This window comes from Pseudophryne corroboree, chromosome 10 (assembly GCF_028390025.1).
Source record: "Pseudophryne corroboree isolate aPseCor3 chromosome 10, aPseCor3.hap2, whole genome shotgun sequence".
Classification (NCBI taxonomy): Eukaryota; Metazoa; Chordata; class Amphibia; order Anura; family Myobatrachidae; genus Pseudophryne; species Pseudophryne corroboree.
In genome coordinates, this window is record NC_086453.1 from 362,040,935 (window position 1) to 362,093,965 (window position 53,031).

The 53,031-nt window shown below is 45.2% G+C and overlaps 1 protein-coding gene across 1 annotated transcript; it reads left to right on the plus strand.

The window, feature by feature from the left end:
- The first annotated feature begins 28,868 nt into the window (after positions 1-28,868).
- On the plus strand, positions 28,869-43,151 carry LOC134965661 (nicotinamide N-methyltransferase-like). Its single transcript, XM_063941991.1, has 3 exons — positions 28,869-29,019; positions 31,447-31,654; positions 42,731-43,151. Exons 1-3 carry the CDS (start codon positions 28,869-28,871, stop codon positions 43,149-43,151), a joined length of 780 nt encoding a protein of 259 aa, XP_063798061.1.
- Positions 43,152-53,031: the final 9,880 nt, after the last annotated feature.

Below are 53,031 nucleotides of genomic sequence, written 5' to 3' on the forward strand. Positions count from 1 at the left end.
GGCTGCCTCTCCTTTGTTGTGTTCAATAATTGTATATAGAGTTTGAACATCAGCAGTAACTAAAACCCATTCCTCTTCCCATGTGATTGTGTTAATAAAATTAAGAACATATCTTGTATCTTTCAAATGGGATGGGTTTGTTAAAATTAGAGGCTATAAGTAATGATCTAAAAATTCAGACAAATTAGATGTTGCAGAAACAAAGCCTGATACTATGGGCCTGCCTGGAGGGTGTGTAGAATTTTTGTGGATTTTTGGGAGTATTTATATCACAGGAGATTTGGGTTCATTGTTGAATAGGAATTTGTGTTCTTTCTCACTTAAAACTTCCAAGTCCCTATATTTGTCCAATAAAGTCTTTAAGTTGGTCAGGATGCTGTTTGTGGGATCCGAATGTAATTTATGATACAGATGTAGCCACCTTTATCTTGAGTGGCCGCGGCGGTTGGCCCGTTCGACCATACGCAGCGTACTGTGGCGTAGCGAGGCGCGCCTAGCCACAGAGAGGCTATCTAATCGCACGGAGACAGACATTTGACGTTTGGCGTTACCTTTACGTGTAATACCTGCGATCAGCCACCAGATGTCGCTTTTTACAATCACCACTGCGCATGCGTGTGGTCTCCCGTAAAATACAATACTGACATACATAATAAGGACTACTTTACTAAGGCGTCTCATTACGCTGCATACAGCAAATACTGTACTCATTACGCTGCATTATTTAATACAGTACTGTACAGTATATACAGTACGACACCGACGCAAATACAGTAGTACAGCATACAGTATATGATCCATCTACAATACTTTATGAATACTGTATGTGAGCGTCCGAGTCCCGCAGACAAAACACTACTGTAAAACCAGTAGTGTACACTGTCGCAAATGGATGTGTGTTACAAGTTCACTATTGCCTCTCAAGATTAGGAATTTTCTACAGTATGTTATCGTCTTAATCCCGTAGCCATTACAGCATAATCAAAACCAACGGATTTATACATTTGTCTGCGGCGAAGTGGTGAAGTGTTTCGCTTCCTATACTCAGAGTCCAGGGTTCGATTCCTTAAGTACTAATGCATGTTACTGTAGTTTTTTTCAGACACTTTATTATTTTTTTTATTCACCCCCACCTCGTGGCAGGCAGCAGTTGGGTATGGAATGAGAAATGGCATAAGCTGTGCAGGCTACGGGGCGATGCTGAAGGAGCGTCACAATCCCCTAGCCAAAATACACAGAGATACTGTAAGCGTATACTGTAAGATACTGTAAGCGTGAGATACTGTATTGAGCTAGGGGATTGTGACGCTCCTTCAGCATTGCCCCCTGAACTGTGAAATGTACAGTATGCCATATTGTATCTCACTCCATATCCGAGCGCTGCCACGTGCTGGGAGTTCACGGTCGGCGGCCATGTTGTCAGGTTGCTAAGCGATCCAGCTCGGTATACCGTAATGTGCATAGACCTCGCTTATCCCAATGTAATTGAGCTAGGGGATTGTGACGCTCCTTCAGCATCGCCCCGTAGCCTGCACAGCTTATGCCATTTCTCATTCCATACCCAACTGCTGCCTGCCACGAGGTGGGGGTTCAGGAGGTGGGGGTTCATGGGTAGTGGTCGTTTTGACAGTGTGCTATGCGATTGAGTCCGGTGTACCGTAATACTGTATGCAATCCTACAGTAGCTTATCCCTCCCCTGTGTATTTTGGCTAGGGGATTGTGACGCTCCTTCAGCATTGCCCCCTGAACTGTGAAATGTATGCCATATTGTATCTCACTACATATCCGAGCGCTGCCACGTGCTGGGAGTTCACGGTCGGCGGCCATTTTGTCAGGTTGCTAAGCGATCCAGCTCGGTATACCGTAATGTGCATAGACCTCGCTTATCCCAATGTAATTGAGCTAGGGGATTGTGACGCTCCTTCAGCATTGCCCCCTGAACTGTGAAATGTATGCCATACTGTATCTCACTACATATCCGAGCGCTGCCACGTGCTGGGGGTTCACGGTCGGTGGCCATTTTTAGTGTGCATAGAACTCGCTTATCCACATAGGCCCCTGTGTTTTTAACTACTATATTGAGATGCACATTTCTAGGCCTACAGTATTTAATATACAGTAAGCAGCATTGTTGTTAGGCAATAATTGAAGAATTTACATACAGTACTGACATGTACTGTATGTAATGCTTGTACATCATGTCAGTCGACCCTTATGCTGTACACTACTGTAAGTCTCACAGGGCCCATGCACTTCCAAGGAGGGTTATTTACTGTACTGTATCTGTTTCATACAGGAAACTAATTGCAGTCCATAACACTAATATTAAGCCCACTCCATTATCCACTCCTCCCCTGTGTATTAAACACCCCCTACCACCCTGGAAGTCATGTACCAGGGCCCCTTCATTCAGCACAATGCCCCCTTCTACAGTTTAGTGTTCTCCTTCCTGCCCCATCTGTGCAGTAAAGGAATAATTAGCAGAAATTATTTCTCCAGGTCCTACTGTACATACTGAGCGAAAGATAGAACCCCCCCTATCCCCCGCGGAGCATCAAAGCTGCCGCTGATAGCTCCCCCCACCCCTTCCGCTGGTGAGTGGGTAGGGGCCCCAGTGCATTGCTGTGTCCAGGGGCCCACACTGCTGTTAAGATGGCTCTAGTAATTGAGCTAGGGGATTGTGACGCTCCTTCAGCATTGCCCCTGGACTGTACCATACTGTATCTCACTCCATATCCAAGCGCTGCCATGTGCTGGGAGTTCACGGTCGGTGGCCATTTTGTCAGGTTGCTAAGCGATCCAGCTCGGTATAACGTAATGTACATAGACCTTGCTTATCCCGGTGTACTACAGGTATGTGCAGTAGTACTGAATGATTGCTATCACTTGTGGTGAAACACCTATCTTATCAAATACAGTAACTACTGTACAGTATAGTTGTTCGCACAGGTGATGGTAATCATACTGTATATTTAAACTGAAGTCCGTAACAGAGCATTCTGTCCCTCCTGCAGAGGTTCTTGTTGGGAGGCACAGGGAAAAAAGGCAAATACTGTACAGTACTGTATTTGCACTTTACTGTTGTGCACTTTATTTGAAAATGTACAGTTGTTTGCTATTTTTAGCATGCTGTGCTTTACATGTTTTCTTATTGTGGTTTTTATATTTTTAGACAAAAGACAAAGAATGCAGACTACCAGATTTTACGGGAGTGCCAAAACCCACCCATCAGTGGCACAGAAACTTGCTGCAGTAGTCCCACAAAAGAAGAAGAAAACTGCCAAGGCGGCTCAGAAAGAAAATGTGGTGAAACCACGAAAAAATGCCAAGGCAAAGAATAATACGTTGGAGCTGATATGTGGTGTGGCAAATGATGTAATTGTTCCATCTCCTGCAGATCACAGTGTTCAGCCAATGAATCTGGAAATACCGGTGCTAGAGGACATGACAAACACGCTGCATCAGGAAGCTTCTTTTTTGGACCATGTAGCCACCCCTGGACAAGAAGACATGACACATTCACCACGAAGAAGGTTGCATTTCACAGATGTGAACACCAAAGTGCAGGACTGCCAGTGTACCTGTCCTGTTTTACTAAAGGAGCTACTCAGTAAGGTGACCAATATGGAGTCAGAAGTTGGTGGACAGGTCAATCAGCTGCAGACCGATGTGGCTGGCCTTAAAGAAGGCATAAAGGAACAGATGGTAGAAGCCATGAAGAAAGTCATTGAACAAACGAGGGAAGAATGGCAAGTTGGAGTTTGCCGCACCATCATTGCAACACACCACCAAGCGGTTCAAGTCAGCGGCCTGGACGACCGAGGCCTGGAGGACCGCAGAGGAGGCCTGGACGACCGCAGAGGAGGCCTGGACGACGTCAGCGGCATGGAGGACCGCAGAGGAGGCCTGGAGGACCGCAGAGGAGGCCTGGAGGACCGCAGAGGAGGCCTGGAGGACCGCAGAGGAGGCCTGGAGGACCGCAGAGGAGGCCTGGAGGACCGCAGAGGCCTGGACCACAGCAGCGGACTGGACGAAGTCAGCGACTTGGACGACCGCAGAGGAGGCCTGGAGGACCGCAGAAGAGACCTGGAGGACCGCAGAAGAGACCAGGAGGACCGCAGAAGAGACCTGGAGGACCGCAGAGGAGGCCTGGAGGACCGCAGAGGAGGCCTGGAGGACCGCAGAGGGCTGGACGACCGCAGAGGAGGCCTGGAGGACCGCAGAAGAGACCTGGACGACCGCAGCGGACTGGACGAAGTCAGCGGCATGGAGGACCGCAGAGGAGGCCTGGACGACCGCAGCGGACTGGACGAAGTCAGCGGCATGGAGGACCGCAGAGGAGGCCTGGAGGACCGCAGAAGAGACCTGGAGGACCGCAGAGGAAACATGGAGGACCGCAGAGGAGGCCTGGAGGACCGCAGAGGAGGCCTGGAGGACCGCAGAGGATGCCTGGAGGACCGCAGAGGAGGCCTGGAGGACCGCAGAGGAGGCCTGGAGGACCGCAGAGGAGGCCTGGAGGACCGCAGAGGAGGCCTGGAGGACCGCAGAGGCCTGGACCACAGCAGCGGACTGGACGAAGTCAGCGACTTGGGCGAACGCAGAGGAGGCCTGGAGGACCGCAGAAGAGACCTGGAGGACCGCAGAGGAGGCCTGGAGGACCGCAGAGGAGGCCTGGAGGACCGCAGAGGAGGCCTGGAGGACCGCAGAGGATGCCTGGAGGACCGCAGAGGAGGCCTGGAGGACCGCAGAGGAGGCCTGGAGGACCGCAGAGGAGGCCTGGAGGACCGCAGAGGAGGCCTGGAGGACCGCAGAGGCCTGGACCACAGCAGCGGACTGGACGAAGTCAGCGACTTGGGCGAACGCAGAGGAGGCCTGGAGGACCGCAGAAGAGACCTGGAGGACCGCAGAGGAGGCCTGGAGGACCGCAGAGGAGGCCTGGAGGACCGCAGAGGAGGCCTGGAGGACCGCAGAGGAGGCCTGGAGGACCGCAGAGGAGGCCTGGAGGCCCCGCACCACCACCACAAAAAAATAAATTATAAAAATGTTAAAGTTGATATTGTTACTGTATTTGTGCTGTTACCTTTTGATTAAAGTACCGTACAGTATGTGTGATGTTGGCTTTATTACAATACAGTACAGTATGTGTGATGTTACATGTTCCAAATGACTTTGTCCGTAAATAAAGTGTTTCTTAAAATAAACATGACGTGGTTTCCAATGTTTGTATTCCCAACTTCCTGTACTGTATAAATTAGTACTACTGTATGATGGGAATTCAATTAAGAGTGGTATACTGTATGTAAAACAACTTGGTTAGGCATCTTGCATTTCATATTTTAATAAAAACCACAGGAAACTTCTATTTTTAAAAGTTTATTGAAGAAAAAAAAGGTGTTTTTTTTTTTAAATAAAGTTTGAAAGTTAATTAAAACAAAAAAGTAGTTTGTTCTTCGTTACATTCTTTTCTTGTGTATATAGATATCTGTGGGGAAAAAAAAAAAAAAAGTATTAAAGTAAAGACACTCATGTTCATTTGTTTTCCAAGAAAATTTGTGGAACCACACAGCCCAGCAATAAGTCATGCTGGGCTGTGTGGTTCCACAAAAGGCATGCGGTACAAAGTGAAATAGTGGTGTCAGTGGTCAGCACTTTGACACGCTAACAATTGTGGAACCACACAGCAATGGCTGACACACATAAAATGGCTGACACACACAAAATGCCTGACACACACAAAATGCCTGACACACACAAAATGCCTGACACACACATGCTGGAGTGAAAACACATGTTTGCCAAACAGTCGACAGCACATGTCGGCAAGATGGCCGACCAAACTTGCTCCAAATCACCCCAAACTGGCCAGAAAGCACCCCAGCACACTCAGGAGGTACTGTACACCACAGCTAAATTAGGAGAGAATTTCATTACAAACAGCCAGATCTTGCAGATTATCTGCCAGATAATTGTATGGTGTACAGTATGCCTATCTTATACAGTAGAAAAAGATACTATACAATGGAGTACAAGAACAAAAATTTTTATTAAATAAAATTAAATAAAACTTAATAAAATATTAAAATAGTGGTCCACTAGGAGGTGGACCACCACCCGCTGGAGCTGGATGGCACGCTGCAACTGTTCTGTGGGAAAAAAAGGACAGTATTACAAAACAAATACTGAATACTTTACAGTGTAGTAATGGCAATACAGTACTGTACTTTACTCTATATTAGACAATATTGTTATTTACAATGTACAGTACTGTATTGTCAGTACAGTAAATCAAACACTACTGTATGCTGTCGAGGTAATTTAAACATTGCTTTAGTTTACCTCTTGTATAAGTGGGCTGCTGCCTGCCCGCTTCTGGGCCAGCCCACCTATCTTGCCCCTGTCTGGGGCCCCCATAAATAATTGGCACTATATTGGAGAAAAAAAAACATTTAGTCACATTCAAATAGTAAACAATTATTACTGTATACTGTAGGTACAGTATTATACTGTATTGCTGGTATTCAAAATATAAAGTACTGTACAAGAGTTTAGCTTCAATAGGTCATAAACAAATTGTCAAAGGAATTAAACACCACAGTACAAATACTGTAGACATTTACTGTATGTATTAGCAGTCATGACATTTCATGACCGCTTCAGAAAAAAGAGGGTTACAGTACTGTAGGTGGTGTTGTAGGGAGTACTATCCATAATAGTGGACTGTACTCAGAGCCAGCCATAAATAATATGATTCCCTAGTCAAGTTTTTGGATGCTGCCCCCTTGCACAGATGCTATTTCCGCCTCTGAGCCTGTACCCCTTTCCCAGCACCATCACCCCTCAACCATAGCAGTCGTCATTTTGGTGCTCCTCCAACTTACTGTACTGTATGTTTAAAATAGCAACAGTGTGCACATTCGGTGTGCATCCCAAAACGGTGCATGTTCTTGCTGGGAAGGGGCAAGGCCACACAGTAATTCCCCAATCTGAAATGACGCCACACAGTACTGCAACTTTATTCACAACATATCATGCAATAGTGTCTCTTTTTCTCGTTACATCATATGATAGTACCACATTACTCCTCAAAGTATTCCCACTTATTCACATTGCATCACATCATATTGCTCTTTGTTCACATTAGACCACACAGTAGTGCCCTTGCTACAGTATATGTTACACAACAAAGTACTGTATACACATAATGCTGCACATTAGTAATGCATTTTGTATGCACAGAATATACTGTAGGCATGCTGCATATCATATTAATCAGCAGAAGCTGCTTGTGCCCCTGGGCATTTGGCAAGTATGCCTATGCCTAGGGCAGGCTCAGACTGGAGATCAGTACGTAATCCCGCTGGACGGGATCCCGGCAGTCAAAATACAGACGCCGGAATCCCGACCACACAATCCCGACAGGGGCGGCGAGCGGAAAGCAGCCCCTTGCATGCTTGCTTCGCTCGCCACGCGGTGGGCACGGTGCCTCGCTACGCTCTACACACTATTATATCAGTAGTCAGGAAACGCAGCATGCATTTGTGGAGTGAAGAGGGTGAAAAAGGAGAGAAAGTACAGTTTGTACTGTAAGGTTATGTCAGAGGGTGTGAAGATGATCAGCTCAGTGTTATACATGTTACAGTAAGTTAGAATACAGTACAGTGCATTATGTATTTCTATTTTATTACCAGGTGTCTCCTCCACTGGTTGGCGACGGACTGTAAAAAGATAATACAGTACAGTTAGTCATATCAGTTTGACTTAAAATAATGTTGGAGAAAAAAAAATACTGTAATTACAGTACCAACTATTGCTACTGTACAGTATATTTACCAAAAATGTATTCTGGCTCGTCGTCTGTGGGTAAAAGAGAAGAATATTATAAGATACAGTATACAGTAAAAAGTATAGTAATAGTACACTAGTGTCCAGGCCCAGTGTCAGGTGGGTAAAAAAAGGTATGCTTGTGACAGGCATGGTGATTCCAAGGGACCCCACCGAGACCATCAGAAAATTTGTGAGTGACCCGTATGCCGGTGATTATGACTAGAATAAGGTACAGTAGCAACTCTTTTTTCTTTTGAATTATGTATACTGTACAGTACTGTACTGTATGTGCATATTGTACAGTACACTTAAAATATTTAGCAGTTACTGTAGTGGTAATTTTTGGGATGACAGTATTAGCATACTGTAAGCATCCAACTGAGGCCCCCAAACAGATGCCGCCACTAGGTACAGTACGTGCCTCTCGTGCCTAATGGGAAATTCATCACTGACAGTATCTAGAGAGATGAATGGAGAGACAGTGACAAGGGGTGAGAGAGAGAGAGAGAGAGAGAGAGAAATTGAGTAAGATGGGTGTTTTTTTTAGAACAGGATGTTGTCCATACAGTAGCAACCAATCAAATATTACCTACTGTACTGTATTATCGTCTGTAAGTGTAACTAGATACTGTAAATGTTAATGTGGGATGTGATCGGTTGCTACTGTATGGGCAATATCACCAGTTCAAACAAAAACAATTTTCATCCGATTTCTACGCATTTGCCAGAAAAATCTGATGAAAAGTGCTACTCTGATGGCATCAGATCAATGTCAGTAATAATTCTTACCACTAAATGCAGCAGCATCATCATCATCCTCCTCCTCCTCCGTGGCCTGTTCCAGTGTAGGGCCTGTGAAAAAAAACATTAATGTGAAAAAAAAAAAAGGTTAATTCCAGGAAATACACATACCCTCCAACATGGTACAAAATGCTCTGGTTCTGGACTTCCCTCTTAATTTATTATTGCCATCACCTGTGAAGAAACAGCTTTCTTATCATATAACTAGTTCAACACAGGTGATGGAAATCATAAATTAAGAGGGAAGTCTAGAAACAGAGCAGTGCGGCGGGTCATGTTGGAGGGTCTGCATACAGAAACATAGAAGAGGGGACATGATTAACCTTTACAAATATACTGTATACAGTAAGGGGACAATACACAGGAACGGTTTTTGATAAGATGGACACAGAGGACACGTGCACAGTAACTCTTGTTGAAGTAGAGGCGATTTCGCACAGAGGCGAAAAGGGGTCTTCACAGTGAGGGAAATACTGTACAGTACATGTTTGGAATTCCCTGCCTGAAAAGTAATAAAAGTGGACTTGGTCAATACTTTTAAGAATGGGCTTGAGAAAATCCTACTGTACTTACTATAATCTGGCTCCTCTTCCCCCGAATCAATGGGAATGAGCTCCTCCTCTGTATCAATTACGAGGCGGTCTGTGTGTAAAAGATGACAAGTATTGTAAAATACAAAAATTACAGTAATACTGTAGGAAACTAGTGTGTCTGTAACAAAAAGTAATTATTACCACTTCCGGAGCTCTCGGATGCAGCAGCAGGTGGTGGTGGTGGTGGTGTTGGTACTGTGGGAAAAAAAATAACAGTACTGTAAGTGAAGCTGTCAATTTGAAACATGTACTGTACAGTATCTCAGACGTCGTGCGGTCCAGGCATTCAACGTACAGTACTGTAGTTACTGTACTTTGTGACAGTTTCCCTTAGTTTTAAATATGCCCTTTCTTTGACCACAGTATTTTCCACTGTCTTGCCCTACGCCCTTCCCTCCTGGGAGCCTTCACAGGTCTTATGCAATACACAAATACCGAAGATGCACAGTCCGTCAGAATACACTCATTTCATTCCCGCTGTTTAGGTGCATTTAGCGTAAAGAATCGCTCCTGCAGATGTACTTTGATTTATGTGAAACCTGTGTGCATCCTTCCATTGACTGTCTTACAATGTAAATAAAATAATACAGTGCATTATTACAGAAAAAAAAAAAAAAAAGAAAGAAAGCACATCAGGTCTCGAACCCTGGACTCCCAGCGAGGGAGGTGGGAGCCTTCACCCCTAGCCCACGACGCCTCATGAGAGATTTCCAATTTCATGTGTGAAAGTACTGCAAACAGCGCCCGGCCCCCGCCCCATTGCTGTTGGTTTATGCCTTAGAGGACTCGGACGCTCGCATTTGTAAAGCACGGTGTTTTCCTCCGCCTCCTGCTAGCCTGTTGCCCTTCCCCCATGGGAGCCTGCACAGATCATGCAGTAGACAGGGAGGGAATGCAGGTCATGTGCAATACACAAACGCCCACTGTAGTACTATTTTGCTCACTTACAGTACCGTACTGTAGGTTGCATTTAGCGTAAAGAATCGCTCCTGCAGATGTACTTTGATTTACAGTATGTGAAACCTGTGTGCATCCTTCCATTGGATGTACTGTATTGGAGAGAATTTTTTTTTTTTTAAAGTGAATGTCACGGGAACACATTAAAAATAAGGTTGGCACTTCCTTCCCATTGGTGTTGGTTTACAGTATGCCGTAGTGTACTCGGACGCTCATGTAATTGCATTTCAAAGGCACAGTATTTTCCATCGTCTCCCCCCTACCCCCATCGCCCTTCCCCCCTGGGGGCCTGCACAGGGAGGAAATTCAGGTCCTGTGCAATACACAAACGCTGAAGATCTACAGTACTGTTTTGCTCAGTTGGTAGCGTCAGAATACACTCATTTCATTCCCGCTGTTTAGGTGCATTTAGCGTAAAGAATCGCTCCTGCAGATGTACTTTGATTTACAGTATGTGAAACCTGTGTGCATCCTTCCATTGGATGTACTGTATTGGAGAGAATTTTTTTTTTTTTAAAGTGAATGTCACGGGAACACATTAAAAATAAGGTTGGCACTTCCTTCCCATTGGTGTTGGTTTACAGTATGCCGTAGTGTACTCGGACGCTCATGTAATTGCATTTCAAAGGCACAGTATTTTCCATCGTCTCCCCCCTACCCCCATCGCCCTTCCCCCCTGGGGGCCTGCACAGGGAGGAAATTCAGGTCCTGTGCAATACACAAACGCTGAAGATCTACAGTACTGTTTTGCTCAGTTGGTAGCGTCAGAATACACTCATTTCATTCCCGCTGTTTAGGTGCATTTAGCGTAAAGAATCGCTCCTGCAGATGTACTTTGATTTATGTGAAACCTGTGTGCATCCTTCCATTGACTGTCTTACAATGTAAATAAAATAATACAGTGCATTATTACAGAAAAAAAAAAAAAAAAGAAAGAAAGCACATCAGGTCTCGAACCCTGGACTCCCAGCGAGGGAGGTGGGAGCCTTCACCCCTAGCCCACGACGCCTCATGAGAGATTTCCAATTTCATGTGTGAAAGTACTGCAAACAGCGCCCGGCCCCCGCCCCATTGCTGTTGGTTTATGCCTTAGAGGACTCGGACGCTCGCATTTGTAAAGCACGGTGTTTTCCTCCGCCTCCTGCTAGCCTGTTGCCCTTCCCCCATGGGAGCCTGCACAGATCATGCAGTAGACAGGGAGGGAATGCAGGTCATGTGCAATACACAAACGCCCACTGTAGTACTATTTTGCTCACTTACAGTACCGTACTGTAGGTTGCATTTAGCGTAAAGAATCGCTCCTGCAGATGTACTTTGATTTACAGTATGTGAAACCTGTGTGCATCCTTCCATTGGATGTACTGTATTGGAGAGAATTTTTTTTTTTTTAAAGTGAATGTCACGGGAACACATTAAAAATAAGGTTGGCACTTCCTTCCCATTGGTGTTGGTTTACAGTATGCCGTAGTGTACTCGGACGCTCATGTAATTGCATTTCAAAGGCACAGTATTTTCCATCGTCTCCCCCCTACCCCCATCGCCCTTCCCCCCTGGGGGCCTGCACAGGGAGGAAATTCAGGTCCTGTGCAATACACAAACGCTGAAGATCTACAGTACTGTTTTGCTCAGTTGGTAGCGTCAGAATACACTCATTTCATTCCCGCTGTTTAGGTGCATTTAGCGTAAAGAATCGCTCCTGCAGATGTACTTTGATTTACAGTATGTGAAACCTGTGTGCATCCTTCCATTGGATGTACTGTATTGGAGAGAATTTTTTTTTTTTTAAAGTGAATGTCACGGGAACACATTAAAAATAAGGTTGGCACTTCCTTCCCATTGGTGTTGGTTTACAGTATGCCGTAGTGTACTCGGACGCTCATGTAATTGCATTTCAAAGGCACAGTATTTTCCATCGTCTCCCCCCTACCCCCATCGCCCTTCCCCCCTGGGGGCCTGCACAGGGAGGAAATTCAGGTCCTGTGCAATACACAAACGCTGAAGATCTACAGTACTGTTTTGCTCAGTTGGTAGCGTCAGAATACACTCATTTCATTCCCGCTGTTTAGGTGCATTTAGCGTAAAGAATCGCTCCTGCAGATGTACTTTGATTTATGTGAAACCTGTGTGCATCCTTCCATTGACTGTCTTACAATGTAAATAAAATAATACAGTGCATTATTACAGAAAAAAAAAAAAAAAGAAAGAAAGCACATCAGGTCTCGAACCCTGGACTCCCAGCGAGGGAGGTGGGAGCCTTCACCCCTAGCCCACGACGCCTCATGAGAGATTTCCAATTTCATGTGTGAAAGTACTGCAAACAGCGCCCGGCCCCCGCCCCATTGCTGTTGGTTTATGCCTTAGAGGACTCGGACGCTCGCATTTGCTAGTCCTCCATTCCCATTATGCATTAGCGAACTCAGACGCTCATATATTTTAAAAGCACGGTGTTTATACATTGTACTGTACATTCTTCCTTTTACACAATTACTGTAGTTGCGTCTCCATACACATACTGTACAGTACTCCATACTTTTTCCACCGCCTCCCGTTACGCCTACAGTATTGCCAGAGCTGTAGATCAATCCGCCGCTATACTGTACGATCGAAAGTACTGGATTAGTGGAGCATTAGCGACACAGTGGTGGAGATGTGTAATGCATGATGAGTATCTAGATCGTCTCAACGCGCCTGCCTGTGATGAAACTCAGCTATCGCCTTAGCGTGGCTAAACGCCCGTCTCGGCGGAGAAACAGTCAAGGTAAAGGTGGCTACATCTGTATATGTTATTATTATTAGAGATGTGCACTTGAAATTTTTCGGGTTTTGTGTTTTGGTTTTTGGTTCGGTTCCGCGGCCGTGTTTTGGGTTCGACCGCGTTTTGGCAAAACCTCACCGAATTTTTTTTGTTGGATTCGGGTGTGTTTTGGATTCGGGTGTTTTTTTCAAAAAACCCTAAAAAACAGCTTAAATCATAGAATTTGGGGGTCATTTTGATCCCAAAGTATTATTAACCTCAAAAACCATAATTTCCACTCATTTTCAGTCTATTCTGAACACCTCACACCTCACAATATTGTTTTTAGTCCTAAAATTTGCACCGAGGTCGCTGGATGACTAAGCTAAGTGACCCAAGTGGCCGACACAAACACCTGGCCCATCTAGGAGTGGCACTGCAGTGTCACGCAGGATGGCCCTTCCAAAAAACACTCCCCAAACAGCACATGACGCAAAGAAAAAAAGAGGCGCAATGAGGTAGCTGTGTGACTAAGCTCAATGACCCAAGTGGCCGACACAAACACCGGGCCCATCTAGGAGTGGCACTGCAGTGACACGCAGGATGGCCCTTCAAAAAAATACTCCCCAAACAGCACATGACGCAAAGAAAAATGAAAGAAAAAAGAGGTGCAAGATGGAATTGTCCTTGGGCCCTCCCACCCACCCTTATGTTGTATAAACAGGACATGCACACTTTAACCAACCCATAATTTCAGTGACAGGGTCTGCCACACGACTGTGACTGAAATGACAGGTTGGTTTGGACCCCCACCAAAAAAGAAGCAATTAATCTCTCCTTGCACAAACTGGCTCTACAGAGGCAAGATGTCCACCTCATCATCATCCTCCGATATATCACCGTGTACATCCCCCTCCTCACAGATTATCAATTCGTCCCCACTGGAATCCACCATCTCAGCTCCCTGTGTACTTTGTGGAGGCAATTGCTGCTGGTCAATGTCTCCACGGAGGAATTGATTATAATTCATTTTAATGAACATCATCTTCTCCACATTTTCTGGAAGTAACCTCGTACGCCGATTGCTGACAAGGTGAGCGGCGGCACTAAACACTCTTTCGGAGTACACACTTGTGGGAGGGCAACTTAGGTAGAATAAAGCCAGTTTGTGCAAGGGCCTCCAAATTGCCTCTTTTTCCTGCCAGTATAAGTACGGACTGTCTGACGTGCCTACTTGGATGCGGTCACTCATATAATCCTCCACCATTCTTTCAATGGGGAGAGAATCATATGCAGTGCCAGTAGACGACATGTCCGTAATCGTTGGCAGGTCCTTCAGTCCGGACCAGATGTCAGCATCAGCAGTCGCTCCAGACTGCCCTGCATCACCGCCAGCGGGTGGGCTCGGAATTCTGAGCCTTTTCCTCGCACCCCCAGTTGCGGGAGAATGTGAAGGAGGAGATGTTGACAGGTCGCGTTCCGCTTGACTTGACAATTTTCTCACCAGCAGGTCTTTGAACCCCAGCAGACTTGTGTCTGCCGGAAAGAGAGATCCAAGGTAGGTTTTAAATCTAGGATCGAGCACGGTGGCCAAAATGTAGTGCTCTGATTTCAACAGATTGACCACCCGTGAATCCTTGTTAAGCGAATTAAGGGCTCCATCCACAAGTCCCACATGCCTAGCGGAATCGCTCTGTGTTAGCTCCTCCTTCAATGTCTCCAGCTTCTTCTGCAAAAGCCTGATGAGGGGAATGACCTGACTCAGGCTGGCAGTGTCTGAACTGACTTCACGTGTGGCAAGTTCAAAGGGCAGCAGAACCTTGCACAACGTTGAAATCATTCTCCACTGCGCTTGAGACAGGTGCATTCCACCTCCTATATCGTGCTCAATTGTATAGGCTTGAATGGCCTTTTGCTGCTCCTCCAACCTCTGAAGCATATATAGGGTTGAATTCCACCTCGTTACCACTTCTTGCTTCAGATGATGGCAGGGCAGGTTCAGGCGTTTTTGGTGGTGCTCCAGTCTTCTGTACGTGGTGCCTGTACGCCGAAAGTGTCCCGCAATTCTTCTGGCCACCGACAGCATCTCTTGCACGCCCCTCCCGTTTCTTAAATAATTCTGCACCACCAAATTCAAGGTATGTGCAAAACATGGGACGTGCTGGAATTTGCCCATATTTAATGCACACACAATATTGCTGGCGTTGTCCGATGCCACAAATCCACAGGAGAGTCCAATTGGGGTAAGCCATTCCGCGATGATCTTCCTCAGTTGCCGTAAGAGGTTTTCAGCTGTGTGCGTATTCTGGAAACCGGTGATACAAAGCGTAGCCTGCCTAGGAAAGAGTTGGCGTTTGCGAGATGCTGCTACTGGTGCCGCCGCTGCTGTTCTTGCGGCGGGAGTCCATACATCTACCCAGTGGGCTGTCACAGTCATATAGTCCTGACCCTGCCCTGCTCCACTTGTCCACATGTCCGTGGTTAAGTGGACATTGGGTACAGCTGCATTTTTTAGGACACTGGTGACTCTTTTTCTGAGGTCTGTGTACATTTTCGGTATCGCCTGCCTAGAGAAATGGAACCTAGATGGTAATTGGTACCGGGGACACAGTACCTCCAACAAGTCTCTAGTTGGTTCTGCAGTAATGATGGATACCGGAACCACGTTTCTCACCACCCAGGATGCCAAGGCCTCAGTTATCCGTTTTGCAGCAGGATGACTGCTGTGATATTTCATCTTCCTCGCAATGGACTGTTGGACAGTCAATTGCTTGGTGGAAGTAGTAAAAGTGGTCTTACGACTTCCCCTCTGGGATGACCATCGACTCCCAGCAGCAACAACAGCAGCGCCAGCAGCAGTAGGCGTTACACGCAAGGATGCATCGGAGGAATCCCAGGCAGGAGAGGACTCGTCAGAATTGCCAGTGACATGGCCTGCAGGACTATTGGCATTCCTGGGGAAGGAGGAAATTGACACTGAGGGAGTTGGTGGGGTGGTTTGCGTGAGCTTGGTTACAAGAGGAAGGGATTTACTGGTCAGTGGACTGCTTCCGCTGTCGCCCAAAGTTTTTGAACTTGTCACTGACTTATTATGAATGCGCTGCAGGTGACGTATAAGGGAGGATGTTCCGAGGTGGTTAACGTCCTTACCCCTACTTATTACAGCTTGACAAAGGCAACACACGGCTTGACAAATGTTGTCCGCATTTCTGTTGAAATACTTCCACACCGAAGAGCTGATTTTTTTGGTATTTTCACCAGGCATGTCAATGGCCATATTCCTCCCACGGACAACAGGTGTCTCCCCGGGTGCCTGACTTAAACAAACCACCTCACCATCAGAATCCTCCTTGTCAATTTCCTCCCCAGCGCCAGCAACACCCATATCCTCCTCATCCTGGTGTACTTCAACACTGACATCTTCAATCTGACTATCAGGAACTGGACTGCGGGTGCTCCTTCCAGCACTTGCAGGGGGCGTGCAAATGGTGGAAGGCGCATGCTCTTCACGTCCAGTGTTGGGAAGGTCAGGCATCGCAACCGACACAATTGGACTCTCCTTGTGGATTTGGGATTTCGAAGAACGCACAGTTCTTTGCTGTGCTTTTGCCAGCTTGAGTCTTTTCATTTTTCTAGCGAGAGGCTGAGTGCTTCCATCCTCATGTGAAGCTGAACCACTAGCCATGAACATAGGCCAGGGCCTCAGCCGTTCCTTGCCACTCCGTGTGGTAAATGGCATATTGGCAAGTTTACGCTTCTCCTCCGACAATTTTATTTTAGATTTTTGAGTCCTTTTTTTACTGATATTTGGTGTTTTGGATTTTACATGCTCTGTACTATGACATTGGGCATCGGCCTTGGCAGACGACGTTGATGGAATTTCATCGTCTCGGCCATGACTAGTGGCAGCAGCTTCAGCACGAGGTGGAAGTCGATCTTGATCTTTCCTTATTTTTGGAACCTCAACATTTTTGTTCTCCATATTTTAATAGGCACAACTAAAAGGCACCTCAGGTAAACAATGGAGATGGATGGATAATAGTATACTTATGGATGACGAGCGACTGCCGACACAGAGGTAGCTACAGCCGTGGACTACCGTACTGTGTCTGCTGCTAATATAGACTGGATGATAATGAGATAAAATTAAAATATATATATATATCACACTAGTACTGCAGCCGGACAGGTATATATTATGTAATGACGGACCTGCTGGACACTGTCTGTCAGCACTGCAGACTCCTAAAGTAAGCTACTAGTATCAAGAAGATAGAAAAAAAAAACCACGGGTAGGTGGTATACAATTATGGATGGACGAGCGACTGCCGACACAGAGGTAGCTACAGCCGTGGACTACCGTACTGTGTCTGCTGCTAATATAGACTGGATGATAATGAGATAAAATGAAAATATATATATATATCACACTAGTACTGCAGCCGGACAGGTATATATTATGTAATGACGGACCTGCTGAACACTGTCTGTCAGCACTGCAGACTCCTAAAGTAAGCTACTAGTATCAAGAAGATAGAAAAAAAACCACGGGTAGGTGGTATACAATTATGGATGGACGAGCGACTGCCGACACAGAGGTAGCTACAGCCGTGGACTACCGTACTGTGTCTGCTGCTAATATAGACTGGATGATAATGAGATAAAATTAAAATATATATATATATCACACTAGTACTGCAGCCGGACAGGTATATATTATGTAATGACGGACCTGCTGGACACTGTCTGTCAGCACTGCAGACTCCTAAAGTAAGCTACTAGTATCAAGAAGATAGAAAAAAAAACCACGGGTAGGTGGTATACAATTATGGATGGACGAGCGACTGCCGACACAGAGGTAGCTACAGCCGTGGACTACCGTACTGTGTCTGCTGCTAATATAGACTGGATGATAATGAGATAACATTAAAATATATATATATATATCACACTAGTACTGCAGCCGGACAGGTATATATTATGTAATGACGGACCTGCTGGACACTGTCTGCAGAATGCGTTTATAAAAATACCACACTACGAGTGTTTAACTTTTTCAGGCAGACAATCACAATATACTGGTGGTCAGCAGACAATCACAATATACTGGTGGTCAGTGGTCACTGGTCAGTCACACTGGCAGTGGCACTCTGGCAGCAAAAGTGTGCACTGTACTTAAAATATGTACTCCTGCTATAACTGCTCCCCAGTCTCTCCCACAATTAAGCTGTGTGAGCAGTGAGCACTCAGCACAGTCAGATAATGATATACAGTATTACATATGATGCAGCACACTTGGCTGAGCACAGATATGGTATGTGACTGTGTCACACTGTGTATCGTTTTTTTTTCAGGCAGAGAACGGATTAATTAAACTGGTGGTGGTCACTGGTCACTGGTCACTGGTCACACTATCAGCAAGTAGTACTCCGTCCTAAGCAGACAATCACAATATACTGGTGGTCAGTGTGGTCACTGGTCAGTCACACTGGCAGTGTGGCACTCTGGCAGCAAAAGTGTGCACTGTACTTAAAATATATTATTTATGTACTCCTGCTCTAACTGCTCCCCAGTCTCCCCCACAATTAAGCTGTGTGAGCAGTGAGCACTCAGCATAGTCAGATATACAGTATTACATATGATGATGCAGCACACTGAGGCTGAGCACAGATATGGTATGTGACTGTGTCACACTGTGTATCGTTTTTTTTCAGGCAGAGAACGGATTAATTAAACTGGTGGTCAATGGTCACTGGTCACACTATCAGCAAGTAGTAGTACTCCAGTCCTAATATGCTCCCCAAAATTAGTAAATACTAAATAGTGTCTCTAACTCTCTACTCTCTTCTCTATAAACGGAGAGGACGCCAGCCACGTCCTCTCCCTATCAATCTCAATGCACGTGTGAAAATGGCGGCGACGCGCGGCTCCTTATATAGAATCCGAGTCTCGCGATAGAATTCGAGCCTCGCGAGAATCCGACAGCGGGATGATGACGTTCGGGCGCGCTCGGGTTAGCCGAGCAAGGCGGGAAGGTTCGAACCTGCCTCGGACCCGTGTAAAAAGGCTGAAGTTCGGGGGGGTTCGGATTCCGAGGAACCGAACCCGCTCATCACTAATTATTATCCAACTTTTTAAGCACTTCTTGTTCATACCACAATTTAGACATAATTACTTTGCCCCCCCCCCCCCCTATCGGCTTGTTTAAGAACTAGCTGTGTATTCTCCCTCAAATTCTTTAGGGCCTCTCTCTCTTTCCTGGTTAAATTTTGTCTGATATTTTTATAGCTTAGATCTTGTATGTCCTTGATAAATAAATTCAAAAAAGTAACTAGAAAGCTCCCCCTCATGTGGGTGGGGTTGAATATAGATTTAGGTCTGAAGTGGGTTCCTTCTTCTGGTACATCATTTAATTCTCCATTTTGTTCCTTATTTATGAATAATTTTTTGATGGATAGTTTTCTGATATACTTGTTTAAATTACGAATGTGGTAAACTTATTTAGAGGTAGTAAAGGGGCATATTTAAGCCCCTTCTCTAGCACACTAATCTCCTCTTTAGCTAAAATGTGTGAAGTGAGGTTGAATATTTTAGTTTTTCCTTCATATGTATGGATGGGTTCCTTTCCTTTTTGCTTGACTCTATTTAATTTCCTAGATATATTTATTTTTTAATTGATTCTTAACCTTTTTGGATGTTTTTCCTCCTCTCGTCCCCCTTATATGGTTTATCTTATGAGGTAGCAATTTCTTGCCTGGTATAAAAAAGATGGTGATTCCCCGACGTCTGATAATATCTGATATCTATTTTCCTGATATCTGGGGGTGATCCTCTCTTTTTTGTATCTATTTCTATATCTATATTTATAGTTTTTCTGATCATTACTGTCTTGCCTTATCCTATTAGAATTTTGATGTTTTCTAGTGTTTTCCATCCAATTTCCTTTCTGATCATTTCTCCATTCATTATAGTCCCTATAACGAGGTCTTTTCCTATGATCCATTCTATTCTGTGTTTTTTCCTGATGAAAATGTACTGTCTTTTTCCTATACATGGGATTTTTGGTTTTTGGTGTACATACATAATTTCTAATCTCCCTTGTTTCTCTTTCTCTTGGAGGAGATGTATTATTGTATGTCTCATCATCTGAAAAGAACTCTGCTAAGCCTTCCTCCTCTAATTCCTCTGACGTTGGGGCATAGTTTTTATCTCTATTAAATTTGCTGACCTTTTTCCCTATTATATTCTCATTCTTTCTCACGCTAAGTTATATCCTTTTCTTTAGTTGTTTGAATTCTGGATTGTCCTTCAGAGGAATGATAATCTCTTTTAATTTAGATATCTCAGATTCTAATAATGTCAGTTCTTTCCTACGATCCTCTATAATTAGTCTGATAAGAGAAAAGGAACATGTTTCCAAAATTTTATTCCAACTGTCTTTGAATTCGTAATTTGATGATGAAAATGAGGCCACTTTTTTATTCTTAACCCCTTTGGTATCACCTGTTGGGAGAGGTACCTTTCCAGTGTTACCATCTCCCACCAGATTCTACTTTCCCTAAATAGGGTATGCTCCAATTTTTTCATAATGCTATACAAATCCTCCTCTACCAAGACTATTGAGCTACCGTCCTCTCTGAAGACATAGTCAAATGTAGATTTCCTGTTCTCTCTGCATTCAAACATGTTTCGCAGCAGCACCCAAATAATCTCAAAATGGGAAAACCAAGCAGTTTATGTATAGATAGTAAAGATGTGATCACAAAAGGGTGCGCTTATATACAGTGTGCAGCCAGACCGCAGTACCCTAATTGGAGGATTCCCTGTCACCTCCACCAAAATACCAAAACACCAAAACAAAGAGCAGGGCAAACTTATCTGGCGCTACTGATTAGTTGATATTCTGAATATATGATCCTTCAATATATGTCAACAGTACAACTCGTATCCATCCATAAGCAAAACAAAATTGAATATAGTTAAGTACAATTTTTAATCTACGTCTAAAACCAATAACACATAAAACATCACATAAAAGCTCCACACAAAACAACATGTAACATATGGTAGCCTTAATGACTGTGATTAAATAAAATTACCAGAGGCAGAGAACCGGCAAAGCAGTTAAATAACAGCATGTGCAATGTGAGTCCCGGGCTCCCACAGATTTGGTATTTGGTACCGGGGATAACCATCCTCAAGCAATTCTCTAAGTCCCTGTGAACTAATGGTGGATACCGAACGCATGTCTAACACCAACATAGTTGTCAAGGCCTGAGTTATCTGCTTTGCAACAGGATGACTGCTGTGATATTTCATCTTCCTCGCAAAGGACTGTTGGACAGTCAATTGCTTACTGGAAGTAGTACAAGTGGTCTTCCAACTTCCCCTCTGGGTAGACGATCGACTCCCAGCAGTAACAACAGCAGCGCCAGCAGCAGTAGGTGTTACACTCAAGGATTCATCGGAGGAATCCCAGTTAGAGAGGACTCGTCAGACTTGCCAGTGACATGGCCTGCAGGACTAATGGCGTTCCTGTCTAAAGAGGAAATTGACTTTGAGGGAGTTGGTGGTGTGGTTTTCAGGAGCTTGGGTACAAGAGGAAGAAGGTATTTAGTGTCAGTGGACTGCTTCCACTGTCACCCAAAGTTTTTGAACTTGTCAATGACTTCTGATGATTGCACTCCAGGTGACATATATGGGAGGATGTTCCTAGGTGGTTAACGTCCTTACCCCTACTTATTATAGCTAGACAAAGGCAACACACAGCTTGACACCTGTTGTCCACATTTCTGTTGAAATAATTCCACACCGAAGAGGTGATTTTTTTTTTTGTATTTTGACCAGGCATGTCAATGGCCTTATTCATTCCATGAACAACAGGTGTCTCCCCGGGTGCCTGACTTAAACAATCCACCTCACCATCAGAATCCTCCTAGTCAATTTCCTCCTCAGCACCAGCAACACCCATATCCTCATCCTGGTGTACTTCAACAGTGACATCTTCAATTTGAATATCAGGAACTGGACTGTGGGTGCTCCTTCCAGCACTTGCAGGGGGCGTGCAAATGGTGAAAGGAGCTACCTCTTCCCGTCCAGTGTTGGGAAGGTCAGGCATCGCAACCGACACAATTGGACTCTCCTTGGGGATTTGTGATTTAGAAGAACGCACAGTTCTTTGCTGTGCTTTTGCCAGCTTAACTCTTTTCATTTTTGTAGCAGGGGGATGAGTGCTTCCATCGTCATGTGAAGCTTAACCACTACTCATGAGGAACATAGGAGAGGGCCGAAGCTGTTCCTTGCCACTCCATGTCGTAAATGGCATATTGGCAAGTTTACGCTTCTCCTCAGATGATCTTAATTTAGATTTTTGGGTCATTTTACTGAACTTTTACTTTTTGGATTTTACATGCTCTCTACTATGACTTTGGGCATCGGCCTTGGCAGACGACATTGATGGCATTTCATCATCTCTGCCATGATTAGTGGCAGCAGCTTCAGCACTAGGTGGAAGTGGATCTTGATCTTTCCCTATTTTACGTCCACATTTTTGTTGTCCATTTTTTCATGTGTGGAATTATATGCCAGTAATATACAGGTTGAGTATCCCATATCCAAATATTCCGAAATACGGAATATTCCGAAATACGGACTTTTTTGAGTGAGAGTGAGATAGTGAAACCTTTGTTTTTTGATGGCTCAATGTACACAAACTTTGTTTAATACACAAAGTTATTAAAAATATGGTATTAAATGACCTTCAGGCTGTGTGTATAAGGTGTATATGAAACATAAATGAATTGTGTGAATGTACACACACTTTGTTTAATGCACAAAGTTATAAAAAATATTGGCTAAAATGACCTTCAGGCTGTGTGTATAAGGTGTATATGTAACATAAATGCATTCTGTGCTTAGATTTAGGTCCCATCACCATGATATCTCATTATGGTATGCAATTATTCCAAAATACGGAAAAATCCGATATCCAAAATACCTCTGGTCCCAAGCATTTTGGATAAGGGATACTCAACCTGTATATGGAATTAGACGTCAGTAATGTCTGGAATTAGATAAAACTAGATAGATAACAGATACCACTGTGAATGGAATGATGATGACCTATGCACAGTGACAGGACACTAACACAGCACCCTACAGCAGCAAGATGCAGCACAAGACACTGTACTAGTATTAGTAATGTAGTATTACTTAGCACCACAAGACACTGATCACTGATGATACTGAGCACTGACGATACTGAGCACTGATACTAAGCACTGATGATACTGATCACTGATGATACTGAGCTCTGATACTGGCACTGAAACTGAGAACTGATGATACTTAGCACTGATTATACTGAGCACTGATGATACTGAGCTCTGATACTGAGCACTGATGATACTGAGCACTGATGATACTGAGCACTGATGATAATGAGCACTGATGATACTGAGCACTGATGATACTAAGCAGTGATTATACCGAGCACTGATGATACTGAGCACTGAAACTGAGCAATGATACTGAGCACTGATGATGCTGAGCACTGATGAAACTGAACACTAATTATACTGAGCACTGATGATACTGAACACTATACTGAGCACTGATACTGAGCACTGATGATACTGAGCACTGATACTGAGCTCTGATGATACTGAGCACTGATGATACTGAGCACTGATAATACTGAGCACTGATACTGAGCACTGATGATACTGAGCACTGATGATACTACGGAGAACTGATACTGAGCAGCACAATGCAGCACAAGACACTTTAATAGTATTACTGAGCAGCACAAAAGCATTCTGGAATTGTCACCCCCCAGATACCACTGTGACTGGAATGATGGTGAACGATACACAGTCACAGGACACTACTACCACAGCACCCTACAGCAGCAAGATGCAGCACAAGAGATACACACTACTAGTATTACTGAGCAGCAATAAGCACTGATATTGAGATTTGCCACTGAGAGAACGTAGCCACGTCCTCTCTGTAGCCTCTACAATGCACAAGTGAAAATGGTGGTGACGCGCGGCTCATTATATGGAATCCGAATCTCGCGAGATTCAGACAACAGGATGATGATGTTTTGCCTCGTTTGGGTTTTCCGAGTCAGGCGAGAACAACTGAGCCTGCCTCATACCCATGTAAAACATGTGTAGTTTGGGGGGGGTTCAGTTCTCGGTGAACTGAACCCGCTCATCTCTAATAAAAATGGAGGTAAGTATTGTATCATTTCGCAATAATTAATTATAACAATTATTACATGTATAAAGGTTATTTTGTGTGACTATCAGACGCCCCAGAGGGAGGGGAGGTGTACAAACGAATGGTCTTCTGTATGCCGACTGACGGGATCCCGGCGCACAGTATACCGGCGCTGGGATCCCGACAGCCGGCATACCGACACTTATTCTCCCTAGTGGGGGTCCACGACCCCCCTGGAGGGAGAATAAAATAGCGTGGCGAACGCAGCGAGCCCGCAAGTGGCTCATTTGCGCTCGCCACACTGTCAGTAAGCCAGCGGTCGGGCTCCCGGCGCCGGTATGCTGGTCGCCGGGAGCCCGACCGCCGGCATATCGTAGTGAACCCGTACAAACAACCCCAGGCAAAAGGTATACACTTTAACACAGGCCAACCTTTTCAACTGCTTTCCAAATATATAGAGAATCTCCTTCTTCTGAGACAAAAGCACAGTATTTCTTAGCAAAAAGTAATTTTAATGAATATCTACAAAGCAGTGGGGATAAGTTCCTCTTTAAAGTGATTTTTTTCATACTTATCAACAAATTCCTTCAGTTGAAGCATATTTTTCTTACTGGGATCCCCTCTTTTATTTTTTTATAAGTATGTACATCTTCTAATTGACGTAAGACTTCTGCTCATGGGCCCTCATTCCGAGTTGTTCGCTCGGAGTTTTTCATCGCATCGCAGTGAGAATTCTCTTAGTGCGCATGCGCAATGTTCGCACTGCGACTGCGCCAAGTAACTTTGCTATGAAGAAAGTAAGTTTACTCACGGCTTTTTCATCGCTCCGACGTTCGCATTGTGATTGACAGGAAATGGGTGTTACTGGGCGGATGCACGGCGTTTTATGGGCGTGTGGCTGGAAACGCTACCGTTTCCGGAAAAAACGCAGGCGTGTCTGGAGAAACGGTGGGAGTGCTTGGCCGAACGCTGGGTGTGTTTATGACGTCAGCCGGGACCGAAAAGCACTGAACTGATCGCACAGGCAGAGTAAGTCTGGAGTTACTCTAAAACTGCTAACTCGTTTGTGATCGCAATAATGCGCATACATCGGTCGCACATTTAAGAAGTTTAGATTCACTCCCAGTAGGCGGCGGCTTAGCGTGTGTAACTCTGCAAAAATCGCCTTGCGAGCGATCAACTCGGAATGAGGGCCATAATCTTTTCTATATAACAGAACAACCTCCCTCCCTTATCTGAGGGTTTAAAGAAGGTTAATAAAAGTGTGAGAAGCCTGGATTCAGCTTCAAAACTGGCGCGGATGGAAATGATATATAATTTAAAAACCTAAATTCCACATGGCCTTAGTAACAGGGGCATAGTGAGGGCGGTTCTGGTGGAGCTCGAGCTCGTCGCCCAAGACAGTACAGGGCGCCGCAGCTCGACTCCACCAGAACCTCCCTCCCACAAGCAGCTCGCAGCCGCAGCTGCATCAAGGCTCTCCTTCCCCTCCGCTCTCCTCCCTCTGCTCCCCGCCGGTCCGTGACTTGTGTGTGACATCACGTGTCACACGCATGGACATGGAGATGCGGCCACCAGCAGTCGGGAAGCAGGAGCGGACAGGTGAGTATTTTTTTGTTGTTTTCTTTTGTGTTTGCAACGCTACCAGGGGGCACAGCTACAGGGGCATAATTACTCTGGTCAAATCTACAGGGGGCACAACTACTCTGGGGGTAAATCTACAGGGGGCACAACTACACTGGGCACATCTACTGGGGGCAAATCTACAGGGGGCACAACTACTGGGGGCAAATCTACAGGGGGCACAAACCAGTGTGCACAATTTCTCTGGGCACAGCTACAGGAGGCACACCTACTGGGGACACACCTACTAGGGGCACAGCTACAGGGGGCACAGCTACTCCAAGCATAGCTACAGGGGGCACAGCTACTGGGGGCAAATCTACAGGGGGCACAACTACTGGGGGCAAATCTACAGGGGGCACAGCTACAGGGGGCTCAACTACTGGGACCATAACTACAGGGGGCATAACTGTGGCCACACACCCCTTCCCTATGAAGCCACACTCCTATTTTTTGCTGCGCACCAAAGTTTGACCTGTGGGGGGGGCACCAAAGGAAGCTTTCACCGTGGGTGCCACAAGGTCTAGAACCGGCCCTTGTGACCACCCCCCCAAATCAGTACAAGGGAGGGGGCGCCGAAATATACCTTGCTCCAGGCACCATGACACCTTGCTAAACATCTGCTTAGTAAAGATTTTGAGGTCAAGTGGTTTCTTTAATAAGTTTACCTAGTTTCCATTCAGCATTGCTTTTTATCTTAATTTCACTTAAATTTTTAGTTTTAATATTAACATCTGTTTATTGATATTTGTTTTTGTATTCTTTTTAGTCCCCGGCAATATGGCTGCCCATTTTTGTTGATTGTGGGACTTCAACAAAATGCCTCCCGCGAGAGAATCTCTATTGGTAAAAAGAACATTTTGAGAAGTAATGCTGGGCGGAAGTACATCACCAGAAGTGACGATACTTGGAACTCCCACGTGATCGGAGTTACAGGGTTAGGAACGCAAAGCAGAGCCACGACTTCCGGGATCGGATATGGGGGATCATTCTGAGTTGTACGCTCGTTGCTGATTTTCGCAACGGAGCGATTAAGGCAAAAATGCGCATGCGCATGGTTCGCAGTGCGCATGCGGTTAGAATTTTAACACAAAACTTAGTAGATTTACTCACACCCGAACAAAGATTTTTCATCGTTGAAGTGATCGTAGTGTGATTGACAGGAAGTGGGTGTTTCTGGGTGGAAACTGGCCGTTTTCTGGGAGTGTGCGGAAAAACGCAGGTGTTTCAGGGAAAAACGCGGGAGTGTCTGGAGAAACGGGGGAGTGGCTGGCCGAACGCTGGGCGTGTGTGTGACGTCAAACCAGGAACGAAACTGACTGAACTGATCGCTATTTGTGAGTAAGTCTCGAGCTACTCAGAAACTGCTAAAAAATTTCTATTCGCAATTCTGCTAATCTTTTGTTCGCTATTCTGCTAAGCTAAGATACACTCCCAGAGGGCGGCGGCCTAGCGTGTGCAATGCTGCTAAAAGCAGCTAGCGAGCGAACTAGGGCCCTCATTCTGAGTTGTTCGCTCGCAAGCGGATTTTAGCAGATTTGCTCATGCTAAGCCGCCGCCTACTGGGAGTGAATCTTAGCATCTTAAAAATGCGAACGATGTATTCGCAATATTGCGATTACACACCTCGTAGCAGTTTCTGAGTAGCTCCAGACTTACTCGGCATCTGCGATCAGTTCAGTGCTTGTCGTTCCTGGTTTGACGTCACAAACACACCCAGCGTTCGCACAGACACTCCCCCGTTTCTCCAGCCACTCCTGCGTTTTTTCCGGAAACGGTAGCGTTTTTTCCCACACGCCCATAAAACGGCCTGTTTCCGCCCAGTAACACCCATTTCCTGTCAATCACATTACGATCGCCAGAACGATGAAAAAGCCGTGAGTAAAAATCCTAACTGCATAGCAAATTTACTTGGCGCAGTCGCAGTGCGGACATTGCGCATGCGCATTAAGCGGAAAATCGCTGCGATGCGAAGATTTTTACCGAGTGAACAACTCGGAATGAGGGCCAAGGAATCACCCCTTGATGTGCTGCAATTCTTGTTACCTGAACCAGCGGGATTTCTCAAAAAAATGGATAGATGGATCAGTATATTGTATGTGTACAAATAGTTGTTTAGATGGATTAGAAATTCCATGTCTGGCATTAGGTTTTACCAATAGGAATTTCCCCTTGATTGTTGGGGGAATAAATATTGGTAATTGTTACAAGGCTCCTCATACCTTGAAAAAGATACCATGTGTGGTATCAAAATGCATTGGTGAGGAACACGTGGGGAATTATCTGGACTCATATCCGATGTCATGACCATCGATCTAGGGATGCCTGTTGATATTACACACATGCGATATATGTCTACTTTTCCTTGTAGACCTAGATCCTCGGTGAGAGTCCATTTTATAACCCAATGTTTGTCTTTTAATTGTTTTAATCATTGTATGTAAATAAATACAGTGTAACACTATGTGGAGTTCTTTCCCCATCTTTTAATTTGGAGGAATATGGGGGACAAAAGAAGGATTGCGTGACTGGCATTGACCGCTCCATCCCATTGTGTGTTTGTCTACTTTATGTAGACCATCTTTTCTGGTAGGAGTCTAAGTCATCCCTAAATTTCCCAAATTTTAATAAGTTCATACCATCTGCACTATTGTATGTTTGTGTTTTTTTTAAAGGGACATTCATGAAAATTATTGGCAATAACTGGGTGATCCATAAGAGAACAATAGAAAAACTACTCTATGGTATTGTAGCACCTATATATACAGTAGTTGAATTTTCTAGTGTGGTGTATATCTAAGGTGTTGGTGTTACCTTAAAACCACTTGTTGTGGGCAGCTTTTACCTCTCAAAACGCATTTTGTTTCTATACACAATTCCTTTTTGAAAAATAATTAGTATGATGATATATTTTGCTGTAGGAGATGATCACACTGTCACCTGCATTCCCATGACAGCTCCTGAGGCTGATAAACCATCATGTGATAACACTGATATCCTGGTTACTGATGAATATAAATAACTGGATCCTAGTGTATATAAGCAGAATTCCTGAGCCAGTAAATTAATAGACCTGAGTGTCAGACAGCCTGTGACACAGTAATACAAGATGGATTCCAGCACCCATAAATTCTATCCTGTACAAGGTATTGATTCTAGAGAACATCTGGAAACATATTTATCTAGCAAACCAGACATGGCCTTCGGAGACGATTCAATTAAATTTCCAATGGAATGTTTTCACCGTATATTCAGTGAGGGTATGTATATTATACTGACAGTATGTATACTGTACTGACCAACTTATCTTAGTGTGAGTGATTGCATGTACATGATTGTGTGTTAGGGAATTTAGACTGTATTCTCTAATGGAGCAGGGACTGATGTGCATGCCAAATATATTCTCTGTACAGCGCTGTATAAAATGCTCAGACTATATAAATAAATTGTAATAATAATACTTAATGATGGATTAAGATTATGTATTTCTATGCAGTGAAGAATTACTTTTTTAATTTACTAAATGCAATGCCTATGACTCTTTCTTTGATGACAGAACATGATTGTGTACAGTACATACTGATTGCCATTGAGTGTTAGGAATATGCAATACATCATTATATCTGTCCACTGACATGTCTATTTAACATAGGGGCAGACTAGATGGGACAAGTAGTTCTTAACTGCTGTCAAATTCTATGTTTCTATGTAACATACAGTACTGTACAGTAAAGTAGTTCTTGCACTATAGTGTATTTCAATGGAGACCTCTCACATGTGCAATCGTGATTCTTGCACTATAGTATTTTATTTGACACCTCATGCATGCGCAACAGTGATTTTAAAAAGCAAAATCTGGTGGATGATCACTAGTATTACACTCGCCAGTAATGACATACACCAAATGCCAGAGATGGATAGATGAGCGAGTCTCCATCTGTATGTATTACATCATTAGATCTGCCCACTTACATACTGTAGTTACAGTGTATTGAGTGAGGATTGAAGAACCCTGTATAATCACACTGTCAGATGACAAGGGCTAGAAGGGCAAATTGAGCACTTGAAATGGTCTCAGACAAGACCAACTAAAAAGTAGGTGGGATTGACCAGGGCCAACACTAGATTTTTGTCACCCAGGGCAAGGCAGCAATTTAGAACACCGTCCCCTCTTTCTGACATAAAATTAATATCATTCCTCATCTCTACCACACTTTATAAAGGACAGAGTGCACTGCAAACAGAGGGGTCTTACAGTAGGGTGGGAGGATCCCTGTCATCCATGATACTCCAGGTCTTACAGTTGATTGGGAGGGTCCCTGGCAGCCATGACAATCCCAGGTCTTACTACAGGGTCACAGGATCCCCGGCTACACAGCACCAGACCCCAAGATATGATGCAGGATCTCCTCACCTATGTGTAGCCACCAGCCCATGTGCAAGCTACTGTAACTAACCAGCTGGTTCCCTTGTTGGATGCAATTTCTGGTCACACCATCTGGGTCCCCCCTCAGAGCTCAAAGTCAGGGCAGTGGCAAGAACAGGGCCACCATGATGCTACCAGAGCAGGATGTGGGACTGTACCATCGCTAGGTAGTACTGAGTAGAAGATAGTTTAAGTAAGACAAGTAAAATCAAATGAGGGAAGAGGGCCCTGGTCATGAGAGCTTATATTCTAAATAGGAGGGGCAAATAGACAAGGGTGACACAGATGGGGTAAATGGTGAGTGTGGGAAAGAAAGTCTAGGAGGAGAGTTTGCTGGGTTTGGTAAAGAAACGGGTGCAGGGTGTACAGTTTTAGCCCCCCTTAAGCTGCATGGTCCCCATAACAGAATGAAAAACAATGCTCATAAATCTTCCTACCTAGAGTAGAGCTGAGATGGGAAGGGCTGGCAAAACATATGGGGGGCCCGGAATATATAGGGGGTGTGGCCAAATAATGGCGGTTTGGCCATTAACCTCTAAAAAAATGAATGAGGAACACTATGCATACACTATGGACAGGAGCATTCATCCTTCTCAGCAGTACCATCAGACAAGCCTGTGCCCAGGTAAAGAGTTTTTAAATCTGTTTTTGAAGTGCTACAATGCAGCGGCAACATTTTCATTCCATGCCAATTTCTGTTGTGCTTCACATACAGACTCATTTGCACACAGATATACAAGTGTTGCATATCATATTAATCAGCACAGTCTCCAGGTACGGGCTGGTTGTATTACATTGTAATAGACACTAGCAGAGGGAACTGGTAACTCCCACACACCAGGCATCAGTGATATCTAAGTGTGCATGTTTCCTAAGAGATAACATTATGGCACATTATGGACACTTCTGAGGTGTGTAAATGTCTGTGTGTATATGCAGGAAAAGTGTCTCCAGTTACTGGAAATGCTGATCAAAGAAGTACTTACACATACCTCATACATTACAGTAAAGCAGCAACAGGTGTGTTGTGAGGAAGTGGCTTACCTGTATCTAGGGATGTGCGGGTTCCCACTTGTTTTGGATAACCAATAAGATAAATCTATATAAATCCAAACTTGCAATAAATTTGGCAAAAAAAAGAGTAAATCTGAACCCGCACATCTCTACGTGTAACAGGACATTACAGAATGATGTATAGTAGAGTACAGTAGATGCTACATATTATATTACACTCTGTAATCACTGGGATCTTTCCCTGCAGGTCACATTAAGGGAGACCTTTTGATTGACTTGAGTACTGGATCCTTCATTCATCATCTCTATACAGCCAGTGGATATTTCAAACAGATCCTTGTGCTGAAGTGCTCTGAGCAATGTATTATGGAGCTGAACAAATGGATTAACACACATACAGGAGCTTTTGATTGGTCTCACATAATGCCATATATTAAATGTCTAGAAGGAAACAGGTAAGAAAACATATTTTCCAAAACATCTATCAAGATTAACCCCAGTGTCAGCACTCAGTAACCTATTCCAAATGCTTTACACTGGGAGTCATATAGCCTGGAATGAAAGAAATATCTGTTATACAGCTCATGCCATTGGGGGTAATTCAGATCTGATCACTGCTGTGTGTTTTTGCACAGCGGGCGATCAGATCCTAACTGCTCATGTGTATGCACCGCAATGCGCATGCGCGTCGAACCACAACAACAACAACAGAGATTGTCGGTCAGCGACGGGATGGTGCGAAAAATCCGTTTACATGGGCGTGCACAAGGTGATTGAAAGGAGGAAGCCGTTTGTGGGTGGTAACTTACCATTTTCTGGCATTCCTAATCATTTTCAGGGAGGGTGTCTGACATAAGCTCTGTCCCCAATCGCACTGGAAGAGTAAGTCCTGGGCTGCGCAGAGACGGCACACACAGAATTTTAGCAGCTCGGCGTACACATAGCATCACACATTTGCACAGAAAAATACACTCCCCACTGTAGGCTGTGACAATCCGATCGCAGGACAGCAAAAAACGCAGCCCAGCGATCACATCTGAATGACCTCCATGGTCTCCTGTTACATGTAGTTCAACAGACTAAGCTAATATTACTAAACACATTACTGTTTATCTCTTTCATTTGAAATAAACAACTTGCCCAAATCCCTGGGTTTCAATTTCATTCATCGCCTAAATCCATATGGATTCTTCTTTTCTCTCCTGAAGGAGAGCAATAGGTAAAAATAAAAACCCTTTACTGAGGGACATGAAGTTGCTCTTTGCAGAATATAGACATAAATTAATCAAAATGAGCCTTATAGCACATACCCGTCGTGAGTATTTCTGCAGTATGGGAAACCATTCTGTTGGCTGTTTGTTATTGACCTCTTGTGGTCAATGAATGAACATATTATTAAGTCAGATCAATTAAAGTACTGGCATCTACTTTTATAGGTGTTATACAGCCAGTGGCTGCCTGCGATGGGGGGCATGGTGCCATCTGCAGTCTTAGCTCCTGGGCCACCTGCAACCACACTCTGCTTGCACATGGCCAGCTGTGGGAGGCAGGAAGGAGGTAGGCAGAGAGGATGCTCCCCACCTGGCCGCTCTGCACTATAACACAATAAGAGTATCTGGCCGGGCAGCTCCGCCTCCCTGAGCTCCTCTCTCACTGACAGTCAGGTGTGAATACGCATGTGTATCTGGCTGCTGTGTGCCACTGCTGGGGAGCTTTCCATCATCGGACAAGAAGAGCTGAGCAGATACAGGAGACTAGGCAAAAGTAGAGCAGGTAAATTTGTTTGTGCTGCTGAGGGGTGGTTATTGGAGGAGCCAGGGAGATTGCTGTGGACTGGGTGGGGGAGAGAGAGTGCTGTGGGGTGGACACTGAGGGTGCCTGAGTAGGGGTTTGATGTGTGGTGGTTGTTGAAGGGGGGAGTGCATTGAAGGGAGATGCTGTGAGGTGGACATTGAAAGGGTTAGAGAGTGATGTGAGATGGACATTGTAGGGGGGTGCTGTGTGGGGTAGATAGTGAAGGGGGAGTTCTGTGATAAATGGACAGAAAAACAGGGAGGGGTACTTTGACATGGACATGAAAGGAGGGTGAGTGCCAGGAGGTGTGCATTGGAGGGGCAGGGGGGGCTGTAAGGTAGGTATTAAAGGTGGGGAGTGCTTGGGAAGGACAGTGAAGGCTCTGGTGGGAATGCTGTGAGGTGGATTTTGAGGGGCCGGGGTGCTGTGGGGTGGCTGATAGAAGGGGCTGTGGAAGGAGGGGTGCTGTGAAGTGGATAATAGAGGAAAGGGGAGGGCTGTGAGATGAACTTTGAAACTTTGAAAGGTACATGGGTGACACATGGAAGACTGTGAAGGAGAAAGTGAATGCTGTAAGGGGACAGTGAGGGTGTCTCTGAGGTGGACAGTGAGCGCTGTGGTTGGAACAGTGAGGCCAGTGTGTGCTGTGTGGTCAGTGAGTGAACTGTGGGGGAGGGGGCAGTGGGTGAGCTGTGAGGTCAGTGAGGGCTGCAAGGGGCTCAGTGTTATATGGAAGGAAAAGACTGAGACCTAGAGTTATAGAGGGGGTAATGAGAGACAAGGGGAAAATTGAGGATATATGCAGGGAGGACTAAGGGGCCAATTTATCACCATCCACATCCTTGGATGCAGAAAAAAATACCTCGATGTCCTGCTGCACATGCACTACCCCCACTGCCAGGGGCAGAGAAAGCTGATTAAATGATTGCCTGTCACAGTGCTGCCCTGTGATCTCACCAGCCTGAGCTGGCAAAATTATCACAGGGCACACTGCAGTATTTTTTCACTTTTTTTTTTTTAAGTAAATTCGGCCACATTGAATTTTCCATTATATGTATGGGGAATGTGATACAGGTTACTAAAAAGAGTGAATTAAAGCGTTTGGGGTAGTTTTTCATGAAAACTGCTCCAAATGCCCTTTAATACATTCAGGTGATACTAAAATAATGTGAAAGGGTGTGAAAACAGTGATTTGGCATCCAGGAACTTAGGGCAGAGCTTTTCTCTCTCTCCATTATACTTAGAAAGATTACACTTGCCACTGTGTGTTACAAGCTGTTCATGCTATTTAGTACTCTAATAGAAAATAATGTTACAGAGATACTAAGGATGGTGATTTGGCATCCAGGAACTTAGAGATGAGCTTTTATCTCTCTCCATTATACTTAGATTACACTTGACACTGTACGGTGCAAGCTGTTCATGCTATTTAGTACTCTAATAGAAAATACTGTTCCAGAGATACTAAGGATAGTGAATTGGCATCCAGGAACTTAGGGAGGAGCTTTTATCTCTCTCCATTGTACTTAGAAAGATTACACTTGCAGCTTTACGTTACAAGCTGTTTGGGCTATTTAGTACTCTAATAGAAAATACTGTACAGAAATGCTAAGCACAGTAATTTGGTATCTAGGAACTTAGGAAGGAGCTTTTATCTCTCTCCATTATACTTAGAAAAATTACACTTGCCGTTGTACATTACAAGCTGTTTGTGCTATTTAGTACTCTAATAGAAAATATTGTTACAGAGATACTAAGGACGGTGATTTGGCATCCAGTAACTTAGGGAGGAGCTTTTATCTCTCTCCATTGTTCTTAGAAAGATTACACTACAGTATTTTGTATCTAGCAAAGAAATCCTGCATCCCGTGCAAGCTGGGTGGACAACTGGAGGGAACCCGACACATAGTTGCTTGCCGTTTAGCTTTGCAGTGTCAAATAAACTAGTGGATGGTCTTCCCCGAAAGCCAAGAGTCTCCTCTTTTTATGGTTCCAGTCCTGTTTCTCTCGGACACCCAGAACCAGAGATATCATTATGCAAAATGGACCCAATTTCCCATAGACTATAATTGGCCCATTAATTCAGACCCACCATGGGTTCCGACGCTTACCATGAGCCTTGTTGGGGGTCTCAGAAACTTGGGGTTGGTATCCTCCGGCAGCTTATCGTCTCCCCTTCCATAACAATTTGATTCTTAGCTGATTGTACCCTCAAAACCAGAGAAATAAAGATTTAAGCCCATTTTGTGTTTGTTTATGCTGTTAGGTGACTCAGACGCTCATATAGCAAAACACTGTATTTTCCACAGCCTTTCCCTACCCTCTACCCGCATCATTGTGTTATACCGACATAACACAATGAATCCTGGCTGGATCAGTGAGATCTGTGCAGGGCTTCATTGTGTACAGTATGAAAAGAGTTAAACCAGTTAAAAGTGTGAAAAAAAATGTGTTGGGTCCCCCCTCCTAAGCATAACCAGCCTCGGGCTCATTGAGCCAGCCCTGGTTGCTAAAATACAGGGGGAAATTTGCACAGGGGATCCCCCATATTTTTACAACCAGCACCAGGTTCTGCGTCCAGTCCTGGTTCTAAAAATACGGGGGACAAAAGATGGTGGGGTCCCCTGCTTTTTTAAAACAAGCACTGGGCTCCACTAGCCAGAGAGATAATGCCACAGCCGGGGAACACTTTTATACTGGGCCCTGTGGCCGTGGCATTACCCCCCAACTAATCACCCCTAATTGGGGTTTCCTGGAGGAGTGGGGACCCTTTAAATAAAGGGGTTTTTCCCCCCCTCCATTCACCCAAGGACCAGGAGTGAAGCCCAAGGCTGTCGCCCCCACCCCTGGGCGGTGGATGGGGGCTGATAGCCTTTGTTTGTGTAAAATAATGAATATTGTCATAGAACTACACATTCCAGCAAGCCTCCCCCGCAAGCTGGTACTTGGAGAACCACAAGTACCAGCATGTGGGGAAATAACAGGCCCACTGGTACCTGTAGTTCTACGACAACAAAAATACCCAAATAAAAACAAAACACACACACCTTGAAATTATAATTTTATTCAAACACACTTACACACTCATACATACTTACCTACATCCCACACCAAGAATCACGTCCACTTGTCCAGTAGAAATTACGGGGTACCTGTAAGGAATAAAATTATACTTACGAACCATCCAGTGAAGCTCGGTCCTCTTCGGTCCTGTAGTAATCCAAAGGGTAGATTTAAAAAAAAATAATCCTGCTTCACGCAACTAAAGGGGTTCCATGTGTACACATGAAACCCCTTTTCCCGAATGACGGGACCCCCATGACTGCTGTGACTGTCGATCCCGCCAGCTAATCAGGGAGTGCCACATCAAAGACGCAGCATACTGAGCCGGCACGTGGGGGTAGGAGACACTAGGACTCAGAAGTTTGATCAAATTCTCTATGGTATAATACCAGCAGCTGTAAAATGATTGTGTAGACTGCAATAACATCTGATTAGTATATACTCACTCTCTGGAGTTGTTACTGAAATACAGTGCAGTTACAGCACATTATATATCATCAATAGCAGGGATAAGTTTGGGAACCTGCGGGTCAATGTAGCCCCTTGCGCTCACCATGTAGTGGGCTCGGTTGCTCGCTGCGCTCGCCACAGGATTTGTTCCCTCTCTATGGGTGTCGTGGACACCCGCTAGTGGGAATAGTCCCTGGTAGTATGCCAGCTGTCAGGCTGTTCAGCGTTTGGGATTCTGACGTCGATATAGTGACCGGCGTTCTCTCATGACCACATCCCAATAGCAGCTAAATTATTACACAAGTCTAATGAAGTTCTCTAAGGTGTAATACTGATGGCTGTGATTAGAATGTATAGACTGCAATAATTAAAAACAGCTGACTAGTATATACTCACTCAATAAAGTTGTTATGAAATAAAGTGAGCTTATACAGTAGTATACTCAGTGGCGGATTTTGCATCGGGCAAGCAGGACTTTTGCCCGGGGCGCCGCCTTCCGGAGGGCGCCGGGGCCATCCGGAGGGCGCCGCACCATGGCAAGATCCGCGACTGTGCAGAGTGCCCCCCAGCAGTGCCCCCGCGCTGTGCCTCCCCCCGCTGTGAGAAGGGAACCAGACGCTACGCGTCTAGTTTCACTTCATGGCGCTGGTCCCCCCCGCTGTGAAGGGAATCAGACGCTAAGCGTCTAGTTTCCCTTCATGGAGAGGACCTTTGCTGTGCGGTGCGCGATGACGTCATCGCGCACCGCACAGCATTGTAGCACAGACGCTAGGGGTCATAATTGACCTCTAGTGCCTATGCTGTGCTATGGGGGAGACGTCATGACTGATGTCTCTCCTATAGATCCGAGGAGAAGAGCGGCGCCGGGGGGAGGTCTGCATGTCTGGAATCAGGAGCGGGGTATAGTAAGTATACTTTGTTTGTTTTTTAATTTCCTTTCAGCGGCGCTACAAATGGGGGCGTGACTGACCACGCCCCCACATTAAGCCACACCCCTAACTTTTGCCCGGGGCGCCACAAGGGCAAAAACCGGCCCTGAGTATACTATATATCATCAAATAGCAGCTACATTAACTGACTGTGACTATAGATACTCCCAATAAAAGCCACCCATATAGCCTATAGTTGTGCCCCCAGTACTGTGCCCCCTGTAGCTGTGCCCTCAGTAGTTGTGCCCCCAGTACTGTGCCCCCTGTAGCTGTGCCCTCAGTAGTTGTGACACCAGTACTGTGCCTCCTGTAGCTGTGCCCTCAGTAGTTGTGCCCCCAGTACTGTGCCTCCTGTAGCTGTGCCCTCAGTAGTTGTGCCCCCAGTACTGTGCCCCTTGTAGCTGTGCCCTCAGTTGTGCCCCCAGTACTGTGCCCCCTGTAGCTGTGCCCTCAGTAGTTGTGCCCCCAGTACTGTGCCTCCTGTAGCTGTGCCCTCAGTAGTTGTGCCCCCAGTACTGTGCCCCTTGTAGCTGTGCCCTCAGTTGTGCCCCCAGTACTGTGCCCCCTGTAGCTGGGCCCTCAGTAGTTGTGACACCAGTACTGTGCTTCCTGTAGCTGTGCCCTCAGTAGTTGTGCCCCCAGTACTATGCCTCCTGTAGCTGTGCCCTCAGTAGTTGTGCCCCCAGTACTGTGCCCCCTGTAGCTGTGCCCTCAGTTGTGCCCCCAGTACTGTGCCCCCTGTAGCTGTGCCGCTTACCAAAATAAATAAATACTCACCATACTCGCTCCTGCTTCCTGACCACTGCTGCTCTCTGTCTCCGGCCACCAGCGCTGCTCCTCGGATCTATGGGAGAGATGGCGCCCTCAGGATGGTGGCGGAGCCCTCAGGATGGTGATGGCGCCCTCGGGAAAGCGGCACCCCAGGCAAAAATCCTGCTTGTTTATGGCAAGCTCGGCTACTGTATAATGATATCAGACATTGAGAGATACATTATGTGATAATAGAACACTTCAGATATAGGCCCTCATTCCGAGTTGATCGGTCGCAATGCGAATGTAGCAGAGTTACACACGCTAAGCCGCCGCCTACTGGGAGTGTATCTTAGCTTCTTAAAAGTGCGACCGAAGTAATCGCAATATTGCGATCACAAACCTCGTAGCAGTTTTGGAGTAGCTTCAGACTTACTCTGCCTGTGCGATCAGTTCAGTGCTTGTCGTTCCTGGTTGACGTCACAAACACACCCAGCGTTCGCCCAGGCACTCCCACCGTTTCTCCGGCCACTCCTGCGTTTTTTCCGGAAACGGTAGCGTTTTCAGCCACACGCCCCTGAAACGCCGTGTTTCCGCCCAGTAACACCCATTTCCTGTCAATCACATTACGATCGCCGGAGCGATGAAAAAGCCGTGAGTAAAATTACTTTCTACATAGCAAAGTTACTTGGCGCAGTCGCAGTGCGAACATTGCGCATGCGTACTAAGCGGATTTTCATTGCGATGCGATGAAAAATACCGAGCGAACAACTCGGAATGAGGGCCATAGTTTGTATATGAATATACATGATTTGTGAAAGATAATAGCCACTGTGCTCTCATAGAATTGATTTAAAAACCCAAAATATACAACAGTTAATATTGGATCATTTTATATTATACACACTTTTTCTCTTCTTTTTCACTAGCCTTTATTTTATATTTCACTGTTTTAGCAATGAAATAATGAGATATTTTAATGCATACCAATAAAGTGATAAACCTTTAATAGAAATTGTTTGAGTCCTGGTGCACCCTGGTAAACTACATACTCTCTTCTTCTGTTACATCTCTAATGTACTTACCTTGGTTCTGATTTATGCTTTCAACTATAACCAAATCTCATTTCTTTAAAAATTATTCAGAAAGTTATCATTTATGTCAAAAGGTATCGTTATCATTGGCTGAATCCCACCATGTATAGTAATGTGGAAACATCTAGGGCAGAAGTTCCCAAATGCGGCCCTCAAGGCACCTCTATGGTCCAGGTTTTAAATGTATCCATGCTTGGCCACAGGTCACTTAATAAGCACCTCAGTCAATTTGATGTAAACATTTGTGCTGAACCATCGATATACCTAATTTCTGGAATGTTGAGTGCCCTGAGAACCACGTTTGGGAACCTCTGATCTAGGGTAAATAATTTGTGAGCCACTTAGATTGTCAATAATAAAATAACTCAGCCAAACATTTCACACCCTATCCTATAAGGCATATTCTCAAAACGATTTCATGTAAATAAATGTAATAACTCAATTTCTGGTAAGGGCTAATATAGCATCAGTTGTCTTGTTAGATCCTCCTTCTTTCTCCATGATAAGAGTCACCCTACTCGGTGACTTGATAGCTCTATACTTTTGAAAGCTCCTTTGCAACCAATAGTTCTTGCAGAACCATTTACTGTACATGATGCACATTAGAGAGTAAACTAGGAATTTAAAATGGAATCTGCTCAAGCTTTTCATGTGCATGAAAGGGAGGGGTTATTCTAAACAAGAAAAAGAAAACAAGTTTCTCCCAGCACACCAAGGGGTATCAGAAATAACTTGAACACTACAGGATAATAACAAATTCAGAGATTATAAATATATAGTTTATCCACTAGGCCTCGGCAAGGCTTCTCTGTAGTATTCAAGTCTTATTGCTGATACTTTTTTACTTTTCTCTTTTTCATGATTAGAGAGTAAAATAGGCAGAACAATATACCATCCTCTATGTCACAGTTCTTAGATGGAAATATGGTCTTTCCTGTACTAGGAGTTGGCTTAACCCAGTGCAGAGGCGCAGCATCTAATGTGCTGGTGGTGTTTGCCAGGGACCCCGGCAAGGAAGTGTTGACTACACTGTGCCCAGCAAGCAGGTTGCAGTCCTCTGCCTGGGTTCCTAGTACAGGAGCAGGTATACATTGGAAAATGAAGAGAACACTTTGATCAGACTGAAACCGGCCTCTCAGGATACTGGACTGGGACCGGAATGGGCAAAACTAAGGCTGGAACCAGATTAGCTTGATGCTGGGTATTGCTGGGTATAGTGGTGTAATGGATCAAGTAAATCTAAACTAGGATAAGAATTGCTGAGAAAGTCTAAGTGATGACAGGAACAGGAATAGCTTGTATTAATGTGCAGGGAAATACTGGAATAATCAGAGACAGAGAAATATGAACACAGTACTGAGCTAATAAAGTCCTCTAGTGTGATCTTACTGTAACTGGGAAGTGTACACAAGTTACATTACTTGATTAGAGAAGTGCAGGAGATAAAGAAGTGTCCACTCACATCTAGCCTCCCTGCATGTTAAGCAGCCCTTCTAGTCATACCATGCTGTGGCGCGACTCATAGCGCTGAGTGTCTTTACGTGTAACTTTTCCATTAAAATGCATCTTATTTAAAACAATGTGAATATGCCGCACAAACATCTTATGCTGAGTAAAATGATATGCAGCATGCCTATATTCTGTGTGCGACTGCGGCTGTATCTGCACATGAAATGCTACATTACAGTGTTTTCCTAGTAAAAACTGTAACATACCATTTTGTGTGTAGATACACAGTAGCGGATCTTTCCACGGGCAAGCAGTACTTTTGCCCGGGCCGCCGCCTTCCGGAGTGCGCTGGCGCCATCCGGAGGGCACCGCACCATGGCAAGATCCACTACTGCTGTGCCCTCCGCTGCCCGCTGTGTCCCCCTGTGAAGGGAACTAGACGCTACGCGTCTAGTTTCCCTTCATGGAGAGGACCTTTGCTGTGCGGTGCGCGATGATGTCATCGCACACCGCTCAGCATTTAAGCGGCGTTACTACTGTACAGGGGGCGTAACTGACCACGCCCCCTGTATTAAGCCACACCCCCAGTTCCTGCCTGGGGCGCAGAGAGGGCTCGAACCGGCCCTGCAATACAGCCGCAGACACACACATATCATTCTAATCAGCAGTGTCTGCATATGCATCATATTCACATTGTGATGCAAATAAGATGTATTTAATCAAAAATAGATGCCCAATGTAAAGAGTTGCACGGGACCTGTCAGATCACTCACACCAGGGATCTCCCACTAAATGGCATATTGAGGTAAGATGTTTCAGGACATATCTGTAGTTGGCGTACATGGAATCAGCGGACAGAATTATGCTGGAGATTATTACAGCAAGTTTAGGATCACAAATATAATTGCATGAGACTTGTTCATTAAGTGTCCCTGGTAACTTGCAGGACATAGACAGTCTATCAATGGTCTTTAATGCTCCCCAGACATATTGGTCCTAGTTAATGGTCCTTAATGCTCCCTAGTGTTGTTATTCTAAGGTAGTGATATACTGGGAAACTGTTGCTTTAATATCTTTTGCAACTAAGTAGCATTTTTGTTGCACTAGAATTTCCAAATAAATGAATTACCTCACTGCACCCACAGGCTTTTACTGGTAACAATGTTCCACTTAGTCAATGCTGGCTGCCGGCGTCCCGGCTAAGTTCAGACGCAGCATACTGATTACCGTAGCGTGGTGCTGTAATAGTTACCCCTGCACACGTGTAGTGATCCTTCCACTATGATCAAGCCCCCATTCCTCTTCTCCTGGTGGTGAGGATATCACCGCCCCAGGCAGGTAACAGTGCTGGTAAGCATTTAGTTTAGTTTGGTTAGCTGCCGGATGTTTGTCGCTGCCAGTACAGACCACAGTGCCGGGGTAGTTTCATTCCCTTACAGCAGCATATCTCCCAGTGCTGGTGATGCAGTAGAGGTAAGCCAGTGAGTGATAGTGTCATCGCGTTTCATCCCACAATGCACTGGGACTTTCTCAAGACTGCAGACTCCTTGGTTCTTTGCTTCCACTAACCCAAAAGTGGCACAAATGCTCTAAGATCCACATATACTACTTATATTGTATGAGGATTAGCAATAAAGAAATCTGATGCTCTGATCATCTTCAGTTTTACTCTCTGCTTTATAATTGATTGTAGCTGTGTTTTAAGCAGAGAATAAAGCAGGTAGGAGCTGAATGTTCCAGATAGGGGTATCCAATGGCCACCTGTTTCCCACCACTACCATATAAAGTGCTCCTGAAAGATTAAAGGGGTGTCTGATTGAAAGTGTAGAATAATGCCCAATCTCTACCACTTTCGAGGAACCCTTCTAGAAAACAAACAATGTCTTCCTAAATTATACCTTCCCACTCATTCAATCTCCATATAAAACTATATCCTATTTCACATGTGGTGGCATGGCTAGTCCTAGATCCCAGTGAACTTTATTGTGTTTGTATATTTCAGTGACCAGTGTCAGGACAAAGACATGACATTGAAGACGGCAATAACAAAGATCATGAAATGTAACATTGACAATGAGAATCTCACAGACCCGGAGGTGCTCCCACCAGAAGACTGTGTCATCAGTGCATGGCTGTTGGATATCATCAGCAAAGACCAAGATGATTATATAAATTATTTCAGAAAATTTGTGAAGCTACTAAAACCTGAAGGATACCTGATATTGTTGGGAGCTTTAAATACAACTTATGCGATGGTTGGGCAGGACAAGGCACATGTGTTCAGATATGATGAGAAATTTGCAAGAAAAGTTTTCACTGATGAAGGGTTTGTTATTGATCACTGTGCAGTCCAGAAAAGAACAGCAGAGAGTGACCTTACTGACTATGAGGCATTTATGTTTATTATAGCTCATAGAGAGTAATAAGGGCCTGATTCTGAGTCACATGCTGTGTCGGATGCAGTTACACATTTTCTTTATACTGCGCATGTGTCTATATCGCACTGTGCATACATCCTGATTGTGTTTGTACAGAGATGAAGTAGCTTTGACATACGCACGTAGAAGTGTAATGAAAATATATTAAGTGTTCCCAGGTGTGGTTTCAGAGAAGAGGGGGCCCATATACAGGTTCCATATGGGCCACCTACTCTCCGGCAGTGCAGTAGACTCTGACTTCGTGTCACAGTTTGCTCTGCATGCGCAGGTCTCTGAGAACTTGACACCTGCGCCTTGTAACCAGGGAAAATCTCTACTGCGCAAATCACAAGGATAATGGCCACGGTGGACTCTTTCCCTGTGATTTTTGCAGCTCTGCAGCCAGTGTGTGGACAGCGGAGTGATAAGTATAATTATATAGGTGCAGGGTGTGTGGTGTGTGTGCTTGAAAACAGGGGGCGTGGTTCATTTTTGCCAAGTCCATGTCCCCTTTTTGGGTGCAGGCGTCCCTTTTTCATCATGTAGAATGTTGGGTGGTATGTATGTGAGTGTAATGGAAGTGTTACAGGTACAGATGTGTCCATTTACACCTTTTTTATACATACCACGAGTAAATCTTTTTCTACATGCAGCGAGTGGTTTTGATTTAAAAAAAATATTGTTTCCCATAATATGTATAAAGTAGCATAATAAAGCATGGCTAATCTCTGACTCTATGGCATGACAAACTGTGCTATACATGGCAGGATATAGGAAAGGTGTATGAGGACACATCTGTATGTCATGAAGTGGCTGTGTATAGAGACGTTTAGACGCTCACACCTAGCATGGGGCTGGGGCAAGTGTCTATGGTGAGACTGATGGTGACATGTAATGATGTACTGAGCGGTGTTACAGTGTCTACAGATGCTGGAGGTCAGTGTCTCAGTCCTGGCACAGTCAGACGCAGCTTGTACACCAGGGGAAGGGCTATTACCCGCATTATCATATAGTCACAGACATAACTACATCAACAGAAGCGGCCGCAGCGTGTGACTCAGATCAGCCCCTACTGTAAGTCTGAGATACAAATAGACATAAATGCACCAGATCTTCCTGTCAATGTGCAAATGATAAATCCTAATACAGCAATATAAATAAAATAATCACCAGCGCTAAAATGATATTGATAGTAAGAGTAATGATTGAATAATATTCTGAATAGAATTATAAAAAAAAAAAAAAAAAAAAAAAATATATATAATCAGGACGGTAGGTTGGAGTTTAAATAGTATATATTAAATTTTAATAAAAAATTATAATAAAAATATACATATAATCACAGGTGTTTAAAGAGCAAAATTAGGAATTAAAAATATTCAATTGATAGAACACATCCACATATTTCCTCATCACAGTCTAATTCATACCCCGGCTAGGACTTCCTCTGGAATATTATCCGTATAATGTTTGTTTGGAGAATAGTTAATGCAAAGGAGTGTTGAAAAATCCCTTCTTAAGCATACCAATGCAGGCGTATCAGGCGGATTGGGAAACTCCAATTTTCTCCACAGATAAATGTCCAAGGAAATGCAGTCCAATTAGTGCCGTATGGGTGATGATGGTATTGATAAGGTCCAGTGAGGATGGAAGAGAGTTTGGGATGTGTCCTGCGGTCTCTAACTCACGAGTTAGAGACCGCAGGACACATCCCAAACTCTCTTCCATCCTCACTGGACCTTATCAATACCATCATCACCCATACGGCACTAATTGGACTGCATTTCCTTGGACATTTATCTGTGGAGAAAATTGGAGTTTCCCAATCCGCCTGATACGCCTGCATTGGTATGCTTAAGAAGGGATTTTTCAACACTCCTTTGCATTAACTATTCTCCAAACAAACATTATACGGATAATATTCCAGAGGAAGTCCTAGCCAGGGTATGAATTAGACTGTGATGAGGAAATATGTGGATGTGTTCTATCAATTGAATATTTTTAATTCCTAATTTTGCTCTTTAAACACCTGTGATTATATGTATATTTTTATTATAATTTTTTATTAAAATTTAATATATACTATTTAAACTCCAACCTACCGTCCTGATTATATATATTTTTTTTTTTTTTTTTTTTTATAATTCTATTCAGAATATTATTCAATCATTACTCTTACTATCAATATCATTTTAGCGCTGGTGATTATTTTATTTATATTGCTGCTATACCTTTTTGGGGATTTACCACCCCCTACACCAGCAGCTCTCTGATAGCGCACTCCATTCTCTGTGAAATCCTAATACAGGTTGAGTATCCCTTATCCAAAATGCTTGGGACCAGAGGTATTTTGGATATCGGATTTTTCCGTATTTTGGAATAATTAGATACCATAATGAGATCTTATGATGATGGGACCTAAATCTAAGCACAGAATGTAATTATGTTACATATACACCTTATACACACAGCCTGAAGGTAATTTTAGCCAATATTTTTTATAACTTTGTGCATTAAACAATGTGTGTGTACATTCACACATTTCATTTATGTTTCATATACACCTTATATACACAGCCTGAAGGTCATTTAATACAATATTATTAATAACTTTGTGTATTAAACAAAGTTTGTGTACATTGAGCCATCAAAAAACAAAGGTTTCACTATCTCACTCTCAGTCAAAAAAGTCCGTATTTCGGAATATTCCGTATTCCGGAATATTTGGATATGGGATACTCAACCTGTAATAAATAATCACATATATTACTGTACATTTATATTGAGCTGATGTTAAAACCTGATCAACAGATAAAGTAATTGATTATCTCTTGCAGGTTACTGTGTTATTAAAGAGTGTGAGATTCATGTGTGATCTGTGAGTGGTTCTGTCACCCACCTGAGATCATTGTTGTCATTCACTCAGCAGACTCGTAGTTACTACAATAACCCACATATCATTTTATCATCCCCCTGATCAGGGGCATCAGATAGTTTTTAGGTTGGGGGGCAAGATATAATCTCATTTTGGCGCCCCTTTAGCTGAACCGCTGAAGGCCAGATACACATGAAATACATCGAGAAGGCCAGATCCACACTAAATTCCCACACCCAGAAAAGCATACTATTGTTTTGGCTGCCTCATGTACAGATGTAACCACGCTTCTCATCATGACATGGATAGCGTGGCTAGTGTGCCCACATCTATGGAATGCACGCCATAGACTTCAATGGTGCAATCACCAGCTGTGACTAGTTGCAGTATGGCATACGCTGCAGCTTGCCGCTATGTGTATACCCATGTATATGCATCATGGCAACGATGAGCGTGGCTACATCTGTAATAAGAAACCAAAATGTCTGATTGTATGATGTCACTTTAGCTCTCCCATGTCACCCTAGTTTCCCACCACGTGTCCCATGTAGCAGGGAGAGTAGATCAAGCACTAGCAGTGACCAGAGCAGTGCAGGCGCCGAGGTGACTGATAGTAGTGGCCGTGGGCGTTACAGGGAGGGTGAGGGCAGGGATGCTGAGAGGGAGTTACAGGCAGGGTGAGGGCAGGGATGCTGAGAGGGAGTTACAGGGAGGGTGAGGGCAGGGATGCTGAGAGGGAGTTACAGGGAGGGTGAGGGCAGGGATGCTGAGAGGGAGTTACAGGGAGGGCGAGGGCAGGGATGCTGAGAGGGAGTTACAGGGAGGGTGAGGGCAGGGATGCTAAGAGGGAGTTACAGGGAGGGCGAGGGGAGGGATGCTGAGAGGGAGTTACAGGGAGGGTGAGGGTAGGGATGCTGAGAGGGAGTTACAGGGAGGGTGAGGGTAGGGATGCTGACAGGGAGTTACAGGGAGGGTGAGGGCAGGGATGCTGAGAGGGAGTTACAGGGAGGGTGAGGGCAGGGATGCTGAGAGGGAGTTACAGGAAGGGTGAGGGCAGGGATGCTGAGGGAGTTACAGGGAGGGTGAGGGCAGAGATGCTGAGAGGGAGTTACAGGGAGGGTGAGGGCAGGGATGCTGAGAGGGAGTTACAGGGAGGGTGAGGGCAGGGATGCTGACAGGGAGTTACAGGGAGGGTGAGGGCAGGGATGCTGAGAGGGAGATACAGGGAGGGCGAGGGCAGGGATGCTGACAGGGAGTTACAGGGAGGGTGAGGGCAGGGATGCTGACAGGGAGTTACAGGGAGGGTGAGGGCATGGATGCTGAGAGGGAGTTACAGGGAGGGTGAGGGCAGGGATGCTGAGGGAGTTACAGGGAGGGTGAGGGCAGGGATGCTGAGGGAGTTACAGGGAGGGTGAGGGCAGGGATGCTGAGGGAGTTACAGGGAGGGTGAGGGCAGGGATGCTGAGAGGGAGTTACAGGGAGGGTGAGGGCAATGATGCTGAGATGGAGTTACAGGGAGGGCGAGGGCAGGGATGCTGAGAGGGAGTTACAGGGAGGGCGAGAGCAGGGATGCTGAGAGGTAGTTACAGGGAGGGTGAGGGCAGGGATGCTGAGAGGGAGTTACAGGGAGGGCGAGGGCAGGGATGCTGAGAGGGAGTTACAGGGAGGGTGAGGGCAGGGATGCTGAGAGGGAGTTACAGGGGGTGAGGGCATGGATGCTGAGAGGGAGTTACAGGGAGGGTGAGGGCAGTGATGCTGAGAGGGAGTTACAGGGAGGGTGAGGGCAGGGAAAATGAGGGTGGAGTTAGAGGGAGGGTGAGGGCAGGGATGCGGAGGGGGGAGTGTCACAACTGAGGGCCTGAGCTGATGGGAGGCAGCCTCAGTTGTAGGGGCTGAGATGTACCGGAACCTGGGAGGTTGTATCAGACCCCTGGACATGTAAGTAGCATGAATAATAACTGCCCGAAGGCGTGACCACGACAACTTAGATAAAAGTCAATGATGTTTATTATGACAACTCCGCATCACAGCAGCAATAAAAGAAAACGTAAAAGTCAGCAAAGAATAAATACAGTTCCTGAGTACTACAGCATGGCAGGAGCCACAGGGCACTGGTAGTGTGAGATAGTTCTTATGATCTTCTAGATGGAAAGTCCTTACCAGGCCCGGCTGTAGCAATGGAGATAACCCAGGATTGTACCAGCTAGTGTTCCAGGAAGAGCTGGGTTGCTGAAGGTAAAACAGCTGCTGTGGATACTGGCTGGAACCAGACTGTTGTTAGCACGGAGTGGATACTGGCTGGAACCAGTTAAATAATAAATGAACTTTGGGAGCGATGAAATGTGAACTGAAATGTAGAACTTGAGAGCGGAGAAATAATAATTCCGGTGGAGAGTGGTAAAGTGTAGAAAGGACACCGGCCCTTTAAGGGAAGCTGTACTCTGCTGGAAGCTGAGGCTGGAAGCAGGTAGTGTTGTAGCTGGAAACAGATGAATCCACAATGGGTTGGAGAGTCAGGCTATACCGCAGGTGGAATGCTGGTGCGGGTCTCTATGGTGGAAGTCTTGAGACAGGAGCTGGAACCTGGAAGACAATCATAGAAGAGAGACAAACAGGAACTAGGTTTGACAACCAAAGCCAGAGCCGGCCCTAACCAATATGATGCCCTAGGCAAGATTTTGGCTGGTGCCCCCTAGCACCGCCGCCAGTTTTGCAAGAGATGCCTGGCATGAATCAGCTGGCAGCTTTGCTAACGTTGGGCGTCTTTTGTTTATAAAAATGCATCTTATTTGCATTACTATGTGGCTAGGATACACAAGCAGCTTCTGCTGATTAAAATGATATGCGGCATGCCTATATTCTGTGTGCGACTGCGGCTGTATCTGCACATGAAATGCTACATTACAGTGATTTCCAGGAATACACACAGAATATAGGCATGCCGCATATCATTTTAATCAGCAGAAGCTGCTGGTGCCCCTAAGCATACCAAATGCCCTAGGCAATTGCCTAGTTTGCCTATGCCTAAGGCCGGCTCTGACCAAAGCACTGACGTCTTCCTTGCTCAGGTACAGCTTACTTATACCTGCAGCAAGGAAGGGGTTGGCTAGGCAATTATGCAAATCAACAACACAGACAGCAGATTGGTGGAAATGATCAGATGACAGAATCCAAGATGGCTGCGCCCATGCAGACACTTGGAGGGAAGTTTGGTTTGTAATCCATGTGGTCTGGGAAACAGTAATGGCGGCGCCGGCCACCGGAGACAGGAGACGCCAGGCTGATAGATGCACATTTAACCACGCGGGCACAGCGGAGGCCGCGGCTGATGAAAACACCACTCTGCATGTGGAAACTCAGGAACAGCGGAATCCGGTCCTGGAACGCTGAGCCCGCCTTAGGAGGCATCTGAAGGGTAAGTAATGGCGTCCAGATACCCGGATCGTGACAGGGAGTTAGAAGGAGGTTGAGTGCACACTGAGGGGGGAGCTACATGGAGGGTTAGGACAGGGGCACTGAGGGGGGAGCTATAGGGATGGTGAGGGCTTGGATGCTGAGGGGAAGTTAGATGGAGGGTGAGGGTACACTGTATGGGGAGTTACAGGGAGGGTGAGAGTAGGGATGCTGAGGGGGGAGTTAGAAGTAGGGTGAGTGCTCACTGAGGGGGGAGCTACATGGAGGGTGAGGGCAGGGACACTGACGGGGAGTTACATGGAGGGGTAGAGCAGGAATGCTGACGGGGAGTTACAGGGAGGTGAGGGCATATACGCAGAGGGGTGTTAAAGGGAGGGTTAAGGCAGGGGCACTGAGGGGGAGTTACAGGGAGGGTGAGGGAAGGGGAATAAAAAAATAGCTTTATTAGAATAAATAAAATACTCTAAGTCCAAGTGTGGATTAAATGTTCATATACAGACTATAAGCTACAGAGAGCCATCCCTGACTGTCTATTACCATATATTTGGAGTATACAGTAAGTAGCGCCTCCTCTCTTCTTTAGGAAAAGGCAGCAGCCTGTCACACGTGGGATACTGTCTGTGTGCTGCGGATATCCCTTTGTTTTAGAGCAGCCCACAGAGGAGGCTCAGGACTCGGAGAGAGTACTCAGAGCTGTGATAGTGTGGTCTTCCTGGGCGGGTTGGCGGCGCATATTAATTACATTTCTGTGGCACATCTCTTCATGCCGCCAGCCAGGGCTGGTGCTAGGGTGTTCGGCTCCCTCCATCAAATACACGTGGCTGCATTCAGCCTACCCGCAAGCTGCCACATCGCATCACCCACTAGCTGCAGCAAGCTTTGACTGGTTTGCAGGAGCGTACACACCATGCGATCGTACAAGAAAGACAAGAGAGAGGTGACAGCACACCTTACTATATAGAATAAAAGCAGAAATAGAAAGTTGTGCAATAATCTCTTACCATACGTTCTCACTTATTAAAATACATAGAAAAAACATGTAATCACCCCTGTAAATATGTTGTCATTCCTCCATATTGTCTGTAAGTTCATAGGATATTACCAATATAAAGAGATCCTTCAATGTCCATATAATGAGTTCCACAATTCATTAGGTGAGTTCACGTTTCCACAACAGGAAAAGAAAGACCAGCAGTGCAGATAACTCAAGGTAATTGGACAAATAATGTACATAGCGCTCACATTTCATATATTATACACAAGCATGTAAAAAAACACCCGACTGGTGACGGGTCATCTTATACCCCAACTGGACCTGATGGTAATCGGTAGGAAAAGAAGGTGCCCGGTCACTCCAGCAACCCACACGTGGTATCCAAGCTCAGGGTAGAATAACTCAGTTGGTCAGTGTCAGAAGCCACTCACGCTTCATGCGTTTCAAACCTTGCGGTTCTTCCTCAGAAGCGTCTGGTGGCTAGGGACATTGATGGAGGTTTTATGCCTTTTCTAATGAGGAGCAGGTGCCCACACTTAAAACATTATAAAGTGTTAAGCAATGCAGAATATCCGATCGGCTCCGGTGTCTGAACACGCATTGCGTTCCACCTATGTGCGCATAACCGGAAGTCAAGTCTTTCTATTGGTATGATAAGGAACCTGGAAAGACTTAACTTCTGGTTATGAGCACATAGGTGGAACGCACGCTGGAACACAAAGCACATTCAGACACTGGAGCCAATTACCTTCAGTTATCTGCACTGCTAGTCTTTCTTATTCTTTTATGAGAATCACTGTATGTTGTGGAAATGTGAATTCACCTTATGAATTGCAGAACATAAGGGATTGTAGGATCGTTCTATATTGGCAATATCCTATGTACTTACAGACAATATGAGGAAATTACAACATATTTACATGGGTGATTAGTTACATGTTTTTCTATGCATTCTAATAAGTGAGAACGTGTGGTAAGAGATGATTGCGCAATTTTCAATTTCTCCTTTGTTTGCTATTGGTTAATTGTTGTTGGAACCAAGATGAAGGTTCTGTGGAATAGAAAGATGCTGCATTAGGTTTCTGTTACATATGCGCAGTGACCCAGTTTCTATGTTCATTAGCACACCTTAATATGATCCCCCCCTCCCCAGCATGAATTAATATGTTACTATGACACAACCCCCTCCCTAGCATGCATTAATATGACACTACCCCCCTCCCTAGCATGCATTAATATGTCACTATGACACAGCCCCCCTCCCTAGAACACATTAATATGACACTACCCCATCCCTAGCATGCATTAATATGACACAACCCCCTCCCTAGCATGCATTAATATGACACTACCCCCCTCCCTAGCATGCATTAATATGTTACTATGACACAACCCCGTCCCTAGAACACATTAATATGACACTACCCCCTCCCTAGCATGCATTAATATGACACTACCCCCTCCCTAGCATGCATTATTATGACACCACCCCCTCCCTAGCATGCATTACTATGACACAACCCCCCTCCCTAGCATGCATTAATATGACACAGCCCCCGTCCCTAGAACACATTAATATGACACTACCCCCTCCCTAGCATGCATTAATATGACACTACCCCCTCCCTAGCATGCATTATTATGACACCACCCCCTCCCTAGCATGCATTAATATGACACAACCCCCTCCCTAGCATGCATAAATATGACACTACCCCCTCACTAGCATGCATTAATATGACACTACCCCCTCCCTAGCATGCATTAATATGACACTTCCCCCTCCCTAGAACACATTAATATGACACTACCCCCCTCCCTAGTATGCATTAATATGACACTACCCCCTCCCTAGCATGCATTAATATGACACTACCCCCTCCCTAGCATGCATTAATATGACACTACCCCCTCCCTAGCATGCATTAATATGACACTACCCCCTCCCTAGCATGCATTAATATGACACTACCTCCCTCCCTAGCATGCATTAATATGACACTACCCCCTCCCTAGCATGCATTAATATGACACAACCCCCTCCCTAGCATGCATTAATATGACACTACCCCCTCCCTAGCATGCATTAATATGACACTACCCCCTCCCTAGCATGCATTAATATGACACTACCCCCTCCCTAGCATGCATTAATATGACACTACCCCCTCCCTAGCATGCATTAATATGACACTACCCCCTCCCTAGCATGCATTAATATGACACTACCCCCTCCCTAGCATGCATTAATATGACACTACCTCCCTCCCTAGCATGCATTAATATGACACTACCCCCTCCCTAGCATGCATTAATATGACACAACCCCCTCCCTAGTGTGAGAGGTGCGGCTGCGGTGTGGTGGTGCCTGCTGCCGTGCAGGTGTAAATTCAGTACTCACCAGGCGCCGCTCTCTCTCACCTTCAGGTACCGGAACCTTCAACGGACCTGGCAATCTTCAATCGGATCCGGACACGGTGATTCCCTCTCGGAGCTGACTAACGATCGAGCTGAGGAGAGAATAGTTTACCTTAAAGGGGTATCGACCCTTCTTCCACTGGAACAGGGGATACCCCAGGGGTGACCACAACCTTCACCGGTTG

Excerpts from the sequence above, each read along its gene's own strand:
- LOC134965661 (XM_063941991.1), top strand. The coding sequence starts at position 28,869 with ATGGATTCCAGCACCCATAAATTCTATCCTGTACAAGGTATTGATTCT. Across the intron at positions 29,020-31,446 it reads TCACCGTATATTCAGTGAGG|GTCACATTAAGGGAGACCTT; the intron begins GTATGTATATTA and ends CTTTCCCTGCAG. Across the intron at positions 31,655-42,730 it reads AAATGTCTAGAAGGAAACAG|TGACCAGTGTCAGGACAAAG; the intron begins GTAAGAAAACAT and ends TGTATATTTCAG.